Raw genomic sequence first — 69650 nt, 5'->3', positions numbered from 1 at the left:
GGAATTCTTTCCCTACGAAACAGGGAAAGGATCCCTCATCTCGAGCTAGGAGGCGGAAACGGGGCTCCCCTGGATGTGTGCGGGACCCTCGTGCTTCCTCTCGAGTGGAGTCGGGGATGTCGGGGAACTTCTTGAGTTGCAGCAAGGGTGTGAAGGACCCTTTGGAAGTTCCAGTGGTTAGATGTGATTAGCCTCGAGACGCCTCAGCGGAAATGGGCCTCATCTTCCCTGCAGGGCAAAACCTCCTGGATTTTCTCGAGTTGCGGCAGGTGCTCTCGACTTACGACGGGGACCTCAGGGACCCGCTCTGGTGGCCTCAGGAAAGGCCAGTCCCCATGCGAGTTCCTCGGGGGCCCCTCGGGATTCCTCTCCCGTCGATGCCGGGGCCTAAGACCTTGTGTTGAGTCGGAGCCAGAACCTGAGGTTTCCTCTCTAGTGGTGACATGGATTTTGGGGTACTTTTGGAGTCTCCCCAGGGGAGCGAGTCCTCGTCTCTAGATGGGGCATGCACGTGCGCTTTCCTCCCGATTTGTAGCAGCAGTGTCACGCCTCCCATCTAGTGAGTCATGGGGTCTGTGGCTTTCCCTCGAGGATTTTCCACGGGGCTTTCCCACGAGGCTTTCCCACAGGGCTGTCCCAGGTGCCACCGTGGTGTGAGTCGATCCTCGGCATGAAAGTCGAGTCAGTGCAGGGAAAACAGGTTCCTCTGGTATTTACTGAGACATCTGGCAGACTCTGGGAATGGTGGCACGACCCTGGAGTTCCTCTCGCCTTTCCTATGGAGAGCGCCTCCTCTTGAGTTGCGACTAGAACGCCGGGAATTCTTTTCTGACCAAACGGGGAAAGGATCCCTCATCTCGAGCTACGAGGCGGAAACGGCGGTCCTGTGGATTTTCCTGGGATTCTCGTGCTTCCTTTCGAGTGGAGACGGGTATATCAGGGAACTTCTTGAGTTGCAGCAAGGGTGTGAAGGACCTTTTGGAAGTTCCAGAGGTTAGGTGTGATTAGCCTCGAGAAGCCTCAGCGGAAATGGGCCTCATCTCGCCTGGAGAGCAAAACCTCCTGGATTTTCTCGAGTTGCGGCAGGTGCTCTCGACTTACGACGGGGACCTCAGGGACCCGCTCTGGTGGCCTCAGGAAAGGCCAGTCCCCATGCGAGTTGCTCGGGGACCTCTCGGGATTCCTCTCCCGTCGATGCCGGGGCCTAAGACCTTGTGTGGAGTCGAGGCCGGAACCTGAGGATTCCTCTCCAGTGCTGACATGGATCTTGGGGTACTTCTGGAGTCTCCCCAGGGGAGTAAGTCCTCGTCTCAAATGGCGGCATGCACGTCTGCTTTCCTCCAGAACTGTAGCAGCAGTGTCACGCTTCCCATTGCCTGGATCAAGGGATCTGTGGCTTTCCCTCGAGGATTTCCCACGAGGCTTTCCCACAGGGATGTCCCACGTACCACCGTGGTGTGTGTCGATCCTCGGCGTGAAAGTCGAGGCAGTGCAGGGAAAACAGTTTCCTCTAGAATGGACTGAGACATCTGGGGGACTCTTGGAATGGTGGCACGACGCTGGAGTTCCTCTTGCCTTTCCGGTGGAGAGCGCCTCCTCTGAGGTGAGACGGGAACGCCAGGAATTCTTTCCCGACCTAGCGGCGAAAGCATCCCTCATCTCGAGCTACGAGGCGGAAACGGGGCTCCTCTGGATGTGGTCGGGACCCTCGTGCTTCCTCTCGCGAGGAGACGGGTATGTCGGGGAACTTCGTGAGTTGCAGCAAGGGTGTGAAGTGCCTTTTGGAAGTTCCAGACGCTAGATGTGACTAGCCTCGAGAAGTTTCAGCTGAAATGGGCCTCATCACGCCTGGAGGGGAGAATCTCCTGGATTTTCTCGAGTTGCGGCAGGTGCTCTCGACTTAGGACAGGGACCTCAGGGACCCTCTCTGGTGGCCTCAGGAAAGGCCAGTCCCCGTGCGAGTTGCTCGCGGGCCTCTCAGGAAACCTGTCCCTTCGGTGTCGGTGCCTAAGACCTTGTTTGGAGTCGGGCCCGGAACCTGAGGATTCCTCTCCAGTGCTGACATGGATCTTGGGGTACTTCTGGAGTCTCGCCAGGGGAGTAAGTCCTCGTCTCAAATGGGGCATGCACGTGCGCTTTCCTCCCGAACTGTAGCAGCAGTGTCGTGCTTCCCATCGCCTGGATGAAGGGATCTGTGACTTTCCCTCCAGGCTTTCCCTCGAGGCTTTCCCACAGGGCTGTCCCACGTGCCACCGTGGTGGCAGTCGATCCTCGCAATCAAAGTCCAGGCAGTGCAGGGAAAACAGGTTCCTCTGGAATGGACTGAGATATCTGGGGACTCTTGGAATGGTGGCACGAGGCTGGAATTCCTCTCGCCTATCCTGTGGAGAGCACCTCCCCTTGAGATGCGACAGGAACGCCCAAAATTCTTTCCCGACAGAGCAGTGACAATATCCCTCATCTCGAGCTGCGAAGCGGAAACGGTGCTCCTCTGGATGTGGGCGGGACCCTCGTGCTTCCTCTAGAGTGGACACGGGTATGTCGGGGAAATTCTTGAGTTGCAACAAGGGTGTGAAGGACCTTTTTGAAGTTCCATAAGTTAGGCGTGATTAGCCTCGAGAAGCCTTAGCGGAAATGGGCCTCATCTCGCCTGGAGGGCAAAGCCTCCTGGATTTTCTCGAGTTGTGACAGGTGCACTCCACTTACGACAGGGAATTGAGGGACCCGCTCTGGTGGCCTCAGGACTGGCCAGTCCCCATGCGAGTTGCGCGGGGGCCTCTCGGGATTCCTCTCCCGTCGATGCCGGGGCCTTAGACCTGGTGTGGATTCGGGCCCGGAACCTGAGGATTCCTCTCCAGTGCTGACATGGATCTTGGGGTACTTTTGGAGTCTCCCCAGGGGATAAGTTCTCGTCTCGAATGGGAGCATGCACGTCCACTTTCCTCCAGAGGGGTAGCAGCAGTGTCACGCTTCCCGTCGCGTGAATCAAGGGATCTGTGGCTTTCCCTCGAGGCTTTCCCATGAGGCTTTCCCAGGAGGATTTTCCACAGTGCTATCCCAACTGCCACCGTGGTGGGAGTGGATCCTGGGCGTGACAGTCGAGGCAGTGCAGGGAAAACAGGTTCCTCTGGAATGGAATGAGACATCTGGGGGACTCTGGGAATTGTAGCACGACCGTTGAGTTCCTCTCGCCTTTTATGTGAGGAGCGCCTCCTCTTGACATGCGACAGGAAGACTGGGTATTCTTTTCCGACCAAGCAGGGAAAGGATCCCCTCATCTCGAGCTAGGAGGCGGAAACGGGGCTCCTCTGGATGTGGGTGGGACCATCGTGCTTCCTCTCGAGTGGAGACGGGTATGTCCGGGAACTTCTTGAGTTGCAGCAAGGGTGTGAAGGACCCTTTGGAAGTTCCAGAGGTTAGATGTGATTAGCCTCGAGACGCCTCAGCGGAAAAGGGCCTCGTCTAGCCTGGAGGGGAGATCCTCCTGGATTTTCCCGAGTTGCGGCAGGTGCTCTAGTGTTACGACGAAGACCTAAGGGACCCGCTCTGGTGGCCTCAGGCCTGGCCAGACCCCATTCGAGCTTCTCGGGGACCTCTTGGGATTCCTCTCCCGTCGATGCAGGGGCCTAAGACCCCGTGTGGAGTTGGGCACGGAAACTGAGGATTCCTCTCCAGTGCTGACATGGTTCTTGGGGTACTTCTGGATTCTCGCCAGGGGAGTCAGTCCTTGTCTCGAATGGGGGCATGCACGTGCGCTTTCCTCCAGAGCAGTAGCAGCATTGTCACACTTCCCGTCGCGTCGTTCATGGGATCTGTGGCTTTCCCTCGAGGTTTTCCCACAAGGCTTTCCCATGAGGCTTTCCCACAGGGCTGTCCCATGTGCCACCGTGGTGTGAGTCGATCTGAGGCGTGAAAGTCGAGGCAGTGCAGGGAAAACAGGTTCCTCTGGAATGGACTGGGACATCTGGGGGACTCTGGGAATGGTGGCACGACCCTGGAGTTCCTCTCGACTTTCCTGTAGAGAGCGCCTCCTCTTGAGATGCGACGGGAATGCCGGGAATTCTTTCCCTACGAAACAGGGAAAGGATCCCTCATCTCGAGCTAGGAGGCGGAAACGGGGCTCCCCTGGATGTGTGCGGGACCCTCGTGCTTCCTCTCGAGTGGAGACAGGTATGTCGGGAGCTTCTTGAGTTGCAGCAAGGGTGTGAAGGACCCTTTGGAAGTTCCAGTGGTTAGATGTGATTAGCCTCGAGAGGCCTCAGCGGAAATGGGCCTCATCTCGCCTGGAGGGCAAAACCTCCTGGATTTTCTCGAGTTGCAGCAGATGCTCTCGACTTATGACGGGGACCTCAGGGACCCGCTCTGTGGCCTCAGGAAAGGCCAGTCCCCATGCGAGTTCCTCGGGGGCCTCTCGGGATTCCTCTCCCGCCGATGCCGGGGCCTAAGACCTTGTGTGGAGTCGGGGCCGGAACCTGAGGATTCCTCTCCAGTGCTGACATGGATCTTGGGGTGCTTCTGGAGTCTCCCCAGGGGAGTCAGTCCTCGTCTCGAATGCGGGCATGCACTTGCGCTTTCCTCCAGAGTGGTAGCAGCACTGTCACGCAGTCCACCGCGTGGATCAAAGGATCTATATTTTTCCCTGGAGTCTTTCCCACGAAGCTTTCCCACGAGTCTTTCCCACAGGGCTGTCCCACGTGCACACGTGGTGGGAGTCGATCCTCGGCTTGAACGTCAAGGCAGTGCAGGGAAAACAGGTTCCTCTGGAATGGACTGACACATCTGGGGGACTCTTGGAATGGTGGCACGACCCTGGAGTTCCTCTCGCCTTTCCTGTGGAGAGCGCCTCCTCTTGAGAGGCAACGGGAACGCCGGGAATTCTTTCCCTACGAAACAGGGAAAGGATCCCTCATCTCGAGCTAGGAGGCGGAAACGGGGCTCCCCTGGATGTGTGCGGGACCCTCGTGCTTCCTCTCGAGTGGAGTCGGGTATGTCGGGGAACTTCTTGAGTTGCAGCAAGGGTGTGAAGGACCCTTTGGAAGTTCCAGTGGTTAGATGTGATTAGCCTCGAGAAGCCTCAGCGGAAATGGGCCTCATCTCCCCTGCAGGGCAAAACCTCCTGGATTTTCTCGAGTTGCGGCAGGTGCTCTCGACTTACGACGGGGACCTCAGGGACCCGCTCTGGTGGCCTCAGGAAAGGCCAGTCCCCATGCGAGTTCCTCGGGGGCCTCTCGGGATTCCTCTCCCGTCGATGCCGGGGCCTAAGACCTTGTGTTGAGTCGGAGCCAGAACCTGAGGTTTCCTCTCTAGTGGTTACATGGATTTTGGGGTACTTTTGGAGTCTCCCCAGGGGAGCGAGTCCTCGTCTCGAGAGGGGGCATGCACGTGCGCTTTCCTCCCGTTTTGTAGCAGCAGTGTCACGCTTCCCATCTAGTGAGTCATGGGGTCTGTGGCTTTCCCTCGAGGATTTTCCACGAGGCTTTCCCACGAGGCTTTCCCACAGGGCTGTCCCAGGTGCCACCGTGGTGTGAGTCGATCCTCGGCATGAAAGTCGAGTCAGTGCAGGGAAAACAGGTTCCTCTGGTATTTACTGAGACATCTGGCAGACTCTGGGAATGGTGGCACGACCCTGGAGTTCCTCTCGCCTTTCCTATGGAGAGCGCCTCCTCTTGAGATGCGACTAGAACGCCGGGAATTCTTTTCTGACCAAACGGGGAAAGGATCCCTCATCTCGAGCTACGAGGCGGAAACGGCGCTCCTGTGGATTTTCCTGGGATTCTCGTGCTTCCTTTCGAGTGGAGACGGGTATATCAGGGAACTTCTTGAGTTGCAGCAAGGGTGTGAAGGACCTTTTGGAAGTTCCAGAGGTTAGGTGTGATTAGCCTCGAGAAGCCTCAGCGGAAATGGGCCTCATCTCGCCTGGAGAGCAAAACCTCCTGGATTTTCTCGAGTTGCGGCAGGTGCTCTCGACTTATGACGGGGACCTCAGGGACCCGCTCTGGTGGCCTCAGGAAAGGCCAGTCCCCATGCGAGTTGCTCGGGGACCTCTCGGGATTCCTCTCCCGTCGATGCCGGGGCCTAAGACCTTGTGTGGAGTCGAGGCCGGAACCTGAGGATTCCTCTCCAGTGCTGACATGGATCTTGGGGTACTTCTGGAGTCTCCCCAGGGGAGTAAGTCCTCGTCTCAAATGGCGGCATGCACGTCTGCTTTCCTCCAGAACTGTAGCAGCAGTGTCACGCTTCCCATTGCCTGGATCAAGGGATCTGTGGCTTTCCCTCGAGGATTTCCCACGAGGCTTTCCCACAGGGATGTCCCTCGTACCACCGTGGTGTGTGTCGATCCTCGGCGTGAAAGTCGAGGCAGTGCAGGGAAAACAGTTTCCTCTAGAATGGACTGAGACATCTGGGGGACTCTTGGAATGGTGGCACGACGCTGGAGTTCCTCTTGCCTTTCCGGTGGAGAGCGCCTCCTCTGAGGTGAGACGGGAACGCCAGGAATTCTTTCCCGACCTAGCGGCGAAAGCATCCCTCATCTCGAGCTACGAGGCGGAAACGGGGCTCCTCTGGATGTGGTCGGGACCCTCGTGCTTCCTCTCGCGAGGAGACGGGTATGTCGGGGAACTTCGTGAGTTGCAGCAAGGGTGTGAAGTGCCTTTTGGAAGTTCCAGACGCTAGATGTGACTAGCCTCGAGAAGTTTCAGCCGAAATGGGCCTCATCACGCCTGGAGGGGAGAATCTCCTGGATTTTCTCGAGTTGCGGCAGGTGCTCTCGACTTAGGACAGGGACCTCAGGGACCCTCTCTGGTGGCCTCAGGAAAGGCCAGTCCCCGTGCGAGTTGCTCGCGGGCCTCTCAGGAAACCTGTCCCTTCGGTGTCGGTGCCTAAGACCTTGTTTGGAGTCGGGCCCGGAACCTGAGGATTCCTCTCCAGTGCTGACATGGATCTTGGGGTACTTCTGGAGTCTCGCCAGGGGAGTAAGTCCTCGTCTCAAATGGGGCATGCACGTGCGCTTTCCTCCCGAACTGTAGCAGCAGTGTCGTGCTTCCCATCGCCTGGATGAAGGGATCTGTGACTTTCCCTCCAGGCTTTCCCTCGAGGCTTTCCCACAGGGCTGTCCCACGTGCCACCGTGGTGGCAGTCGATCCTCGCAATCAAAGTCCAGGCAGTGCAGGGAAAACAGGTTCCTCTGGAATGGACTGAGATATCTGGGGACTCTTGGAATGGTGGCACGAGGCTGGAATTCCTCTCGCCTATCCTGTGGAGAGCACCTCCCCTTGAGATGCGACAGGAACGCCCAAAATTCTTTCCCGACAGAGCAGTGACAATATCCCTCATCTCGAGCTGCGAAGCGGAAACGGTGCTCCTCTGGATGTGGGCGGGACCCTCGTGCTTCCTCTAGAGTGGACACGGGTATGTCGGGGAAATTCTTGAGTTGCAACAAGGGTGTGAAGGACCTTTTTGAAGTTCCATAAGTTAGGCGTGATTAGCCTCGAGAAGCCTTAGCGGAAATGGGCCTCATCTCGCCTGGAGGGCAAAGCCTCCTGGATTTTCTCGAGTTGTGACAGGTGCACTCCACTTACGACAGGGAATTGAGGGACCCGCTCTGGTGGCCTCAGGACTGGCCAGTCCCCATGCGAGTTGCGCGGGGGCCTCTCGGGATTCCTCTCCCGTCGATGCCGGGGCCTTAGACCTGGTGTGGATTCGGGCCCGGAACCTGAGGATTCCTCTCCAGTGCTGACATGGATCTTGGGGTACTTTTGGAGTCTCCCCAGGGGATAAGTTCTCGTCTCGAATGGGAGCATGCACGTCCGCTTTCCTCCAGAGGGGTAGCAGCAGTGTCACGCTTCCCGTCGCGTGAATCAAGGGATCTGTGGCTTTCCCTCGAGGCTTTCCCATGAGGCTTTCCCAGGAGGATTTTCCACAGTGCTATCCCAACTGCCACCGTGGTGGGAGTGGATCCTGGGCGTGACAGTCGAGGCAGTGCAGGGAAAACAGGTTCCTCTGGAATGGAATGAGACATCTGGGGGACTCTGGGAATTGTAGCACGACCGTTGAGTTCCTCTCGCCTTTTCTGTGAGGAGCGCCTCCTCTTGACATGCGACAGGAAGACTGGGTATTCTTTTCCGACCAAGCAGGGAAAGGATCCCCTCATCTCGAGCTAGGAGGCGGAAACGGGGCTCCTCTGGATGTGGGTGGGACCATCGTGCTTCCTCTCGAGTGGAGACGGGTATGTCCGGGAACTTCTTGAGTTGCAGCAAGGGTGTGAAGGACCCTTTGGAAGTTCCAGAGGTTAGATGTGATTAGCCTCGAGACGCCTCAGCGGAAAAGGGCCTCGTCTAGCCTGGAGGGGAGATCCTCCTGGATTTTCCCGAGTTGCGGCAGGTGCTCTAGTGTTACGACGGAGACCTAAGGGACCCGCTCTGGTGGCCTCAGGCCTGGCCAGACCCCATTCGAGCTTCTCGGGGACCTCTTGGGATTCCTCTCCCGTCGATGCAGGGGCCTAAGACCCCGTGTGGAGTTGGGCACGGAAACTGAGGATTCCTCTCCAGTGCTGACATGGTTCTTGGGGTACTTCTGGATTCTCGCCAGGGGAGTCAGTCCTTGTCTCGAATGGGGGCATGCACGTGCGCTTTCCTCCAGAGCAGTAGCAGCATTGTCACGCTTCCCGTCGCGTCGTTCATGGGATCTGTGGCTTTCCCTCGAGGTTTTCCCACAAGGCTTTCCCATGAGGCTTTCCCACAGGGCTGTCCCATGTGCCACCGTGGTGTGAGTCGATCTGAGGCGTGAAAGTCGAGGCAGTGCAGGGAAAACAGGTTCCTCTGGAATGGACTGGGACATCTTGGGGACTCTGGGAATGGTGGCACGACCCTGGAGTTCCTCTCGACTTTCCTGTAGAGAGCGCCTCCTCTTGAGATGCGACGGGAACGCCGGGAATTCTTTCCCTACGAAACAGGGAAAGGATCCCTCATCTCGAGCTAGGAGGCGGAAACGGGGCTCCCCTGGATGTGTGCGGGACCCTCGTGCTTCCTCTCGAGTGGAGACAGGTATGTCGGGAGCTTCTTGAGTTGCAGCAAGGGTGTGAAGGACCCTTTGGAAGTTTCAGTGGTTAGATGTGATTAGCCTCGAGAGGCCTCAGCGGAAATGGGCCTCATCTCGCCTGGAGGGCAAAACCTCCTGGATTTTCTCGAGTTGCAGCAGATGCTCTCGACTTATGACGGGGACCTCAGGGACCCGCTCTGTGGCCTCAGGAAAGGCCAGTCCCCATGCGAGTTCCTCGGGGGCCTCTCGGGATTCCTCTCCCGCCGATGCCGGGGCCTAAGACCTTGTGTGGAGTCGGGGCCGGAACCTGAGGATTCCTCTCCAGTGCTGACATGGATCTTGGGGTGCTTCTGGAGTCTCCCCAGGGGAGTCAGTCCTCGTCTCGAATGCGGGCATGCACTTGCGCTTTCCTCCAGAGTGGTAGCAGCAGTGTCACGCAGTCCACCGCGTGGATCAAAGGATCTATATTTTTCCCTGGAGTCTTTCCCACGAAGCTTTCCCACGAGTCTTTCCCACAGGGCTGTCCCACGTGCACACGTGGTGGGAGTCGATCCTCGGCTTGAACGTCAAGGCAGTGCAGGGAAAACAGGTTCCTCTGGAATGGACTGACACATCTGGGGGACTCTTGGAATGGTGGCACGACCCTGGAGTTCCTCTCGCCTTTCCTGTGGAGAGCGCCTCCTCTTGAGAGGCAACGGGAACGCCGGGAATTCTTTCCCTACGAAACAGGGAAAGGATCCCTCATCTCGAGCTAGGAGGCGGAAACGGGGCTCCCCTGGATGTGTGCGGGACCCTCGTGCTTCCTCTCGAGTGGAGTCGGGTATGTCGGGGAACTTCTTGAGTTGCAGCAAGGGTGTGAAGGACCCTTTGGAAGTTCCAGTGGTTAGATGTGATTAGCCTCGAGAAGCCTCAGCGGAAATGGGCCTCATCTCCCCTGCAGGGCAAAACCTCCTGGATTTTCTCGAGTTGCGGCAGGTGCTCTCGACTTACGACGGGGACCTCAGGGACCCGCTCTGGTGGCCTCAGGAAAGGCCAGTCCCCATGCGAGTTCCTCGGGGGCCTCTCGGGATTCCTCTCCCGTCGATGCCGGGGCCTAAGACCTTGTGTTGAGTCGGAGCCAGAACCTGAGGTTTCCTCTCTAGTGGTTACATGGATTTTGGGGTACTTTTGGAGTCTCCCCAGGGGAGCGAGTCCTCGTCTCGAGAGGGGGCATGCACGTGCGCTTTCCTCCCGTTTTGTAGCAGCAGTGTCACGCTTCCCATCTAGTGAGTCATGGGGTCTGTGGCTTTCCCTCGAGGATTTTCCACGAGGCTTTCCCACGAGGCTTTCCCACAGGGCTGTCCCAGGTGCCACCGTGGTGTGAGTCGATCCTCGGCATGAAAGTCGAGTCAGTGCAGGGAAAACAGGTTCCTCTGGTATTTACTGAGACATCTGGCAGACTCTGGGAATGGTGGCACGACCCTGGAGTTCCTCTCGCCTTTCCTATGGAGAGCGCCTCCTCTTGAGATGCGACTAGAACGCCGGGAATTCTTTTCTGACCAAACGGGGAAAGGATCCCTCATCTCGAGCTACGAGGCGGAAACGGCGGTCCTGTGGATTTTCCTGGGATTCTCGTGCTTCCTTTCGAGTGGAGACGGGTATATCAGGGAACTTCTTGAGTTGCAGCAAGGGTGTGAAGGACCTTTTGGAAGTTCCAGAGGTTAGGTGTGATTAGCCTCGAGAAGCCTCAGCGGAAATGGGCCTCATCTCGCCTGGAGAGCAAAACCTCCTGGATTTTCTCGAGTTGCGGCAGGTGCTCTCGACTTACGACGGGGACCTCAGGGACCCGCTCTGGTGGCCTCAGGAAAGGCCTGTCCCCATGCGAGTTGCTCGGGGACCTCTCGGGATTCCTCTCCCGTCGATGCCGGGGCCTAAGACCTTGTGTGGAGTCGAGGCCGGAACCTGAGGATTCCTCTCCAGTGCTGACATGGATCTTGGGGTACTTCTGGAGTCTCCCCAGGGGAGTAAGTCCTCGTCTCAAATGGCGGCATGCACGTCTGCTTTCCTCCAGAACTGTAGCAGCAGTGTCACGCTTCCCATTGCCTGGATCAAGGGATCTGTGGCTTTCCCTCGAGGATTTCCCACGAGGCTTTCCCACAGGGATGTCCCACGTACCACCGTGGTGTGTGTCGATCCTCGGCGTGAAAGTCGAGGCAGTGCAGGGAAAACAGTTTCCTCTAGAATGGACTGAGACATCTGGGGGACTCTTGGAATGGTGGCACGACGCTGGAGTTCCTCTTGCCTTTCCGGTGGAGAGCGCCTCCTCTGAGGTGAGACGGGAACGCCAGGAATTCTTTCCCGACCTAGCGGCGAAAGCATCCCTCATCTCGAGCTACGAGGCGGAAACGGGGCTCCTCTGGATGTGGTCGGGACCCTCGTGCTTCCTCTCGCGAGGAGACGGGTATGTCGGGGAACTTCGTGAGTTGCAGCAAGGGTGTGAAGTGCCTTTTGGAAGTTCCAGACGCTAGATGTGACTAGCCTCGAGAAGTTTCAGCCGAAATGGGCCTCATCACGCCTGGAGGGGAGAATCTCCTGGATTTTCTCGAGTTGCGGCAGGTGCTCTCGACTTAGGACAGGGACCTCAGGGACCCTCTCTGGTGGCCTCAGGAAAGGCCAGTCCCCGTGCGAGTTGCTCGCGGGCCTCTCAGGAAACCTGTCCCTTCGGTGTCGGTGCCTAAGACCTTGTTTGGAGTCGGGCCCGGAACCTGAGGATTCCTCTCCAGTGCTGACATGGATCTTGGGGTACTTCTGGAGTCTCGCCAGGGGAGTAAGTCCTCGTCTCAAATGGGGCATGCACGTGCGCTTTCCTCCCGAACTGTAGCAGCAGTGTCGTGCTTCCCATCGCCTGGATGAAGGGATCTGTGACTTTCCCTCCAGGCTTTCCCTCGAGGCTTTCCCACAGGGCTGTCCCACGTGCCACCGTGGTGGCAGTCGATCCTCGCAATCAAAGTCCAGGCAGTGCAGGGAAAACAGGTTCCTCTGGAATGGACTGAGATATCTGGGGACTCTTGGAATGGTGGCACGAGGCTGGAATTCCTCTCGCCTATCCTGTGGAGAGCACCTCCCCTTGAGATGCGACAGGAACGCCCAAAATTCTTTCCCGACAGAGCAGTGACAATATCCCTCATCTCGAGCTGCGAAGCGGAAACGGTGCTCCTCTGGATGTGGGCGGGACCCTCGTGCTTCCTCTAGAGTGGACACGGGTATGTCGGGGAAATTCTTGAGTTGCAACAAGGGTGTGAAGGACCTTTTTGAAGTTCCATAAGTTAGGCGTGATTAGCCTCGAGAAGCCTTAGCGGAAATGGGCCTCATCTCGCCTGGAGGGCAAAGCCTCCTGGATTTTCTCGAGTTGTGACAGGTGCACTCCACTTACGACAGGGAATTGAGGGACCCGCTCTGGTGGCCTCAGGACTGGCCAGTCCCCATGCGAGTTGCGCGGGGGCCTCTCGGGATTCCTCTCCCGTCGATGCCGGGGCCTTAGACCTGGTGTGGATTCGGGCCCGGAACCTGAGGATTCCTCTCCAGTGCTGACATGGATCTTGGGGTACTTTTGGAGTCTCCCCAGGGGATAAGTTCTCGTCTCGAATGGGAGCATGCACGTCCGCTTTCCTCCAGAGGGGTAGCAGCAGTGTCACGCTTTCCGTCGCGTGAATCAAGGGATCTGTGGCTTTCCCTCGAGGCTTTCCCATGAGGCTTTCCCAGGAGGATTTTCCACAGTGCTATCCCAACTGCCACCGTGGTGGGAGTGGATCCTGGGCGTGACAGTCGAGGCAGTGCAGGGAAAACAGGTTCCTCTGGAATGGAATGAGACATCTGGGGGACTCTGGGAATTGTAGCACGACCGTTGAGTTCCTCTCGCCTTTTCTGTGAGGAGCGCCTCCTCTTGACATGCGACAGGAAGACTGGGTATTCTTTTCCGACCAAGCAGGGAAAGGATCCCCTCATCTCGAGCTAGGAGGCGGAAACGGGGCTCCTCTGGATGTGGGTGGGACCATCGTGCTTCCTCTCGAGTGGAGACGGGTATGTCCGGGAACTTCTTGAGTTGCAGCAAGGGTGTGAAGGACCCTTTGGAAGTTCCAGAGGTTAGATGTGATTAGCCTCGAGACGCCTCAGCGGAAAAGGGCCTCGTCTAGCCTGGAGGGGAGATCCTCCTGGATTTTCCCGAGTTGCGGCAGGTGCTCTAGTGTTACGACGGAGACCTAAGGGACCCGCTCTGGTGGCCTCAGGCCTGGCCAGACCCCATTCGAGCTTCTCGGGGACCTCTTGGGATTCCTCTCCCGTCGATGCAGGGGCCTAAGACCCCGTGTGGAGTTGGGCACGGAAACTGAGGATTCCTCTCCAGTGCTGACATGGTTCTTGGGGTACTTCTGGATTCTCGCCAGGGGAGTCAGTCCTTGTCTCGAATGGGGGCATGCACGTGCGCTTTCCTCCAGAGCAGTAGCAGCATTGTCACGCTTCCCGTCGCGTCGTTCATGGGATCTGTGGCTTTCCCTCGAGGTTTTCCCACAAGGCTTTCCCATGAGGCTTTCCCACAGGGCTGTCCCATGTGCCACCGTGGTGTGAGTCGATCTGAGGCGTGAAAGTCGAGGCAGTGCAGGGAAAACAGGTTCCTCTGGAATGGACTGGGACATCTGGGGGACTCTGGGAATGGTGGCACGACCCTGGAGTTCCTCTCGACTTTCCTGTAGAGAGCGCCTCCTCTTGAGATGCGACGGGAACGCCGGGAATTCTTTCCCTACGAAACAGGGAAAGGATCCCTCATCTCGAGCTAGGAGGCGGAAACGGGGCTCCCCTGGATGTGTGCGGGACCCTCGTGCTTCCTCTCGAGTGGAGACAGGTATGTCGGGAGCTTCTTGAGTTGCAGCAAGGGTGTGAAGGACCCTTTGGAAGTTCCAGTGGTTAGATGTGATTAGCCTCGAGAGGCCTCAGCGGAAATGGGCCTCATCTCGCCTGGAGGGCAAAACCTCCTGGATTTTCTCGAGTTGCAGCAGATGCTCTCGACTTATGACGGGGACCTCAGGGACCCGCTCTGTGGCCTCAGGAAAGGCCAGTCCCCATGCGAGTTCCTCGGGGGCCTCTCGGGATTCCTCTCCCGCCGATGCCGGGGCCTAAGACCTTGTGTGGAGTCGGGGCCGGAACCTGAGGATTCCTCTCCAGTGCTGACATGGATCTTGGGGTGCTTCTGGAGTCTCCCCAGGGGAGTCAGTCCTCGTCTCGAATGCGGGCATGCACTTGCGCTTTCCTCCAGAGTGGTAGCAGCAGTGTCACGCAGTCCACCGCGTGGATCAAAGGATCTATATTTTTCCCTGGAGTCTTTCCCACGAAGCTTTCCCACGAGTCTTTCCCACAGGGCTGTCCCACGTGCACACGTGGTGGGAGTCGATCCTCGGCTTGAACGTCAAGGCAGTGCAGGGAAAACAGGTTCCTCTGGAATGGACTGACACATCTGGGGGACTCTTGGAATGGTGGCACGACCCTGGAGTTCCTCTCGCCTTTCCTGTGGAGAGCGCCTCCTCTTGAGAGGCAACGGGAACGCCGGGAATTCTTTCCCTACGAAACAGGGAAAGGATCCCTCATCTCGAGCTAGGAGGCGGAAACGGGGCTCCCCTGGATGTGTGCGGGACCCTCGTGCTTCCTCTCGAGTGGAGTCGGGTATGTCGGGGAACTTCTTGAGTTGCAGCAAGGGTGTGAAGGACCCTTTGGAAGTTCCAGTGGTTAGATGTGATTAGCCTCGAGAAGCCTCAGCGGAAATGGGCCTCATCTCCCCTGCAGGGCAAAACCTCCTGGATTTTCTCGAGTTGCGGCAGGTGCTCTCGACTTACGACGGGGACCTCAGGGACCCGCTCTGGTGGCCTCAGGAAAGGCCAGTCCCCATGCGAGTTCCTCGGGGGCCGCTCGGGATTCCTCTCCCGTCGATGTCGGGGCCTAAGACCTTGTGTTGAGTCGGAGCCAGAACCTGAGGTTTCCTCTCTAGTGGTGACATGGATTTTGGGGTACTTTTGGAGTCTCCCCAGGGGAGCGAGTCCTCGTCTCGAGAGGGGGCATGCACGTGCGCTTTCCTCCCGTTTTGTAGCAGCAGTGTCACGCTTCCCATCTAGTGAGTCATGGGGTCTGTGGCTTTCCCTCGAGGATTTTCCACGAGGCTTTCCCACGAGGCTTTCCCACAGGGCTGTCCCAGGTGCCACCGTGGTGTGAGTCGATCCTCGGCATGAAAGTCGAGTCAGTGCAGGGAAAACAGGTTCCTCTGGTATTTACTGAGACATCTGGCAGACTCTGGGAATGGTGGCACGACCCTGGAGTTCCTCTCGCCTTTCCTATGGAGAGCGCCTCCTCTTGAGATGCGACTAGAACGCCGGGAATTCTTTTCTGACCAAACGGGGAAAGGATCCCTCATCTCGAGCTACGAGGCGGAAACGGCGGTCCTGTGGATTTTCCTGGGATTCTCGTGCTTCCTTTCGAGTGGAGACGGGTATATCAGGGAACTTCTTGAGTTGCAGCAAGGGTGTGAAGGACCTTTTGGAAGTTCCAGAGGTTAGGTGTGATTAGCCTCGAGAAGCCTCAGCGGAAATGGGCCTCATCTCGCCTGGAGAGCAAAACCTCCTGGATTTTCTCGAGTTGCGGCAGGTGCTCTCGACTTACGACGGGGACCTCAGGGACCCGCTCTGGTGGCCTCAGGAAAGGCCAGTCCCCATGCGAGTTGCTCGGGGACCTCTCGGGATTCCTCTCCCGTCGATGCCGGGGCCTAAGACCTTGTGTGGAGTCGAGGCCGGAACCTGAGGATTCCTCTCCAGTGCTGACATGGATCTTGGGGTACTTCTGGAGTCTCCCCAGGGGAGTAAGTCCTCGTCTCAAATGGCGGCATGCACGTCTGCTTTCCTCCAGAACTGTAGCAGCAGTGTCACGCTTCCCATTGCCTGGATCAAGGGATCTGTGGCTTTCCCTCGAGGATTTCCCACGAGGCTTTCCCACAGGGATGTCCCACGTACCACCGTGGTGTGTGTCGATCCTCGGCGTGAAAGTCGAGGCAGTGCAGGGAAAACAGTTTCCTCTAGAATGGACTGAGACATCTGGGGGACTCTTGGAATGGTGGCACGACGCTGGAGTTCCTCTTGCCTTTCCGGTGGAGAGCGCCTCCTCTGAGGTGAGACGGGAACGCCAGGAATTCTTTCCCGACCTAGCGGCGAAAGCATCCCTCATCTCGAGCTACGAGGCGGAAACGGGGCTCCTCTGGATGTGGTCGGGACCCTCGTGCTTCCTCTCGCGAGGAGACGGGTATGTCGGGGAACTTCGTGAGTTGCAGCAAGGGTGTGAAGTGCCTTTTGGAAGTTCCAGACGCTAGATGTGACTAGCCTCGAGAAGTTTCAGCCGAAATGGGCCTCATCACGCCTGGAGGGGAGAATCTCCTGGATTTTCTCGAGTTGCGGCAGGTGCTCTCGACTTAGGACAGGGACCTCAGGGACCCTCTCTGGTGGCCTCAGGAAAGGCCAGTCCCCGTGCGAGTTGCTCGCGGGCCTCTCAGGAAACCTGTCCCTTCGGTGTCGGTGCCTAAGACCTTGTTTGGAGTCGGGCCCGGAACCTGAGGATTCCTCTCCAGTGCTGACATGGATCTTGGGGTACTTCTGGAGTCTCGCCAGGGGAGTAAGTCCTCGTCTCAAATGGGGCATGCACGTGCGCTTTCCTCCCGAACTGTAGCAGCAGTGTCGTGCTTCCCATCGCCTGGATGAAGGGATCTGTGACTTTCCCTCCAGGCTTTCCCTCGAGGCTTTCCCACAGGGCTGTCCCACGTGCCACCGTGGTGGCAGTCGATCCTCGCAATCAAAGTCCAGGCAGTGCAGGGAAAACAGGTTCCTCTGGAATGGACTGAGATATCTGGGGACTCTTGGAATGGTGGCACGAGGCTGGAATTCCTCTCGCCTATCCTGTGGAGAGCACCTCCCCTTGAGATGCGACAGGAACGCCCAAAATTCTTTCCCGACAGAGCAGTGACAATATCCCTCATCTCGAGCTGCGAAGCGGAAACGGTGCTCCTCTGGATGTGGGCGGGACCCTCGTGCTTCCTCTAGAGTGGACACGGGTATGTCGGGGAAATTCTTGAGTTGCAACAAGGGTGTGAAGGACCTTTTTGAAGTTCCATAAGTTAGGCGTGATTAGCCTCGAGAAGCCTTAGCGGAAATGGGCCTCATCTCGCCTGGAGGGCAAAGCCTCCTGGATTTTCTCGAGTTGTGACAGGTGCACTCCACTTACGACAGGGAATTGAGGGACCCGCTCTGGTGGCCTCAGGACTGGCCAGTCCCCATGCGAGTTGCGCGGGGGCCTCTCGGGATTCCTCTCCCGTCGATGCCGGGGCCTTAGACCTGGTGTGGATTCGGGCCCGGAACCTGAGGATTCCTCTCCAGTGCTGACATGGATCTTGGGGTACTTTTGGAGTCTCCCCAGGGGATAAGTTCTCGTCTCGAATGGGAGCATGCACGTCCGCTTTCCTCCAGAGGGGTAGCAGCAGTGTCACGCTTCCCGTCGCGTGAATCAAGGGATCTGTGGCTTTCCCTCGAGGCTTTCCCATGAGGCTTTCCCAGGAGGATTTTCCACAGTGCTATCCCAACTGCCACCGTGGTGGGAGTGGATCCTGGGCGTGACAGTCGAGGCAGTGCAGGGAAAACAGGTTCCTCTGGAATGGAATGAGACATCTGGGGGACTCTGGGAATTGTGGCACGACCGTTGAGTTCCTCTCGCCTTTTCTGTGAGGAGCGCCTCCTCTTGACATGCGACAGGAAGACTGGGTATTCTTTTCCGACCAAGCAGGGAAAGGATCCCCTCATCTCGAGCTAGGAGGCGGAAACGGGGCTCCTCTGGATGTGGGTGGGACCATCGTGCTTCCTCTCGAGTGGAGACGGGTATGTCCGGGAACTTCTTGAGTTGCAGCAAGGGTGTGAAGGACCCTTTGGAAGTTCCAGAGGTTAGATGTGATTAGCCTCGAGACGCCTCAGCGGAAAAGGGCCTCGTCTAGCCTGGAGGGGAGAACCTCTTGGATTTTCTCGACTTGCGGAAGGTGCTCTCGTCTTACGATGGTGACCTAACGGTCTGGCTCTGGTGGCCTCAGGCCTGGCCAGACCCCATTCGAGTTTCTCTGAGGCCTCTCGGGATTCCTCTCTTTTCGATGCCCGGGACGAAGACCTTGTGTGGAATCGGGCCCGGAAACTGAGGATTCCTCTCCAGTGCTGACATGGATCTTGGGGTACTTTTGGAGTCTCCCCAGGGGAGTTAGTCCTGGTCTCGAGAGGGGTCATCACGTGCGCTTTCCTCCCGAGCTGTAGCAGAAGTGTCACGCTTTTCGTCACGTCGATAATGGGATCTGTGGCTTTCCCTCGAGGATTTCGCACGAGGCTTTCCCATGAGGCTTTCCAACAGGGCTGTCCCACGTGCCACCGTGGTGGGAGTGGATTCTGGGCGTGACAGTCGAGGCAGTGCAGGGAAAACAGGTTCCTCTGGAATGGAATGAGACATCTGGGGGACTCTGGGAAATGTGGCACGACCGTTGAGTTCCTCTCGCCTTTTCTGTGAGGAGCGCCTCCTCTTGACATGCGACAGGAAGACTGGGTATTCTTTTCCGACCAAGCAGGGAAAGGATCCCCTCATCTCGAGCTAGGAGGCGGAAACGGGGCTCCTCTGGATGTGGGTGGGACCATCGTGCTTCCTCTCGAGTGGAGACGGGTATGTCCGGGAACTTCTTGAGTTGCAGCAAGGGTGTGAAGGACCCTTTGGAAGTTCCAGAGGTTAGATGTGATTAGCCTCGAGACGCCTCAGCGGAAAAGGGCCTCGTCTAGCCTGGAGGGGAGATCCTCCTGGATTTTCCCGAGTTGCGGCAGGTGCTCTAGTGTTACGACGGAGACCTAAGGGACCCGCTCTGGTGGCCTCAGGCCTGGCCAGACCCCATTCGAGCTTCTCGGGGACCTCTTGGGATTCCTCTCCCGTCGATGCAGGGGCCTAAGACCCCGTGTGGAGTTGGGCACGGAAACTGAGGATTCCTCTCCAGTGCTGACATGGTTCTTGGGGTACTTCTGGATTCTCGCCAGGGGAGTCAGTCCTTGTCTCGAATGGGGGCATGCACGTGCGCTTTCCTCCAGAGCAGTAGCAGCATTGTCACGCTTCCCGTCGCGTCGTTCATGGGATCTGTGGCTTTCCCTCGAGGTTTTCCCACAAGGCTTTCCCATGAGGCTTTCCCACAGGGCTGTCCCATGTGCCACCGTGGTGTGAGTCGATCTGAGCCGTGAAAGTCGAGGCAGTGCAGGGAAAACAGGTTCCTCTGGAATGGACTGGGACATCTGGGGGACTCTGGGAATGGTGGCACGACCCTGGAGTTCCTCTCGACTTTCCTGTAGAGAGCGCCTCCTCTTGAGATGCGACGGGAACGCCGGGAATTCTTTCCCTACGAAACAGGGAAAGGATCCCTCATCTCGAGCTAGGAGGCGGTAACGGGGCTCCCCTGGATGTGTGCGGGACCCTCGTGCTTCCTCTCGAGTGGAGACAGGTATGTCGGGAGCTTCTTGAGTTGCAGCAAGGGTGTGAAGGACCCTTTGGAAGTTCCAGTGGTTAGATGTGATTAGCCTCGAGAGGCCTCAGCGGAAATGGGCCTCATCTCGCCTGGAGGGCAAAACCTCCTGGATTTTCTCGAGTTGCAGCAGATGCTCTCGACTTATGACGGGGACCTCAGGGACCCGCTCTGTGGCCTCAGGAAAGGCCAGTCCCCATGCGAGTTCCTCGGGGGCCTCTCGGGATTCCTCTCCCGCCGATGCCGGGGCCTAAGACCTTGTGTGGAGTCGGGGCCGGAACCTGAGGATTCCTCTCCAGTGCTGACATTGATCTTGGGGTGCTTCTGGAGTCTCCCCAGGGGAGTCAGTCCTCGTCTCGAATGCGGGCATGCACTTGCGCTTTCCTCCAGAGTGGTAGCAGCAGTGTCACGCAGTCCACCGCGTGGATCAAAGGATCTATATTTTTCCCTGGAGTCTTTCCCACGAAGCTTTCCCACGAGTCTTTCCCACAGGGCTGTCCCACGTGCACACGTGGTGGGAGTCGATCCTCGGCTTGAACGTCAAGGCAGTGCAGGGAAAACAGGTTCCTCTGGAATGGACTGACACATCTGGGGGACTCTTGGAATGGTGGCACGACCCTGGAGTTCCTCTCGCCTTTCCTGTGGAGAGCGCCTCCTCTTGAGAGGCAACGGGAACGCCGGGAATTCTTTCCCTACGAAACAGGGAAAGGATCCCTCATCTCGAGCTAGGAGGCGGAAACGGGGCTCCCCTGGATGTGTGCGGGACCCTCGTGCTTCCTCTCGAGTGGAGTCGGGTATGTCGGGGAACTTCTTGAGTTGCAGCAAGGGTGTGAAGGACCCTTTGGAAGTTCCAGTGGTTAGATGTGATTAGCCTCGAGAAGCCTCAGCGGAAATGGGCCTCATCTCCCCTGCAGGGCAAAACCTCCTGGATTTTCTCGAGTTGCGGCAGGTGCTCTCGACTTACGACGGGGACCTCAGGGACCCGCTCTGGTGGCCTCAGGAAAGGCCAGTCCCCATGCGAGTTCCTCGGGGGCCTCTCGGGATTCCTCTCCCGTCGATGCCGGGGCCTAAGACCTTGTGTTGAGTCGGAGCCAGAACCTGAGGTTTCCTCTCTAGTGGTGACATGGATTTTGGGGTACTTTTGGAGTCTCCCCAGGGGAGCGAGTCCTCGTCTCGAGAGGGGGCATGCACGTGCGCTTTCCTCCCGTTTTGTAGCAGCAGTGTCACGCTTCCCATCTAGTGAGTCATGGGGTCTGTGGCTTTCCCTCGAGGATTTTCCACGAGGCTTTCCCACGAGGCTTTCCCACAGGGCTGTCCCAGGTGCCACCGTGGTGTGAGTCGATCCTCGGCATGAAAGTCGAGTCAGTGCAGGGAAAACAGGTTCCTCTGGTATTTACTGAGACATCTGGCAGACTCTGGGAATGGTGGCACGACCCTGGAGTTCCTCTCGCCTTTCCTATGGAGAGCGCCTCCTCTTGAGATGCGACTAGAACGCCGGGAATTCTTTTCTGACCAAACGGGGAAAGGATCCCTCATCTCGAGCTACGAGGCGGAAACGGCGGTCCTGTGGATTTTCCTGGGATTCTCGTGCTTCCTTTCGAGTGGAGACGGGTATATCAGGGAACTTCTTGAGTTGCAGCAAGGGTGTGAAGGACCTTTTGGAAGTTCCAGAGGTTAGGTGTGATTAGCCTCGAGAAGCCTCAGCGGAAATGGGCCTCATCTCGCCTGGAGAGCAAAACCTCCTGGATTTTCTCGAGTTGCGGCAGGTGCTCTCGACTTACGACGGGGACCTCAGGGACCCGCTCTGGTGGCCTCAGGAAAGGCCAGTCCCCATGCGAGTTGCTCGGGGACCTCTCGGGATTCCTCTCCCGTCGATGCCGGGGCCTAACACCTTGTGTGGAGTCGAGGCCGGAACCTGAGGATTCCTCTCCAGTGCTGACATGGATCTTGGGGTACTTCTGGAGTCTCCCCAGGGGAGTAAGTCCTTGTCTCAAATGGCGGCATGCACGTCTGCTTTCCTCCAGAACTGTAGCAGCAGTGTCACGCTTCCCATTGCCTGGATCAAGGGATCTGTGGCTTTCCCTCGAGTATTTCCCACGAGGCTTTCCCACAGGGATGTCCCTCGTACCACCGTGGTGTGTGTCGATCCTCGGCGTGAAAGTCGAGGCAGTGCAGAGAAAACAGTTTCCTCTAGAATGGACTGAGACATCTGGGGGACTCTTGGAATGGTGGCACGACGCTGGAGTTCCTCTTGCCTTTCCGGTGGAGAGCGCCTCCTCTGAGGTGAGACGGGAACGCCAGGAATTCTTTCCCGACCTAGCGGCGAAAGCATCCCTCATCTCGAGCTACGAGGCGGAAACGGGGCTCCTCTGGATGTGGTCGGGACCCTCGTGCTTCCTCTCGCGAGGAGACGGGTATGTCGGGGAACTTCGTGAGTTGCAGCAAGGGTGTGAAGTGCCTTTTGGAAGTTCCAGACGCTAGATGTGACTAGCCTCGAGAAGTTTCAGCCGAAATGGGCCTCATCACGCCTGGAGGGAGAATCTCCTGGATTTTCTCGAGTTGCGGCAGGTGCTCTCGACTTAGGACAGGGACCTCAGGGACCCTCTCTGGTGGCCTCAGGAAAGGCCAGTCCCCGTGCGAGTTGCTCGCGGGCCTCTCAGGAAACCTGTCCCTTCGGTGTCGGTGCCTAAGACCTTGTTCGGAGTCGGGCCCGGAACCTGAGGATTCCTCTCCAGTGCTGACATGGATCTTGGGGTACTTCTGGAGTCTCGCCAGGGGATTAAGTCCTCGTCTCAAATGGGGCATGCACGTGCGCTTTCCTCCCGAACTGTAGCAGCAGTGTCACGCTTCCCATCGCCTGGATGAAGGGATCTGTGACTTTCCCTCCAGGCTTTCCCTCGAGGCTTTCCCACAGGGCTGTCCCACGTGCCACCGTGGTGGCAGTCGATCCTCGCAATCAAAGTCCAGGCAGTGCAGGGAAAACAGGTTCCTCTGGAATGGACTGAGATATCTGGGGACTCTTGGAATGGTGGCACGAGGCTGGAATTCCTCTCGCCTATCCTGTGGAGAGCACCTCCCCTTGAGATGCGACAGGAACGCCCAAAATTCTTTCCCGACAGAGCAGTGACAATATCCCTCATCTCGAGCTGCGAAGCGGAAACGGTGCTCCTCTGGATGTGGGCGGGACCCTCGTGCTTCCTCTAGAGTGGACACGGGTATGTCGGGGAAATTCTTGAGTTGCAACAAGGGTGTGAAGGACCTTTTTGAAGTTCCATAAGTTAGGCGTGATTAGCCTCGAGAAGCCTTAGCGGAAATGGGCCTCATCTCGCCTGGAGGGCAAAGCCTCCTGGATTTTCTCGAGTTGTGACAGGTGCACTCCACTTACGACAGGGAATTGAGGGACCCGCTCTGGTGGCCTCAGGACTGGCCAGTCCCCATGCGAGTTGCGCGGGGGCCTCTCGGGATTCCTCTCCCGTCGATGCCGGGGCCTTAGACCTGGTGTGGAGTCGGGGCCGGAACCTGAGGATTCCTCTCCAGTGCTGACATGGATCTTGGGGTACTTTTGGAGTCTCCCCAGGGGATAAGTTCTCGTCTCGAATGGGAGCATGCACGTCCACTTTCCTCCAGAGGGGTAGCAGCAGTGTCACGCTTCCCGTGGCGTGAATCAAGGGATCTGTGGCTTTCCCTCGAGGCTTTCCCATGAGGCTTTCCCAGGAGGATTTTCCACAGTGCTATCCCAACTGCCACCGTGGTGGGAGTGGATCCTGGGCGTGACAGTCGAGGCAGTGCAGGGAAAACAGGTTCCTCTGGAATGGAATGAGACATCTGGGGGACTCTGGGAATTGTGGCACGACCGTTGAGTTCCTCTCGCCTTTTCTGTGAGGAGCGCCTCCTCTTGACATGCGACAGGAAGACTGGGTATTCTTTTCCGACCAAGCAGGGAAAGGATCCCCTCATCTCGAGCTAGGAGGCGGAAACGGGGCTCCTCTGGATGTGGGTGGGACCATCGTGCTTCCTCTCGAGTGGAGACGGGTATGTCCGGGAACTTCTTGAGTTGCAGCAAGGGTGTGAAGGACCCTTTGGAAGTTCCAGAGGTTAGATGTGATTAGCCTCGAGACGCCTCAGCGGAAAAGGGCCTCGTCTAGCCTGGAGGGGAGAACCTCTTGGATTTTCTCGACTTGCGGAAGGTGCTCTCGTCTTACGATGGTGACCTAACGGTCTGGCTCTGGTGGCCTCAGGCCTGGCCAGACCCCATTCGAGTTTCTCTGAGGCCTCTCGGGATTCCTCTCTTTTCGATGCCCGGGACGAAGACCTTGTGTGGAATCGGGCCCGGAAACTGAGGATTCCTCTCCAGTGCTGACATGGATCTTGGGGTACTTTTGGAGTCTCCCCAGGGGAGTTAGTCCTGGTCTCGAGAGGGGGCATCACGTGCGCTTTCCTCCCGAGCTGTAGCAGAAGTGTCACGCTTTTCGTCACGTCGATAATGGGATCTGTGGCTTTCCCTCGAGGATTTCGCACGAGGCTTTCCCATGAGGCTTTCCAACAGGGCTGTCCCACGTGCCACCATGGTGTGAGTCGATCCGTGGAGTGAAAGTCGAGGCAGTGCAGGGAAAACAGTTTCCTCTGGAATGGACTGAAATATCTGGGGGACTCTGGGAATGGTGGCACTATCCTGGAGTTCCTCTCGCCTTTCCTGTGGAGAGAGCCTTCTCTTGAGATGCGACAGGGAAGCCCAGAATTCTTTCCCGACCAAGCAGCGAAAGGATCCCTCATATGGAGCTACGAGGCGGAAATGGCGCTCCACTGGATATGGGCGGGACCCTCGTGCTTCCTCTAGAGTGGAGAGGGGTATGTCGGGTAACTTCTTGAGTTGCAGCAAGGATGTGAAGGACCTTTTGGAAGTTCCAGAGGTTAGGTGTGATTAGCCTCGAGAAGCCGCAGCGCACATGGGCCTCATCTAGCCTGGAGGGGAGATCCTCCTGGATTTTCCCGAGTTGCGGCAGGTGCTCTAGTGTTACGACGGAGACCTAAGGGACCCGCTCTGGTGGCCTCAGGCCTGGCCAGACCCCATTCGAGCTTCTCGGGGACCTCTTGGGATTCCTCTCCCGTCGATGCAGGGGCCTAAGACCCCGTGTGGAGTTGGGCACGGAAACTGAGGATTCCTCTCCAGTGCTGACATGGTTCTTGGGGTACTTCTGGATTCTCGCCAGGGGAGTCAGTCCTTGTCTCGAATGGGGGCATGCACGTGCGCTTTCCTCCAGAGCAGTAGCAGCATTGTCACGCTTCCCGTCGCGTCGTTCATGGGATCTGTGGCTTTCCCTCGAGGTTTTCCCACAAGGCTTTCCCATGAGGCTTTCCCACAGGGCTGTCCCATGTGCCACCGTGGTGTGAGTCGATCTGAGGCGTGAAAGTCGAGGCAGTGCAGGGAAAACAGGTTCCTCTGGAATGGACTGGGACATCTGGGGGACTCTGGGAATGGTGGCACGACCCTGGAGTTCCTCTCGACTTTCCTGTGGAGAGCGCCTCCTCTTGAGATGCGACGGGAACGCCGGGAATTCTTTCCCTACGAAACAGGGAAAGGATCCCTCATCTCGAGCTAGGAGGCGGAAACGGGGCTCCCCTGGATGTGTGCGGGACCCTCGTGCTTCCTCTCGAGTGGAGACAGGTATGTCGGGAGCTTCTTGAGTTGCAGCAAGGGTGTGAAGGACCCTTTGGAAGTTCCAGTGGTTAGATGTGATTAGCCTCGAGAGGCCTCAGCGGAAATGGGCCTCATCTCGCCTGGAGGGCAAAACCTCCTGGATTTTCTCGAGTTGCAGCAGATGCTCTCGACTTATGACGGGGACCTCAGGGACCCGCTCTGTGGCCTCAGGAAAGGCCAGTCCCCATGCGAGTTCCTCGGGGGCCTCTCGGGATTCCTCTCCCGCCGATGCCGGGGCCTAAGACCTTGTGTGGAGTCGGGGCCGGAACCTGAGGATTCCTCGCCAGTGCTGACATGGATCTTGGGGTGCTTCTGGAGTCTCCCCAGGGGAGTCAGTCCTCGTCTCGAATGCGGGCATGCACTTGCGCTTTCCTCCAGAGTGGTAGCAGCAGTGTCACGCAGTCCACCGCGTGGATCAAAGGATCTATATTTTTCCCTGGAGTCTTTCCCACGAAGCTTTCCCACGAGTCTTTCCCACAGGGCTGTCCCACGTGCACACGTGGTGGGAGTCGATCCTCGGCTTGAACGTCAAGGCAGTGCAGGGAAAACAGGTTCCTCTGGAATGGACTGACACATCTGGGGGACTCTTGGAATGGTGGCACGACCCTGGAGTTCCTCTCGCCTTTCCTGTGGAGAGCGCCTCCTCTTGAGAGGCAACGGGAACGCCGGGAATTCTTTCCCTACGGAACAGGGAAAGGATCCCTCATCTCGAGCTAGGAGGCGGAAACGGGGCTCCCCTGGATGTGTGCGGGACCCTCGTGCTTCCTCTCGAGTGGAGTCGGGTATGTCGGGGAACTTCTTGAGTTGCAGCAAGGGTGTGAAGGACCCTTTGGAAGTTCCAGTGGTTAGATGTGATTAGCCTCGAGAAGCCTCAGCGGAAATGGGCCTCATCTCCCCTGCAGGGCAAAACCTCCTGGATTTTCTCGAGTTGCGGCAGGTGCTCTCGACTTACGACGGGGACCTCAGGGACCCGCTCTGGTGGCCTCAGGAAAGGCCAGTCCCCATGCGAGTTCCTCGGGGGCCTCTCGGGATTCCTCTCCCGTCGATGCCGGGGCCTAAGACCTTGTGTTGAGTCGGAGCCAGAACCTGAGGTTTCCTCTCTAGTGGTTACATGGATTTTGGGGTACTTTTGGAGTCTCCCCAGGGGAGCGAGTCCTCGTCTCGAGAGGGGGCATGCACGTGCGCTTTCCTCCCGTTTTGTAGCAGCAGTGTCACGCTTCCCATCTAGTGAGTCATGGGGTCTGTGGCTTTCCCTCGAGGATTTTCCACGAGGCTTTCCCACGAGGCTTTCCCACAGGGCTGTCCCAGGTGCCACCGTGGTGTGAGTCGATCCTCGGCATGAAAGTCGAGTCAGTGCAGGGAAAACAGGTTCCTCTGGTATTTACTGAGACATCTGGCAGACTCTGGGAATGGTGGCACGACCCTGGAGTTCCTCTCGCCTTTCCTATGGAGAGCGCCTCCTCTTGAGATGCGACTAGAACGCCGGGAATTCTTTTCTGACCAAACGGGGAAAGGATCCCTCATCTCGAGCTACGAGGCGGAAACGGCGCTCCTGTGGATTTTCCTGGGATTCTCGTGCTTCCTTTCGAGTGGAGACGGGTATATCAGGGAACTTCTTGAGTTGCAGCAAGGGTGTGAAGGACCTTTTGGAAGTTCCAGAGGTTAGGTGTGATTAGCCTCGAGAAGCCTCAGCGGAAATGGGCCTCATCTCGCCTGGAGAGCAAAACCTCCTGGATTTTCTCGAGTTGCGGCAGGTGCTCTCGACTTACGACGGGGACCTCAGGGACCCGCTCTGGTGGCCTCAGGAAAGGCCAGTCCCCATGCGAGTTGCTCGGGGACCTCTCGGGATTCCTCTCCCGTCAATGCCGGGGCCTAAGACCTTGTGTGGAGTCGAGGCCGGAACCTGAGGATTCCTCTCCAGTGCTGACATGGATCTTGGGGTACTTCTGGAGTCTCCCCAGGGGAGTAAGTCCTCGTCTCAAATGGCGGCATGCACGTCCGCTTTCCTCCAGAACTGTAGCAGCAGTGTCACGCTTCCCATTGCCTGGATCAAGGGATCTGTGGCTTTCCCTCGAGGATTTCCCACGAGGCTTTCCCACACGGATGTCCCTCGTACCACCGTGGTGTGTGTCGATCCTCGGCGTGAAAGTCGAGGCAGTGCAGGGAAAACAGTTTCCTCTAGAATGGACTGAGACATCTGGGGGACTCTTGGAATGGTGGCACGACGCTGGAGTTCCTCTTGCCTTTCCGGTGGAGAGCGCCTCCTCTGAGGTGAGACGGGAACGCCAGGAATTCTTTCCCGACCTAGCGGCGAAAGCATCCCTCATCTCGAGCTACGAGGCGGAAACGGGGCTCCTCTGGATGTGGTCGGGACCCTCGTGCTTCCTCTCGCGAGGAGACGGGTATGTCGGGGAACTTCGTGAGTTGCAGCAAGGGTGTGAAGTGCCTTTTGGAAGTTCCAGACGCTAGATGTGATTAGCCTCGAGAAGTTTCAGCCGAAATGGGCCTCATCACGCCTGGAGGGGAGAATCTCCTGGATTTTCTCGAGTTGCGGCAGGTGCTCTCGACTTAGGACAGGGACCTCAGGGACCCTCTCTGGTGGCCTCAGGAAAGGCCAGTCCCCGTGCGAGTTGCTCGCGGGCCTCTCAGGAAACCTGTCCCTTCGGTGTCGGTGCCTAAGACCTTGTTTGGAGTCGGGCCCGGAACCTGAGGATTCCTCTCCAGTGCTGACATGGATCTTGGGGTACTTCTGGAGTCTCGCCAGGGGAGTAAGTCCTTGTCTCAAATGGGGCATGCACGTGCGCTTTCCTCCCGAACTGTAGCAGCAGTGTCGTGCTTCCCATCGCCTGGATGAAGGGATCTGTGACTTTCCCTCCAGGCTTTCCCTCGAGGCTTTCCCACAGGGCTGTCCCACGTGCCACCGTGGTGGCAGTCGATCCTCGCAATCAAAGTCCAGGCAGTGCAGGGAAAACAGGTTCCTCTGGAATGGACTGAGATATCTGGGGACTCTTGGAATGGTGGCACGAGGCTGGAATTCCTCTCGCCTATCCTGTGGAGAGCACCTCCCCTTGAGATGCGACAGGAACGCCCAAAATTCTTTCCCGACAGAGCAGTGACAATATCCCTCATCTCGAGCTGCGAAGCGGAAACGGTGCTCCTCTGGATGTGGGCGGGACCCTCGTGCTTCCTCTAGAGTGGACACGGGTATGTCGGGGAAATTCTTGAGTTGCAACAAGGGTGTGAAGGACCTTATTGAAGTTCCATAAGTTAGGCGTGATTAGCCTCGAGAAGCCTTAGCGGAAATGGGCCTCATCTCGCCTGGAGGGCAAAGCCTCCTGGATTTTCTCGAGTTGTGACAGGTGCACTCCACTTACGACAGGGAATTGAGGGACCCGCTCTGGTGGCCTCAGGACTGGCCAGTCCCCATGCGAGTTGCGCCGGGGCCTCTCGGGATTCCTCTCCCGTCGATGCCGGGGCCTTAGACCTGGTGTGGAGTCGGGGCCGGAACCTGAGGATTCCTCTCCAGTGCTGACATGGATCTTGGGGTACTTTTGGAGTCTCCCCAGGGGATAAGTTCTCGTCTCGAATGGGAGCATGCACGTCCGCTTTCCTCCAGAGGGGTAGCAGCAGTGTCACGCTTCCCGTGGCGTGAATCAAGGGATCTGTGGCTTTCCCTCGAGGCTTTCCCATGAGGCTTTCCCAGGAGGATTTTCCACAGTGCTATCCCAACTGCCACCGTGGTGGGAGTGGATCCTGGGCGTGACAGTCGAGGCAGTGCAGGGAAAACAGGTTCCTCTGGAATGGAATGAGACATCTGGGGGACTCTGGGAATTGTGGCACGACCGTTGAGTTCCTCTCGCCTTTTCTGTGAGGAGCGCCTCCTCTTGACATGCGACAGGAAGACTGGGTATTCTTTTCCGACCAAGCAGGGAAAGGATCCCCTCATCTCGAGCTAGGAGGCGGAAACGGGGCTCCTCTGGATGTGGGTGGGACCATCGTGCTTCCTCTCGAGTGGAGACGGGTATGTCCGGGAACTTCTTGAGTTGCAGCAAGGGTGTGAAGGACCCTTTGGAAGTTCCAGAGGTTAGATGTGATTAGCCTCGAGACGCCTCAGCGGAAAAGGGCCTCGTCTAGCCTGGAGGGGAGAACCTCTTGGATTTTCTCGACTTGCGGAAGGTGCTCTCGTCTTACGATGGTGACCTAACGGTCTGGCTCTGGTGGCCTCAGGCCTGGCCAGACCCCATTCGAGTTTCTCTGAGGCCTCTCGGGATTCCTCTCTTTTCGATGCCCGGGACGAAGACCTTGTGTGGAATCGGGCCCGGAAACTGAGGATTCCTCTCCAGTGCTGACATGGATCTTGGGGTACTTTTGGAGTCTCCCCAGGGGAGTTAGTCCTGGTCTCGAGAGGGGGCATCACGTGCGCTTTCCTCCCGAGCTGTAGCAGAAGTGTCACGCTTTTCGTCACGTCGATAATGGGATCTGTGGCTTTCCCTCGAGGATTTCGCACGAGGCTTTCCCATGAGGCTTTCCAACAGGGCTGTCCCACGTGCCACCATGGTGTGAGTCGATCCGTGGAGTGAAAGTCGAGGCAGTGCAGGGAAAACAGTTTCCTCTGGAATGGACTGAAATATCTGGGGGACTCTGGGAATGGTGGCACTATCCTGGAGTTCCTCTCGCCTTTCCTGTGGAGAGAGCCTTCTCTTGAGATGCGACAGGGAAGCCCAGAATTCTTTCCCGACCAAGCAGCGAAAGGATCCCTCATATGGAGCTACGAGGCGGAAATGGCGCTCCACTGGATATGGGCGGGACCCTCGTGCTTCCTCTAGAGTGGAGAGGGGTATGTCGGGTAACTTCTTGAGTTGCAGCAAGGATGTGAAGGACCTTTTGGAAGTTCCAGAGGTTAGGTGTGATTAGCCTCGAGAAGCCGCAGCGCACATGGGCCTCATCTAGCCTGGAGGGGAGATCCTCCTGGATTTTCCCGAGTTGCGGCAGGTGCTCTAGTGTTACGACGGAGACCTAAGGGACCCGCTCTGGTGGCCTCAGGCCTGGCCAGACCCCATTCGAGCTTCTCGGGGACCTCTTGGGATTCCTCTCCCGTCGATGCAGGGGCCTAAGACCCCGTGTGGAGTTGGGCACGGAAACTGAGGATTCCTCTCCAGTGCTGACATGGTTCTTGGGGTACTTCTGGATTCTCGCCAGGGGAGTCAGTCCTTGTCTCGAATGGGGGCATGCACGTGCGCTTTCCTCCAGAGCAGTAGCAGCATTGTCACGCTTCCCGTCGCGTCGTTCATGGGATCTGTGGCTTTCCCTCGAGGATTTCCCACGAGGCTTTCCCACACGGATGTCCCTCGTACCACCGTGGTGTGTGTCGATCCTCGGCGTGAAAGTCGAGGCAGTGCAGGGAAAACAGTTTCCTCTAGAATGGACTGAGACATCTGGGGGACTCTTGGAATGGTGGCACGACGCTGGAGTTCCTCTTGCCTTTCCGGTGGAGAGCGCCTCCTCTGAGGTGAGACGGGAACGCCAGGAATTCTTTCCCGACCTAGCGGCGAAAGCATCCCTCATCTCGAGCTACGAGGCGGAAACGGGGCTCCTCTGGATGTGGTCGGGACCCTCGTGCTTCCTCTCGCGAGGAGACGGGTATGTCGGGGAACTTCGTGAGTTGCAGCAAGGGTGTGAAGTGCCTTTTGGAAGTTCCAGACGCTAGATGTGATTAGCCTCGAGAAGTTTCAGCCGAAATGGGCCTCATCACGCCTGGAGGGGAGAATCTCCTGGATTTTCTCGAGTTGCGGCAGGTGCTCTCGACTTAGGACAGGGACCTCAGGGACCCTCTCTGGTGGCCTCAGGAAAGGCCAGTCCCCGTGCGAGTTGCTCGCGGGCCTCTCAGGAAACCTGTCCCTTCGGTGTCGGTGCCTAAGACCTTGTTTGGAGTCGGGCCCGGAACCTGAGGATTCCTCTCCAGTGCTGACATGGATCTTGGGGTACTTCTGGAGTCTCGCCAGGGGAGTAAGTCCTTGTCTCAAATGGGGCATGCACGTGCGCTTTCCTCCCGAACTGTAGCAGCAGTGTCGTGCTTCCCATCGCCTGGATGAAGGGATCTGTGACTTTCCCTCCAGGCTTTCCCTCGAGGCTTTCCCACAGGGCTGTCCCACGTGCCACCGTGGTGGCAGTCGATCCTCGCAATCAAAGTCCAGGCAGTGCAGGGAAAACAGGTTCCTCTGGAATGGACTGAGATATCTGGGGACTCCTGGAATGGTGGCACGAGGCTGGAATTCCTCTCGCCTATCCTGTGGAGAGCACCTCCCCTTGAGATGCGACAGGAACGCCCAAAATTCTTTCCCGACAGAGCAGTGACAATATCCCTCATCTCGAGCTGCGAAGCGGAAACGGTGCTCCTCTGGATGTGGGCGGGACCCTCGTGCTTCCTCTAGAGTGGACACGGGTATGTCGGGGAAATTCTTGAGTTGCAACAAGGGTGTGAAGGACCTTATTGAAGTTCCATAAGTTAGGCGTGATTAGCCTCGAGAAGCCTTAGCGGAAATGGGCCTCATCTCGCCTGGAGGGCAAAGCCTCCTGGATTTTCTCGAGTTGTGACAGGTGCACTCCACTTACGACAGGGAATTGAGGGACCCGCTCTGGTGGCCTCAGGACTGGCCAGTCCCCATGCGAGTTGCGCGGGGGCCTCTCGGGATTCCTCTCCCGTCGATGCCGGGGCCTTAGACCTGGTGTGGAGTCGGGGCCAGAACCTGAGGATTCCTCTCCAGTGCTGACATGGATCTTGGGGTACTTTTGGAGTCTCCCCAGGGGATAAGTTCTCGTCTCGAATGGGAGCATGCACGTCCACTTTCCTCCAGAGGGGTAGCAGCAGTGTCACGCTTCCCGTGGCGTGAATCAAGGGATCTGTGGCTTTCCCTCGAGGCTTTCCCATGAGGCTTTCCCAGGAGGATTTTCCACAGTGCTATCCCAACTGCCACCGTGGTGGGAGTGGATCCTGGGCGTGACAGTCGAGGCAGTGCAGGGAAAACAGGTTCCTCTGGAATGGAATGAGACATCTGGGGGACTCTGGGAATTGTGGCACGACCGTTGAGTTCCTCTCGCCTTTTCTGTGAGGAGCGCCTCCTCTTGACATGCGACAGGAAGACTGGGTATTCTTTTCCGACCAAGCAGGGAAAGGATCCCCTCATCTCGAGCTAGGAGGCGGAAACGGGGCTCCTCTGGATGTGGGTGGGACCATCGTGCTTCCTCTCGAGTGGAGACGGGTATGTCCGGGAACTTCTTGAGTTGCAGCAAGGGTGTGAAGGACCCTTTGGAAGTTCCAGAGGTTAGATGTGATTAGCCTCGAGACGCCTCAGCGGAAAAGGGCCTCGTCTAGCCTGGAGGGGAGAACCTCTTGGATTTTCTCGACTTGCGGAAGGTGCTCTCGTCTTACGATGGTGACCTAACGGTCTGGCTCTGGTGGCCTCAGGCCTGGCCAGACCCCATTCGAGTTTCTCTGAGGCCTCTCGGGATTCCTCTCTTTTCGATGCCCGGGACGAAGACCTTGTGTGGAATCGGGCCCGGAAACTGAGGATTCCTCTCCAGTGCTGACATGGATCTTGGGGTACTTTTGGAGTCTCCCCAGGGGAGTTAGTCCTGGTCTCGAGAGGGGGCATCACGTGCGCTTTCCTCCCGAGCTGTAGCAGAAGTGTCACGCTTTTCGTCACGTCGATAATGGGATCTGTGGCTTTCCCTCGAGGATTTCGCACGAGGCTTTCCCATGAGGCTTTCCAACAGGGCTGTCCCACGTGCCACCATGGTGTGAGTCGATCCGTGGAGTGAAAGTCGAGGCAGTGCAGGGAAAACAGTTTCCTCTGGAATGGACTGAAATATCTGGGGGACTCTGGGAATGGTGGCACTATCCTGGAGTTCCTCTCGCCTTTCCTGTGGAGAGAGCCTTCTCTTGAGATGCGACAGGGAAGCCCAGAATTCTTTCCCGACCAAGCAGCGAAAGGATCCCTCATATGGAGCTACGAGGCGGAAATGGCGCTCCACTGGATATGGGCGGGACCCTCGTGCTTCCTCTAGAGTGGAGAGGGGTATGTCGGGTAACTTCTTGAGTTGCAGCAAGGATGTGAAGGACCTTTTGGAAGTTCCAGAGGTTAGGTGTGATTAGCCTCGAGAAGCCGCAGCGCACATGGGCCTCATCTAGCCTGGAGGGGAGATCCTCCTGGATTTTCCCGAGTTGCGGCAGGTGCTCTAGTGTTACGACGGAGACCTAAGGGACCCGCTCTGGTGGCCTCAGGCCTGGCCAGACCCCATTCGAGCTTCTCGGGGACCTCTTGGGATTCCTCTCCCGTCGATGCAGGGGCCTAAGACCCCGTGTGGAGTTGGGCACGGAAACTGAGGATTCCTCTCCAGTGCTGACATGGTTCTTGGGGTACTTCTGGATTCTCGCCAGGGGAGTCAGTCCTTGTCTCGAATGGGGGCATGCACGTGCGCTTTCCTCCAGAGCAGTAGCAGCATTGTCACGCTTCCCGTCGCGTCGTTCATGGGATCTGTGGCTTTCCCTCGAGGTTTTCCCACAAGGCTTTCCCATGAGGCTTTCCCACAGGGCTGTCCCATGTGCCACCGTGGTGTGAGTCGATCTGAGGCGTGAAAGTCGAGGCAGTGCAGGGAAAACAGGTTCCTCTGGAATGGACTGGGACATCTGGGGGACTCTGGGAATGGTGGCACGACCCTGGAGTTCCTCTCGACTTTCCTGTGGAGAGCGCCTCCTCTTGAGATGCGACGGGAACGCCGGGAATTCTTTCCCTACGAAACAGGGAAAGGATCCCTCATCTCGAGCTAGGAGGCGGAAACGGGGCTCCCCTGGATGTGTGCGGGACCCTCGTGCTTCCTCTCGAGTGGAGACAGGTATGTCGGGAGCTTCTTGAGTTGCAGCAAGGGTGTGAAGGACCCTTTGGAAGTTCCAGTGGTTAGATGTGATTAGCCTCGAGAGGCCTCAGCGGAAATGGGCCTCATCTCGCCTGGAGGGCAAAACCTCCTGGATTTTCTCGAGTTGCAGCAGATGCTCTCGACTTATGACGGGGACCTCAGGGACCCGCTCTGTGGCCTCAGGAAAGGCCAGTCCCCATGCGAGTTCCTCGGGGGCCTCTCGGGATTCCTCTCCCGCCGATGCCGGGGCCTAAGACCTTGTGTGGAGTCGGGGCCGGAACCTGAGGATTCCTCGCCAGTGCTGACATGGATCTTGGGGTGCTTCTGGAGTCTCCCCAGGGGAGTCAGTCCTCGTCTCGAATGCGGGCATGCACTTGCGCTTTCCTCCAGAGTGGTAGCAGCAGTGTCACGCAGTCCACCGCGTGGATCAAAGGATCTATATTTTTCCCTGGAGTCTTTCCCACGAAGCTTTCCCACGAGTCTTTCCCACAGGGCTGTCCCACGTGCACACGTGGTGGGAGTCGATCCTCGGCTTGAACGTCAAGGCAGTGCAGGGAAAACAGGTTCCTCTGGAATGGACTGACACATCTGGGGGACTCTTGGAATGGTGGCACGACCCTGGAGTTCCTCTCGCCTTTCCTGTGGAGAGCGCCTCCTCTTGAGAGGCAACGGGAACGCCGGGAATTCTTTCCCTACGGAACAGGGAAAGGATCCCTCATCTCGAGCTAGGAGGCGGAAACGGGGCTCCCCTGGATGTGTGCGGGACCCTCGTGCTTCCTCTCGAGTGGAGTCGGGTATGTCGGGGAACTTCTTGAGTTGCAGCAAGGGTGTGAAGGACCCTTTGGAAGTTCCAGTGGTTAGATGTGATTAGCCTCGAGAAGCCTCAGCGGAAATGGGCCTCATCTCCCCTGCAGGGCAAAACCTCCTGGATTTTCTCGAGTTGCGGCAGGTGCTCTCGACTTACGACGGGGACCTCAGGGACCCGCTCTGGTGGCCTCAGGAAAGGCCAGTCCCCATGCGAATTCCTCGGGGGCCTCTCGGGATTCCTCTCCCGTCGATGCCGGGGCCTAAGACCTTGTGTTGAGTCGGAGCCAGAACCTGAGGTTTCCTCTCTAGTGGTTACATGGATTTTGGGGTACTTTTGGAGTCTCCCCAGGGGAGCGAGTCCTCGTCTCGAGAGGGGGCATGCACGTGCGCTTTCCTCCCGTTTTGTAGCAGCAGTGTCACGCTTCCCATCTAGTGAGTCATGGGGTCTGTGGCTTTCCCTCGAGGATTTTCCACGAGGCTTTCCCACGAGGCTTTCCCACAGGGCTGTCCCAGGTGCCACCGTGGTGTGAGTCGATCCTCGGCATGAAAGTCGAGTCAGTGCAGGGAAAACAGGTTCCTCTGGTATTTACTGAGACATCTGGCAGACTCTGGGAATGGTGGCACGACCCTGGAGTTCCTCTCGCCTTTCCTATGGAGAGCGCCTCCTCTTGAGATGCGACTAGAACGCCGGGAATTCTTTTCTGACCAAACGGGGAAAGGATCCCTCATCTCGAGCTACGAGGCGGAAACGGCGCTCCTGTGGATTTTCCTGGGATTCTCGTGCTTCCTTTCGAGTGGAGACGGGTATATCAGGGAACTTCTTGAGTTGCAGCAAGGGTGTGAAGGACCTTTTGGAAGTTCCAGAGGTTAGGTGTGATTAGCCTCGAGAAGCCTCAGCGGAAATGGGCCTCATCTCGCCTGGAGAGCAAAACCTCCTGGATTTTCTCGAGTTGCGGCAGGTGCTCTCGACTTACGACGGGGACCTCAGGGACCCGCTCTGGTGGCCTCAGGAAAGGCCAGTCCCCATGCGAGTTGCTCGGGGACCTCTCGGGATTCCTCTCCCGTCGATGCCGGGGCCTAAGACCTTGTGTGGAGTCGAGGCCGGAACCTGAGGATTCCTCTCCAGTGCTGACATGGATCTTGGGGTACTTCTGGAGTCTCCCCAGGGGAGTAAGTCCTCGTCTCAAATGGCGGCATGCACGTCCGCTTTCCTCCAGAACTGTAGCAGCAGTGTCACGCTTCCCATTGCCTGGATCAAGGGATCTGTGGCTTTCCCTCGAGGATTTCCCACGAGGCTTTCCCACACGGATGTCCCTCGTACCACCGTGGTGTGTGTCGATCCTCGGCGTGAAAGTCGAGGCAGTGCAGGGAAAACAGTTTCCTCTAGAATGGACTGAGACATCTGGGGGACTCTTGGAATGGTGGCACGACGCTGGAGTTCCTCTTGCCTTTCCGGTGGAGAGCGCCTCCTCTGAGGTGAGACGGGAACGCCAGGAATTCTTTCCCGACCTAGCGGCGAAAGCATCCCTCATCTCGAGCTACGAGGCGGAAACGGGGCTCCTCTGGATGTGGTCGGGACCCTCGTGCTTCCTCTCGCGAGGAGACGGGTATGTCGGGGAACTTCGTGAGTTGCAGCAAGGGTGTGAAGTGCCTTTTGGAAGTTCCAGACGCTAGATGTGATTAGCCTCGAGAAGTTTCAGCCGAAATGGGCCTCATCACGCCTGGAGGGGAGAATCTCCTGGATTTTCTCGAGTTGCGGCAGGTGCTCTCGACTTAGGACAGGGACCTCAGGGACCCTCTCTGGTGGCCTCAGGAAAGGCCAGTCCCCGTGCGAGTTGCTCGCGGGCCTCTCAGGAAACCTGTCCCTTCGGTGTCGGTGCCTAAGACCTTGTTTGGAGTCGGGCCCGGAACCTGAGGATTCCTCTCCAGTGCTGACATGGATCTTGGGGTACTTCTGGAGTCTCGCCAGGGGAGTAAGTCCTTGTCTCAAATGGGGCATGCACGTGCGCTTTCCTCCCGAACTGTAGCAGCAGTGTCGTGCTTCCCATCGCCTGGATGAAGGGATCTGTGACTTTCCCTCCAGGCTTTCCCTCGAGGCTTTCCCACAGGGCTGTCCCACGTGCCACCGTGGTGGCAGTCGATCCTCGCAATCAAAGTCCAGGCAGTGCAGGGAAAACAGGTTCCTCTGGAATGGACTGAGATATCTGGGGACTCTTGGAATGGTGGCACGAGGCTGGAATTCCTCTCGCCTATCCTGTGGAGAGCACCTCCCCTTGAGATGCGACAGGAACGCCCAAAATTCTTTCCCGACAGAGCAGTGACAATATCCCTCATCTCGAGCTGCGAAGCGGAAACGGTGCTCCTCTGGATGTGGGCGGGACCCTCGTGCTTCCTCTAGAGTGGACACGGGTATGTCGGGGAAATTCTTGAGTTGCAACAAGGGTGTGAAGGACCTTATTGAAGTTCCATAAGTTAGGCGTGATTAGCCTCGAGAAGCCTTAGCGGAAATGGGCCTCATCTCGCCTGGAGGGCAAAGCCTCCTGGATTTTCTCGAGTTGTGACAGGTGCACTCCACTTACGACAGGGAATTGAGGGACCCGCTCTGGTGGCCTCAGGACTGGCCAGTCCCCATGCGAGTTGCGCGGGGGCCTCTCGGGATTCCTCTCCCGTCGATGCCGGGGCCTTAGACCTGGTGTGGAGTCGGGGCCGGAACCTGAGGATTCCTCTCCAGTGCTGACATGGATCTTGGGGTACTTTTGGAGTCTCCCCAGGGGATAAGTTCTCGTCTCGAATGGGAGCATGCACGTCCGCTTTCCTCCAGAGGGGTAGCAGCAGTGTCACGCTTCCCGTGGCGTGAATCAAGGGATCTGTGGCTTTCCCTCGAGGCTTTCCCATGAGGCTTTCCCAGGAGGATTTTCCACAGTGCTATCCCAACTGCCACCGTGGTGGGAGTGGATCCTGGGCGTGACAGTCGAGGCAGTGCAGGGAAAACAGGTTCCTCTGGAATGGAATGAGACATCTGGGGGACTCTGGGAATTGTGGCACGACCGTTGAGTTCCTCTCGCCTTTTCTGTGAGGAGCGCCTCCTCTTGACATGCGACAGGAAGACTGGGTATTCTTTTCCGACCAAGCAGGGAAAGGATCCCCTCATCTCGAGCTAGGAGGCGGAAACGGGGCTCCTCTGGATGTGGGTGGGACCATCGTGCTTCCTCTCGAGTGGAGACGGGTATGTCCGGGAACTTCTTGAGTTGCAGCAAGGGTGTGAAGGACCCTTTGGAAGTTCCAGAGGTTAGATGTGATTAGCCTCGAGACGCCTCAGCGGAAAAGGGCCTCGTCTAGCCTGGAGGGGAGAACCTCTTGGATTTTCTCGACTTGCGGAAGGTGCTCTCGTCTTACGATGGTGACCTAACGGTCTGGCTCTGGTGGCCTCAGGCCTGGCCAGACCCCATTCGAGTTTCTCTGAGGCCTCTCGGGATTCCTCTCTTTTCGATGCCCGGGACGAAGACCTTGTGTGGAATCGGGCCCGGAAACTGAGGATTCCTCTCCAGTGCTGACATGGATCTTGGGGTACTTTTGGAGTCTCCCCAGGGGAGTTAGTCCTGGTCTCGAGAGGGGGCATCACGTGCGCTTTCCTCCCGAGCTGTAGCAGAAGTGTCACGCTTTTCGTCACGTCGATAATGGGATCTGTGGCTTTCCCTCGAGGATTTCGCACGAGGCTTTCCCATGAGGCTTTCCAACAGGGCTGTCCCACGTGCCACCATGGTGTGAGTCGATCCGTGGAGTGAAAGTCGAGGCAGTGCAGGGAAAACAGTTTCCTCTGGAATGGACTGAAATATCTGGGGGACTCTGGGAATGGTGGCACTATCCTGGAGTTCCTCTCGCCTTTCCTGTGGAGAGAGCCTTCTCTTGAGATGCGACAGGGAAGCCCAGAATTCTTTCCCGACCAAGCAGCGAAAGGATCCCTCATATGGAGCTACGAGGCGGAAATGGCGCTCCACTGGATATGGGCGGGACCCTCGTGCTTCCTCTAGAGTGGAGAGGGGTATGTCGGGTAACTTCTTGAGTTGCAGCAAGGATGTGAAGGACCTTTTGGAAGTTCCAGAGGTTAGGTGTGATTAGCCTCGAGAAGCCGCAGCGCACATGGGCCTCATCTAGCCTGGAGGGGAGATCCTCCTGGATTTTCCCGAGTTGCGGCAGGTGCTCTAGTGTTACGACGGAGACCTAAGGGACCCGCTCTGGTGGCCTCAGGCCTGGCCAGACCCCATTCGAGCTTCTCGGGGACCTCTTGGGATTCCTCTCCCGTCGATGCAGGGGCCTAAGACCCCGTGTGGAGTTGGGCACGGAAACTGAGGATTCCTCTCCAGTGCTGACATGGTTCTTGGGGTACTTCTGGATTCTCGCCAGGGGAGTCAGTCCTTGTCTCGAATGGGGGCATGCACGTGCGCTTTCCTCCAGAGCAGTAGCAGCATTGTCACGCTTCCCGTCGCGTCGTTCATGGGATCTGTGGCTTTCCCTCGAGGTTTTCCCACAAGGCTTTCCCATGAGGCTTTCCCACAGGGCTGTCCCATGTGCCACCGTGGTGTGAGTCGATCTGAGGCGTGAAAGTCGAGGCAGTGCAGGGAAAACAGGTTCCTCTGGAATGGACTGGGACATCTGGGGGAATCTGGGAATGGTGGCACGACCCTGGAGTTCCTCTCGACTTTCCTGTGGAGAGCGCCTCCTCTTGAGATGCGACGGGAACGCCGGGAATTCTTTCCCTACGAAACAGGGAAAGGATCCCTCATCTCGAGCTAGGAGGCGGAAACGGGGCTCCCCTGGATGTGTGCGGGACCCTCGTGCTTCCTCTCGAGTGGAGACAGGTATGTCGGGAGCTTCTTGAGTTGCAGCAAGGGTGTGAAGGACCCTTTGGAAGTTCCAGTGGTTAGATGTGATTAGCCTCGAGAGGCCTCAGCGGAAATGGGCCTCATCTCGCCTGGAGGGCAAAACCTCCTGGATTTTCTCGAGTTGCAGCAGATGCTCTCGACTTATGACGGGGACCTCAGGGACCCGCTCTGTGGCCTCAGGAAAGGCCAGTCCCCATGCGAGTTCCTCGGGGGCCTCTCGGGATTCCTCTCCCGCCGATGCCGGGGCCTAAGACCTTGTGTGGAGTCGGGGCCGGAACCTGAGGATTCCTCGCCAGTGCTGACATGGATCTTGGGGTGCTTCTGGAGTCTCCCCAGGGGAGTCAGTCCTCGTCTCGAATGCGGGCATGCACTTGCGCTTTCCTCCAGAGTGGTAGCAGCAGTGTCACGCAGTCCACCGCGTGGATCAAAGGATCTATATTTTTCCCTGGAGTCTTTCCCACGAAGCTTTCCCACGAGTCTTTCCCACAGGGCTGTCCCACGTGCACACGTGGTGGGAGTCGATCCTCGGCTTGAACGTCAAGGCAGTGCAGGGAAAACAGGTTCCTCTGGAATGGACTGACACATCTGGGGGACTCTTGGAATGGTGGCACGACCCTGGAGTTCCTCTCGCCTTTCCTGTGGAGAGCGCCTCCTCTTGAGAGGCAACGGGAACGCCGGGAATTCTTTCCCTACGGAACAGGGAAAGGATCCCTCATCTCGAGCTAGGAGGCGGAAACGGGGCTCCCCTGGATGTGTGCGGGACCCTCGTGCTTCCTCTCGAGTGGAGTCGGGTATGTCGGGGAACTTCTTGAGTTGCAGCAAGGGTGTGAAGGACCCTTTGGAAGTTCCAGTGGTTAGATGTGATTAGCCTCGAGAAGCCTCAGCGGAAATGGGCCTCATCTCCCCTGCAGGGCAAAACCTCCTGGATTTTCTCGAGTTGCGGCAGGTGCTCTCGACTTACGACGGGGACCTCAGGGACCCGCTCTGGTGGCCTCAGGAAAGGCCAGTCCCCATGCGAGTTCCTCGGGGGCCTCTCGGGATTCCTCTCCCGTCGATGCCGGGGCCTAAGACCTTGTGTTGAGTCGGAGCCAGAACCTGAGGTTTCCTCTCTAGTGGTTACATGGATTTTGGGGTACTTTTGGAGTCTCCCCAGGGGAGCGAGTCCTCGTCTCGAGAGGGGGCATGCACGTGCGCTTTCCTCCCGTTTTGTAGCAGCAGTGTCACGCTTCCCATCTAGTGAGTCATGGGGTCTGTGGCTTTCCCTCGAGGATTTTCCACGAGGCTTTCCCACGAGGCTTTCCCACAGGGCTGTCCCAGGTGCCACCGTGGTGTGAGTCGATCCTCGGCATGAAAGTCGAGTCAGTGCAGGGAAAACAGGTTCCTCTGGTATTTACTGAGACATCTGGCAGACTCTGGGAATGGTGGCACGACCCTGGAGTTCCTCTCGCCTTTCCTATGGAGAGCGCCTCCTCTTGAGATGCGACTAGAACGCCGGGAATTCTTTTCTGACCAAACGGGGAAAGGATCCCTCATCTCGAGCTACGAGGCGGAAACGGCGCTCCTGTGGATTTTCCTGGGATTCTCGTGCTTCCTTTCGAGTGGAGACGGGTATATCAGGGAACTTCTTGAGTTGCAGCAAGGGTGTGAAGGACCTTTTGGAAGTTCCAGAGGTTAGGTGTGATTAGCCTCGAGAAGCCTCAGCGGAAATGGGCCTCATCTCGCCTGGAGAGCAAAACCTCCTGGATTTTCTCGAGTTGCGGCAGGTGCTCTCGACTTACGACGGGGACCTCAGGGACCCGCTCTGGTGGCCTCAGGAAAGGCCAGTCCCCATGCGAGTTGCTCGGGGACCTCTCGGGATTCCTCTCCCGTCGATGCCGGGGCCTAAGACCTTGTGTGGAGTCGAGGCCGGAACCTGAGGATTCCTCTCCAGTGCTGACATGGATCTTGGGGTACTTCTGGAGTCTCCCCAGGGGAGTAAGTCCTCGTCTCAAATGGCGGCATGCACGTCCGCTTTCCTCCAGAACTGTAGCAGCAGTGTCACGCTTCCCATTGCCTGGATCAAGGGATCTGTGGCTTTCCCTCGAGGATTTCCCACGAGGCTTTCCCACACGGATGTCCCTCGTACCACCGTGGTGTGTGTCGATCCTCGGCGTGAAAGTCGAGGCAGTGCAGGGAAAACAGTTTCCTCTAGAATGGACTGAGACATCTGGGGGACTCTTGGAATGGTGGCACGACGCTGGAGTTCCTCTTGCCTTTCCGGTGGAGAGCGCCTCCTCTGAGGTGAGACGGGAACGCCAGGAATTCTTTCCCGACCTAGCGGCGAAAGCATCCCTCATCTCGAGCTACGAGGCGGAAACGGGGCTCCTCTGGATGTGGTCGGGACCCTCGTGCTTCCTCTCGCGAGGAGACGGGTATGTCGGGGAACTTCGTGAGTTGCAGCAAGGGTGTGAAGTGCCTTTTGGAAGTTCCAGACGCTAGATGTGATTAGCCTCGAGAAGTTTCAGCCGAAATGGGCCTCATCACGCCTGGAGGGGAGAATCTCCTGGATTTTCTCGAGTTGCGGCAGGTGCTCTCGACTTAGGACAGGGACCTCAGGGACCCTCTCTGGTGGCCTCAGGAAAGGCCAGTCCCCGTGCGAGTTGCTCGCGGGCCTCTCAGGAAACCTGTCCCTTCGGTGTCGGTGCCTAAGACCTTGTTTGGAGTCGGGCCCGGAACCTGAGGATTCCTCTCCAGTGCTGACATGGATCTTGGGGTACTTCTGGAGTCTCGCCAGGGGAGTAAGTCCTCGTCTCAAAAGGGGCATGCACGTGCGCTTTCCTCCCGAACTGTAGCAGCAGTGTCGTGCTTCCCATCGCCTGGATGAAGGGATCTGTGACTTTCCCTCCAGGCTTTCCCTCGAGGCTTTCCCACAGGGCTGTCCCACGTGCCACCGTGGTGGCAGTCGATCCTCGCAATCAAAGTCCAGGCAGTGCAGGGAAAACAGGTTCCTCTGGAATGGACTGAGATATCTGGGGACTCTTGGAATGGTGGCACGAGGCTGGAATTCCTCTCGCCTATCCTGTGGAGAGCACCTCCCCTTGAGATGCGACAGGAACGCCCAAAATTCTTTCCCGACAGAGCAGTGACAATATCCCTCATCTCGAGCTGCGAAGCGGAAACGGTGCTCCTCTGGATGTGGGCGGGACCCTCGTGCTTCCTCTAGAGTGGACACGGGTATGTCGGGGAAATTCTTGAGTTGCAACAAGGGTGTGAAGGACCTTTTTGAAGTTCCATAAGTTAGGCGTGATTAGCCTCGAGAAGCCTTAGCGGAAATTGGCCTCATCTCGCCTGGAGGGCAAAGCCTCCTGGATTTTCTCGAGTTGTGACAGGTGCACTCCACTTACGACAGGGAATTGAGGGACCCGCTCTGGTGGCCTCAGGACTGGCCAGTCCCCATGCGAGTTGCGCGGGGGCCTCTCGGGATTCCTCTCCCGTCGATGCCGGGGCCTTAGACCTGGTGTGGAGTCGGGGCCGGAACCTGAGGATTCCTCTCCAGTGCTGACATGGATCTTGGGGTACTTTTGGAGTCTCCTCAGGGGATAAGTTCTCGTCTCGAATGGGAGCATGCACGTCCGCTTTCCTCCAGAGGGGTAGCAGCAGTGTCACGCTTCCCGTCGCGTGAATCAAGGGATCTGTGGCTTTCCCTCGAGGCTTTCCCATGAGGCTTTCCCAGGAGGATTTTCCACAGTGCTATCCCAACTGCCACCGTGGTGGGAGTGGATCCTGGGCGTGACAGTCGAGACAGTGCAGGGAAAACAGCTTCCTCTGGAATGGAATGAGACATCTGGGGGACTCTGGGAATTGTGGCACGACCGTTGAGTTCCTCTCGCCTTTTCTGTGAGGAGCGCCTCCTCTTGACATGCAACAGGAAGACTGGGTATTCTTTTCCGACCAAGCAGGGAAAGGATCCCCTCATCTCGAGCTAGGAGGCGGAAACGGGGCTCCTCTGGATGTGGGTGGGACCATCGTGCTTCCTCTCGAGTGGAGACGGGTATGTCCGGGAACTTCTTGAGTTGCAGCAAGGGTGTGAAGGACCCTTTGGAAGTTCCAGAGGTTAGATGTGATTAGCCTCGAGACGCCTCAGCGGAAAAGGGCCTCATCTAGCCTGGAGGGGAGAACCTCTTGGATTTTCTCGACTTGCGGAAGGTGCTCTCGTCTTAGGATGGTGACCTAACGGACTGGCTCTGGTGGCCTCAGGCCTGGCCAGACCCCATTCGAGTTTCTCCGGGGCCTCTCGGGATTCCTCTCTTTTCGATGCCCGGGACTAAGACCTTGTGTGGAATCGGGCCCGGAAACTGAGGATTCCTCTCCAGTGCTGACATGGATCTTGGGGTACTTTTGGAGTCTCCCCAGGGGAGTTAGTCCTGGTCTCGAGAGGGGGCATCACGTGCGCTTTCCTCCCGAGCTGTAGCAGAAGTGTCACGCTTTTCGTCACGTCGATAATGGGATCTGTGGCTTTCCCTCGAGGATTTCGCACGAGGCTTTCCCATGAGGCTTTCCAACAGGGCTGTCCCACGTGCCACCGTGGTGTGAGTCGATCCGTGGAGTGAAAGTCGAGGCAGTGCAGGGAAAACAGTTTCCTCTGGAATGGACTGAAATATCTGGGGGACTCTGGGAATGGTGGCACTATCCTGGAGTTCCTCTCGCCTTTCCTGTGGAGAGAGCCTTCTCTTGAGATGCGACAGGAAAGCCCAGAATTCTTTCCCGACCAAGCAGCGAAAGGATCCCTCATATGGAGCTACGAGGCAGAAATGTCGCTCCACTGGATATGGGCGGGACCCTCGTGCTTCCTCTAGAGTGGAGAGGGGTATGTCGGGTAACTTCTTGAGTTGCAGCAAGGATGTGAAGGACCTTTTGGAAGTTCCAGAGGTTAGGTGTGATTAGCCTCGAGAAGCCGCAGCGCACATGGGCCTCATCTAGCCTGGAGGGGAGATCCTCCTGGATTTTCCCGAGTTGCGGCAGGTGCTCTAGTGTTACGACGGAGACCTAAGGGACCCGCTCTGGTGGCCTCAGGCCTGGCCAGACCCCATTCGAGCTTCTCGGGGACCTCTTGGGATTCCTCTCCCGTCGATGCAGGGGCCTAAGACCCCGTGTGGAGTTGGGCACGGAAACTGAGGATTCCTCTCCAGTGCTGACATGGTTCTTGGGGTACTTCTGGATTCTCGCCAGGGGAGTCAGTCCTTGTCTCGAATGGGGGCATGCACGTGCGCTTTCCTCCAGAGCAGTAGCAGCATTGTCACGCTTCCCGTCGCGTCGTTCATGGGATCTGTGGCTTTCCCTCGAGGTTTTCCCACAAGGCTTTCCCATGAGGCTTTCCCACAGGGCTGTCCCATGTGCCACCGTGGTGTGAGTCGATCTGAGGCGTGAAAGTCGAGGCAGTGCAGGGAAAACAGGTTCCTCTGGAATGGACTGGGACATCTGGGGGACTCTGGGAATGGTGGCACGACCCTGGAGTTCCTCTCGACTTTCCTGTGGAGAGCGCCTCCTCTTGAGATGCGACGGGAACGCCGGGAATTCTTTCCCTACGAAACAGGGAAAGGATCCCTCATCTCGAGCTAGGAGGCAGAAACGGGGCTCCCCTGGATGTGTGCGGGACCCTCGTGCTTCCTCTCGAGTGGAGACAGGTATGTCGGGAGCTTCTTGAGTTGCAGCAAGGGTGTGAAGGACCCTTTGGAAGTTCCAGTGGTTAGATGTGATTAGCCTCGAGAGGCCTCAGCGGAAATGGGCCTCATCTCGCCTGGAGGGCAAAACCTCCTGGATTTTCTCGAGTTGCAGCAGATGCTCTCGACTTATGACGGGGACCTCAGGGACCCGCTCTGTGGCCTCAGGAAAGGCCAGTCCCCATGCGAGTTCCTCGGGGGCCTCTCGGGATTCCTCTCCCGCCGATGCCGGGGCCTAAGACCTTGTGTGGAGTCGGGGCCGGAACCTGAGGATTCCTCTCCAGTGCTGACATGGATCTTGGGGTGCTTCTGGAGTCTCCCCAGGGGAGTCAGTCCTCGTCTCGAATGCGGGCATGCACTTGCGCTTTCCTCCAGAGTGGTAGCAGCAGTGTCACGCAGTCCACCGCGTGGATCAAAGGATCTATATTTTTCCCTGGAGTCTTTCCCACGAAGCTTTCCCACGAGTCTTTCCCACAGGGCTGTCCCACGTGCACACGTGGTGGGAGTCGATCCTCGGCTTGAACGTCAAGGCAGTGCAGGGAAAACAGGTTCCTCTGGAATGGACTGACACATCTGGGGGACTCTTGGAATGGTGGCACGACCCTGGAGTTCCTCTCGCCTTTCCTGTGGAGAGCGCCTCCTCTTGAGAGGCAACGGGAACGCCGGGAATTCTTTCCCTACGAAACAGGGAAAGGATCCCTCATCTCGAGCTAGGAGGCGGAAACGGGGCTCCCCTGGATGTGTGCGGGACCCTCGTGCTTCCTCTCGAGTGGAGTCGGGTATGTCGGGGAACTTCTTGAGTTGCAGCAAGGGTGTGAAGGACCCTTTGGAAGTTCCAGTGGTTAGATGTGATTAGCCTCGAGAAGCCTCAGCGGAAATGGGCCTCATCTCCCCTGCAGGGCAAAACCTCCTGGATTTTCTCGAGTTGCGGCAGGTGCTCTCGACTTACGACGGGGACCTCAGGGACCCGCTCTGGTGGCCTCAGGAAAGGCCAGTCCCCATGCGAGTTCCTCGGGGGCCTCTCGGGATTCCTCTCCCGTCGATGCCGGGGCCTAAGACCTTGTGTTGAGTCGGAGCCAGAACCTGAGGTTTCCTCTCTAGTGGTTACATGGATTTTGGGGTACTTTTGGAGTCTCCCCAGGGGAGCGAGTCCTCGTCTCGAGAGGGGGCATGCACGTGCGCTTTCCTCCCGTTTTGTAGCAGCAGTGTCACGCTTCCCATCTAGTGAGTCATGGGGTCTGTGGCTTTCCCTCGAGGATTTTCCACGAGGCTTTCCCACGAGGCTTTCCCACAGGGCTGTCCCAGGTGCCACCGTGGTGTGAGTCGATCCTCGGCATGAAAGTCGAGTCAGTGCAGGGAAAACAGGTTCCTCTGGTATTTACTGAGACATCTGGCAGACTCTGGGAATGGTGGCACGACCCTGGAGTTCCTCTCGCCTTTCCTATGGAGAGCGCCTCCTCTTGAGATGCGACTAGAACGCCGGGAATTCTTTTCTGACCAAACGGGGAAAGGATCCCTCATCTCGAGCTACGAGGCGGAAACGGCGCTCCTGTGGATTTTCCTGGGATTCTCGTGCTTCCTTTCGAGTGGAGACGGGTATATCAGGGAACTTCTTGAGTTGCAGCAAGGGTGTGAAGGACCTTTTGGAAGTTCCAGAGGTTAGGTGTGATTAGCCTCGAGAAGCCTCAGCGGAAATGGGCCTCATCTCGCCTGGAGAGCAAAACCTCCTGGATTTTCTCGAGTTGCGGCAGGTGCTCTCGACTTACGACGGGGACCTCAGGGACCCGCTCTGGTGGCCTCAGGAAAGGCCAGTCCCCATGCGAGTTGCTCGGGGACCTCTCGGGATTCCTCTCCCGTCGATGCCGGGGCCTAAGACCTTGTGTGGAGTCGAGGCCGGAACCTGAGGATTCCTCTCCAGTGCTGACATGGATCTTGGGGTACTTCTGGAGTCTCCCCAGGGGAGTAAGTCCTCGTCTCAAATGGCGGCATGCACGTCCGCTTTCCTCCAGAACTGTAGCAGCAGTGTCACGCTTCCCATTGCCTGGATCAAGGGATCTGTGGCTTTCCCTCGAGGATTTCCCACGAGGCTTTCCCACACGGATGTCCCTCGTACCACCGTGGTGTGTGTCGATCCTCGGCGTGAAAGTCGAGGCAGTGCAGGGAAAACAGTTTCCTCTAGAATGGACTGAGACATCTGGGGGACTCTTGGAATGGTGGCACGACGCTGGAGTTCCTCTTGCCTTTCCGGTGGAGAGCGCCTCCTCTGAGGTGAGACGGGAACGCCAGGAATTCTTTCCCGACCTAGCGGCGAAAGCATCCCTCATCTCGAGCTACGAGGCGGAAACGGGGCTCCTCTGGATGTGGTCGGGACCCTCGTGCTTCCTCTCGCGAGGAGACGGGTATGTCGGGGAACTTCGTGAGTTGCAGCAAGGGTGTGAAGTGCCTTTTGGAAGTTCCAGACGCTAGATGTGATTAGCCTCGAGAAGTTTCAGCCGAAATGGGCCTCATCACGCCTGGAGGGGAGAATCTCCTGGATTTTCTCGAGTTGCGGCAGGTGCTCTCGACTTAGGACAGGGACCTCAGGGACCCTCTCTGGTGGCCTCAGGAAAGGCCAGTCCCCGTGCGAGTTGCTCGCGGGCCTCTCAGGAAACCTGTCCCTTCGGTGTCGGTGCCTAAGACCTTGTTTGGAGTCGGGCCCGGAACCTGAGGATTCCTCTCCAGTGCTGACATGGATCTTGGGGTACTTCTGGAGTCTCGCCAGGGGAGTAAGTCCTTGTCTCAAATGGGGCATGCACGTGCGCTTTCCTCCCGAACTGTAGCAGCAGTGTCGTGCTTCCCATCGCCTGGATGAAGGGATCTGTGACTTTCCCTCCAGGCTTTCCCTCGAGGCTTTCCCACAGGGCTGTCCCACGTGCCACCGTGGTGGCAGTCGATCCTCGCAATCAAAGTCCAGGCAGTGCAGGGAAAACAGGTTCCTCTGGAATGGACTGAGATATCTGGGGACTCTTGGAATGGTGGCACGAGGCTGGAATTCCTCTCGCCTATCCTGTGGAGAGCACCTCCCCTTGAGATGCGACAGGAACGCCCAAAATTCTTTCCCGACAGAGCAGTGACAATATCCCTCATCTCGAGCTGCGAAGCGGAAACGGTGCTCCTCTGGATGTGGGCGGGACCCTCGTGCTTCCTCTAGAGTGGACACGGGTATGTCGGGGAAATTCTTGAGTTGCAACAAGGGTGTGAAGGACCTTTTTGAAGTTCCATAAGTTAGGCGTGATTAGCCTCGAGAAGCCTTAGCGGAAATGGGCCTCATCTCGCCTGGAGGGCAAAGCCTCCTGGATTTTCTCGAGTTGTGACAGGTGCACTCCACTTACGACAGGGAATTGAGGGACCCGCTCTGGTGGCCTCAGGACTGGCCAGTCCCCATGCGAGTTGCGCGGGGGCCTCTCGGGATTCCTCTCCCGTCGGTACCGGGGCCTTAGACCTGGTGTGGAGTCGGGCCCGGAACCTGAGGATTCCTCTCCAGTGCTGACATGGATCTTGGGGTACTTTTGGAGTCTCCCCAGGGGATAAGTTCTCGTCTCGAATGGGAGCATGCACGTCCGCTTTCCTCCAGAGGGGTAGCAGCAGTGTCACGCTTCCAGTCGCGTGAATCAAGGGATCTGTGGCTTTCCCTCGAGGCTTTCCCATGAGGCTTTCCCAGGAGGATTTTCCACAGTGCTATCCCAACTGCCACCGTGGTGGGAGTGGATCCTGGGCGTGAAAGTCGAGGCAGTGCAGGGAAAACAGGTTCCTCTGGAATGGAATGAGACATCTGGGGGACTCTGGGAATTGTGGCACGACCGTTGAGTTCCTCTCGCCTTTTCTGTGAGGAGCGCCTCCTCTTGACATGCAACAGGAAGACTGGGTATTCTTTTCCGACCAAGCAGGGAAAGGATCCCCTCATCTCGAGCTAGGAGGCGGAAACGGGGCTCCTCTGGATGTGGGTGGGACCATCGTGCTTCCTCTCGAGTGGAGACGGGTATGTCCGGGAACTTCTTGAGTTGCAGCAAGGGTGTGAAGGACCCTTTGGAAGTTCCAGAGGTTAGATGTGATTAGCCTCGAGACGCCTCAGCGGAAAAGGGCCTCGTCTAGCCTGGAGGGGAGAACCTCTTGGATTTTCTCGACTTGCGGAAGGTGCTCTCGTCTTACGATGGTGACCTAACGGACTGGCTCTGGTGGCCTCAGGCCTGGCCAGACCCCATTCGAGTTTCTCTGGGGCCTCTCGGGATTCCTCTCTTTTCGATGCCCGGGACGAAGACCTTGTGTGGAATCGGGCCCGGAAACTGAGGATTCCTCTCCAGTGCTGACATGGATCTTGGGGTACTTTTGGAGTCTCCCCAGGGGAGTTAGTCCTGGTCTCGAGAGGGGGCATCACGTGCGCTTTCCTCCCGAGCTGTAGCAGAAGTGTCATGCTTTTCGTCACGTCGATAATGGGATCTGTGGCTTTCCCTCGAGGATTTCGCACGAGGCTTTCCCATGAGGCTTTCCAACAGGGCTGTCCCACGTGCCACCGTGGTGTGAGTCGATCCGTGGAGTGAAAGTCGAGGCAGTGCAGGGAAAACAGTTTCCTCTGGAATGGACTGAAATATCTGGGGGACTCTGGGAATGGTGGCACTATCCTGGAGTTCCTCTCGCCTTTCCTGTGGAGAGAGCCTTCTCTTGAGATGCGCCAGGGAAGCCCAGAATTCTTTCCCGACCAAGCAGCGAAAGGATCCCTCATATGGAGCTACGAGGCGGAAATGGCGCTCCACTGGATATGGGTGGGACCCTCGTGCTTCCTCTAGAGTGGAGAGGGGTATGTCGGGTAACTTCTTGAGTTGCAGCAAGGATGTGAAGGACCTTTTGGAAGTTCCAGAGGTTAGGTGTGATTAGCCTCGAGAAGCCGCAGCGCACATGGGCCTCATCTAGCCTGGAGGGGAGGTCCTCCTGGATTTTCCCGAGTTGCGGCAGGTGCTCTAGTGTTACGACGGAGACCTAAGGGACCCGCTCTGGTGGCCTCAGGCCTGGCCAGACCCCATTCGAGCTTCTCGGGGACCTCTTGGGATTCCTCTCCCGTCGATGCCGGGGCCTAAGACCCCGTGTGGAGTTGGGCACGGAAATTGAGGATTCCTCTCCAGTGCTGACATGGTTCTTGGGGTACTTCTGGATTCTCGCCAGGGGAGTCAGTCCTTGTCTCGAATGGGGGCATGCACGTGCGCTTTCCTCCAGAGCAGTAGTAGCCTTGTCACGCTTCCCGTCGCGTCGTTCATGGGATCTGTGGCTTTCCCTCGAGGTTTTCCCACAAGGCTTTCCCATGAGGCTTTCCCACAGGGCTGTCCCATGTGCCACCGTGGTGTGAGTCGATCTGAGGCGTGAAAGTCGAGGCAGTGCAGGGAAAACAGGTTCCTCTGGAATGGACTGGAACATCTGGGGGACTCTGGGAATGGTGGCACGACCCTGGAGTTCCTCTCGCCTTTCCTGTGGAGAGCGCCTCCTCTTAAGATGCGACGGGAACGCCGGGAATTCTTTCCCTAGGAAACAGGGAAAGGATCCCTCATCTCGAGCTAGGAGGCGGAAACGGTTCTCCCCTGGATGTGTGCGGGACCCTCGTGCTTCCTCTCGAGTGGAGACAGGTATGTCGGGGAACTTCTTGAGTTGCAACAAGGGTGTGAAGAACCCTTTGGAAGTTCCAGTGGTTAGATGTGATTAGCCTCGAGAGGCCTCAGCGGAAATGGGCCTCATCTCGCCTGGAGAGCAAAACCTCCTGGATTTTCTCGAGTTGCGGCAGGTGCTCTCGACTTACGACGGGGACCTCAGGGACCCGCTCTGGTGGCCTCAGGAAAGGCCAGTCCCCATGCGAGTTGCTCGGGGACCTCTCGGGATTCCTCTCCCGTCGATGCCGGGGCCTAACACCTTGTGTGGAGTCGAGGCCGGAACCTGAGGATTCCTCTCCAGTGCTGACATGGATCTTGGGGTACTTCTGGAGTCTCCCCAGGGGAGTAAGTCCTCGTCTCAAATGGCGGCATGCACGTCTGCTTTCCTCCAGAACTGTAGCAGCAGTGTCACGCTTCCCATTGCCTGGATCAAGGGATCTGTGGCTTTCCCTCGAGGATTTCCCACGAGGCTTTCCCACACGGATGTCCCTCGTACCACCGTGGTGTGTGTCGATCCTCGGCGTGAAAGTCGAGGCAGTGCAGGGAAAACAGTTTCCTCTAGAATGGACTGAGACATCTGGGGGACTCTTGGAATGGTGGCACGACGCTGGAGTTCCTCTTGCCTTTCCGGTGGAGAGCGCCGCCTCTGAGGTGAGACGGGAACGCCAGGAATTCTTTCCCGACCTAGCGGCGAAAGCATCCCTCATCTCGAGCTACGAGGCGGAAACGGGGCTCCTCTGGATGTGGTCGGGACCCTCGTGCTTCCTCTCGCGAGGAGACGGGTATGTCGGGGAACTTCGTGAGTTGCAGCAAGGGTGTGAAGTGCCTTTTGGAAGTTCCAGACGCTAGATGTGATTAGCCTCGAGAAGTTTCAGCCGAAATGGGCCTCATCACGCCTGGAGGGGAGAATCTCCTGGATTTTCTCGAGTTGCGGCAGGTGCTCTCGACTTAGGACAGGGACCTCAGGGACCCTCTCTGGTGGCCTCAGGAAAGGCCAGTCCCCGTGCGAGTTGCTCGCGGGCCTCTCAGGAAACCTGTCCCTTCGGTGTCGGTGCCTAAGACCTTGTTTGGAGTCGGGCCCGGAACCTGAGGATTCCTCTCCAGTGCTGACATGGATCTTGGGGTACTTCTGGAGTCTCGCCAGGGGAGTAAGTCCTCGTCTCAAATGGGGCATGCACGTGCGCTTTCCTCCCGAACTGTAGCAGCAGTGTCACGCTTCCCATCGCCTGGATGAAGGGATCTGTGACTTTCCCTCCAGGCTTTCCCTCGAGGCTTTCCCACAGGGCTGTCCCACGTGCCACCGTGGTGGCAGTCGATCCTCGCAATCAAAGTCCAGGCAGTGCAGGGAAAACAGGTTCCTCTGGAATGGACTGAGATATCTGGGGACTCTTGGAATGGTGGCACGAGGCTGGAATTCCTCTCGCCTATCCTGTGGAGAGCACCTCCCCTTGAGATGCGACAGGAACGCCCAAAATTCTTTCCCGACAGAGCAGTGACAATATCCCTCATCTCGAGCTGCGAAGCGGAAACGGTGCTCCTCTGGATGTGGGCGGGACCCTCGTGCTTCCTCTAGAGTGGACACGGGTATGTCGGGGAAATTCTTGAGTTGCAACAAGGGTGTGAAGGACCTTTTTGAAGTTCCATAAGTTAGGCGTGATTAGCCTCGAGAAGCCTTAGCGGAAATGGGCCTCATCTCGCCTGGAGGGCAAAGCCTCCTGGATTTTCTCGAGTTGTGACAGGTGCACTCCACTTACGACAGGGAATTGAGGGACCCGCTCTGGTGGCCTCAGGACTGGCCAGTCCCCATGCGAGTTGCGCGGGGGCCTCTCGGGATTCCTCTCCCGTCGATACCGGGGCCTTAGACCTGGTGTGGAGTCGGGCCCGGAACCTGAGGATTCCTCTCCAGTGCTGACATGGATCTTGGGGTACTTTTGGAGTCTCCCCAGGGGATAAGTTCTCGTCTCGAATGGGAGCATGCACGTCCGCTTTCCTCCAGAGGGGTAGCAGCAGTGTCACGCTTCCCGTCGCGTGAATCAAGGGATCTGTGGCTTTCCCTCGAGGCTTTCCCATGAGGCTTTCCCAGGAGGATTTTCCACAGTGCTATCCCAACTGCCACCATGGTGGGAGTGGATCCTGGGCGTGAAAGTCGAGGCAGTGCAGGGAAAACAGGTTCCTCTGGAATGGAATGAGACATCTGGGGGACTCTGGGAATTGTGGCACGACCGTTGAGTTCCTCTCGCCTTTTCTGTGAGGAGCGCCTCCTCTTGACATGCAACAGGAAGACTGGGTATTCTTTTCCGACCAAGCAGGGAAAGGATCCCCTCATCTCGAGCTAGGAGGCGGAAACGGGGCTCCTCTGGATGTGGGTGGGACCATCGTGCTTCCTCTCGAGTGGAGACGGGTATGTCCGGGAACTTCTTGAGTTGCAGCAAGGGTGTGAAGGACCCTTTGGAAGTTCCAGAGGTTAGATGTGATTAGCCTCGAGACGCCTCAGCGGAAAAGGGCCTCGTCTAGCCTGGAGGAGAGAACCTCTTGGATTTTCTCGACTTGCGGAAGGTGCTCTCGTCTTACGATGGTTTCCTAACGGACTGGCTCTGGTGGCCTCAGGCCTGGCCAGACCCCATTCGAGTTTCTCTGGGGCCTCTCGGGATTCCTCTCTTTTCGATGCCCGGGACGAAGACCTTGTGTGGAATCGGGCCCGGAAACTGAGGATTCCTCTCCAGTGCTGACATGGATCTTGGGGTACTTTTGGAGTCTCCCCAGGGGAGTTAGTCCTGGTCTCGAGAGGGGGCATCACGTGCGCTTTCCTCCCGAGCTGTAGCAGAAGTGTCACGCTTTTCGTCACGTCGATAATGGGATCTGTGGCTTTCCCTCGAGGATTTCGCACGAGGCTTTCCCATGAGGCTTTCCAACAGGGCTGTCCCACGTGCCACCGTGGTGTGAGTCGATCCGTGGAGTGAAAGTCGAGGCAGTGCAGGGAAAACAGTTTCCTCTGGAATGGACTGAAATATCTGGGGGACTCTGGGAATGGTGGCACTATCCTGGAGTTCCTCTCGCCTTTCCTGTGGAGAGAGCCTTCTCTTGAGATGCGCCAGGGAAGCCCAGAATTCTTTCCCGACCAAGCAGCGAAAGGATCCCTCATATGGAGCTACGAGGCGGAAATGGCGCTCCACTGGATATGGGTGGGACCCTCGTGCTTCCTCTAGAGTGGAGAGGGGTATGTCGGGTAACTTCTTGAGTTGCAGCAAGGATGTGAAGGACCTTTTGGAAGTTCCAGAGGTTAGCTGTGATTAGCCTCGAGAAGCCGCAGCGCACATGGGCCTCATCTAGCCTGGAGGGGAGATCCTCCTGGATTTTCCCGAGTTGCGGCAGGTGCTCTAGTGTTACGACGGAGACCTAAGGGACCCGCTCTGGTGGCCTCAGGCCTGGCCAGACCCCATTCGAGCTTCTCGGGGACCTCTTGGGATTCCTCTCCCGTCGATGCCGGGGCCTAAGACCCCGTGTGGAGTTGGGCACGGAAACTGAGGATTCCTCTCCAGTGCTGACATGGTTCTTGGGGTACTTCTGGATTCTCGCCAGGGGAGTCAGTCCTTGTCTCGAATGGGGGCATGCACGTGCGCTTTCCTCCAGAGCAGTAGTAGCATTGTCAGGCTTCCCGACGCGTCGTTCATGGGATCTGTGGCTTTCCCTCGGGTTTTCCCACAAGGCTTTCCCATGAGGCTTTCCCACAGGGCTGTCCCATGTGCCACCGTGGTGTGAGTCGATCTGAGGCGTGAAAGTCGAGGCAGTGCAGGGAAAACAGGTTCCTCTGGAATGGACTGGGACATCTGGGGGACTCTGGGAATGGTGGCACGACCCTGGAGTTCCTCTCGCCTTTCCTGTGGAGAGCGCCTCCTCTTAAGATGCGACGGGAACGCCGGGAATTCTTTCCCTAGGAAACAGGGAAAGGATCCCTCATCTCGAGCTAGGAGGCGGAAACGGTTCTCCCCTGGATGTGTGCGGGACCCTCGTGCTTCCTCTCGAGTGGAGACGGGTATGTCGGGGAACTTCTTGAGTTGCAACAAGGGTGTGAAGAACCCTTTGGAAGTTCCAGTGGTTAGATGTGATTAGCCTCGAGAGGCCTCAGCGGAAATGGGACACATCTCGCCTGGAAGGCAAAACCTCCTGGATTTTCTCGAGTTGCAGCAGATGCTCTCGACTTATGACGGGGACCTCAGGGACCCGCTCTGTGGCCTCAGGAAAGGCCAGTCCCCATGCGAGTTCCTCGGGGGCCTCTCGGGATTCCTCTCCCGCCGATGCCGGGGCCTAAGACCTTGTGTGGAGTCGGGGCCGGAACCTGAGGATTCCTCTCCAGTGCTGACATGGATCTTGGGGTGCTTCTGGAGTCTCCCCAGGGGAGTCAGTCCTCGTCTCGAATGCGGGCATGCACTTGCGCTTTCCTCCAGAGTGGTAGCAGCAGTGTCACGCAGTCCACCGCGTGGATCAAAGGATCTATATTTTTCCCTGGAGTCTTTCCCACGAAGCTTTCCCACGAGTCTTTCCCACAGGGCTGTCCCACGTGCACACGTGGTGGGAGTCGATCCTCGGCTTGAACGTCAAGGCAGTGCAGGGAAAACAGGTTCCTCTGGAATGGACTGACACATCTGGGGGACTCTTGGAATGGTGGCACGACCCTGGAGTTCCTCTCGCCTTTCCTGTGGAGAGCGCCTCCTCTTGAGAGGCAACGGGAACGCCGGGAATTCTTTCCCTACGAAACAGGGAAAGGATCCCTCATCTCGAGCTAGGAGGCGGAAACGGGGCTCCCCTGGATGTGTGCGGGACCCTCGTGCTTCCTCTCGAGTGGAGTCGGGTATGTCGGGGAACTTCTTGAGTTGCAGCAAGGGTGTGAAGGACCCTTTGGAAGTTCCAGTGGTTAGATGTGATTAGCCTCGAGAAGCCTCAGCGGAAATGGGCCTCATCTCCCCTGCAGGGCAAAACCTCCTGGATTTTCTCGAGTTGCGGCAGGTGCTCTCGACTTACGACGGGGACCTCAGGGACCCGCTCTGGTGGCCTCAGGAAAGGCCAGTCCCCATGCGAGTTCCTCGGGGGCCTCTCGGGATTCCTCTCCCGTCGATGCCGGGGCCTAAGACCTTGTGTTGAGTCGGAGCCAGAACCTGAGGTTTCCTCTCTAGTGGTTACATGGATTTTGGGGTACTTTTGGAGTCTCCCCAGGGGAGCGAGTCCTCGTCTCGAGAGGGGGCATGCACGTGCGCTTTCCTCCCGTTTTGTAGCAGCAGTGTCACGCTTCCCATCTAGTGAGTCATGGGGTCTGTGGCTTTCCCTCGAGGATTTTCCACGAGGCTTTCCCACGAGGCTTTCCCACAGGGCTGTCCCAGGTGCCACCGTGGTGTGAGTCGATCCTCGGCATGAAAGTCGAGTCAGTGCAGGGAAAACAGGTTCCTCTGGTATTTACTGAGACATCTGGCAGACTCTGGGAATGGTGGCACGACCCTGGAGTTCCTCTCGCCTTTCCTATGGAGAGCGCCTCCTCTTGAGATGCGACTAGAACGCCGGGAATTCTTTTCTGACCAAACGGGGAAAGGATCCCTCATCTCGAGCTACGAGGCGGAAACGGCGCTCCTGTGGATTTTCCTGGGATTCTCGTGCTTCCTTTCGAGTGGAGACGGGTATATCAGGGAACTTCTTGAGTTGCAGCAAGGGTGTGAAGGACCTTTTGGAAGTTCCAGAGGTTAGGTGTGATTAGCCTCGAGAAGCCTCAGCGGAAATGGGCCTCATCTCGCCTGGAGAGCAAAACCTCCTGGATTTTCTCGAGTTGCGGCAGGTGCTCTCGACTTACGACGGGGACCTCAGGGACCCGCTCTGGTGGCCTCAGGAAAGGCCAGTCCCCATGCGAGTTGCTCGGGGACCTCTCGGGATTCCTCTCCCGTCGATGCCGGGGCCTAAGACCTTGTGTGGAGTCGAGGCCGGAACCTGAGGATTCCTCTCCAGTGCTGACATGGATCTTGGGGTACTTCTGGAGTCTCCCCAGGGGAGTAAGTCCTCGTCTCAAATGGCGGCATGCACGTCCGCTTTCCTCCAGAACTGTAGCAGCAGTGTCACGCTTCCCATTGCCTGGATCAAGGGATCTGTGGCTTTCCCTCGAGGATTTCCCACGAGGCTTTCCCACACGGATGTCCCTCGTACCACCGTGGTGTGTGTCGATCCTCGGCGTGAAAGTCGAGGCAGTGCAGGGAAAACAGTTTCCTCTAGAATGGACTGAGACATCTGGGGGACTCTTGGAATGGTGGCACGACGCTGGAGTTCCTCTTGCCTTTCCGGTGGAGAGCGCCTCCTCTGAGGTGAGACGGGAACGCCAGGAATTCTTTCCCGACCTAGCGGCGAAAGCATCCCTCATCTCGAGCTACGAGGCGGAAACGGGGCTCCTCTGGATGTGGTCGGGACCCTCGTGCTTCCTCTCGCGAGGAGACGGGTATGTCGGGGAACTTCGTGAGTTGCAGCAAGGGTGTGAAGTGCCTTTTGGAAGTTCCAGACGCTAGATGTGATTAGCCTCGAGAAGTTTCAGCCGAAATGGGCCTCATCACGCCTGGAGGGGAGAATCTCCTGGATTTTCTCGAGTTGCGGCAGGTGCTCTCGACTTAGGACAGGGACCTCAGGGACCCTCTCTGGTGGCCTCAGGAAAGGCCAGTCCCCGTGCGAGTTGCTCGCGGGCCTCTCAGGAAACCTGTCCCTTCGGTGTCGGTGCCTAAGACCTTGTTTGGAGTCGGGCCCGGAACCTGAGGATTCCTCTCCAGTGCTGACATGGATCTTGGGGTACTTCTGGAGTCTCGCCAGGGGAGTAAGTCCTCGTCTCAAAAGGGGCATGCACGTGCGCTTTCCTCCCGAACTGTAGCAGCAGTGTCGTGCTTCCCATCGCCTGGATGAAGGGATCTGTGACTTTCCCTCCAGGCTTTCCCTCGAGGCTTTCCCACAGGGCTGTCCCACGTGCCACCGTGGTGGCAGTCGATCCTCGCAATCAAAGTCCAGGCAGTGCAGGGAAAACAGGTTCCTCTGGAATGGACTGAGATATCTGGGGACTCTTGGAATGGTGGCACGAGGCTGGAATTCCTCTCGCCTATCCTGTGGAGAGCACCTCCCCTTGGGATGCGACAGGAACGCCCAAAATTCTTTCCCGACAGAGCAGTGACAATATCCCTCATCTCGAGCTGCGAAGCGGAAACGGTGCTCCTCTGGATGTGGGCGGGACCCTCGTGCTTCCTCTAGAGTGGACACGGGTATGTCGGGGAAATTCTTGAGTTGCAACAAGGGTGTGAAGGACCTTTTTGAAGTTCCATAAGTTAGCCGTGATTAGCCTCGAGAAGCCTTAGCGGAAATTGGCCTCATCTCGCCTGGAGGGCAAAGCCTCCTGGATTTTCTCGAGTTGTGACAGGTGCACTCCACTTACGACAGGGAATTGAGGGACCCGCTCTGGTGGCCTCAGGACTGGCCAGTCCCCATGCGAGTTGCGCGGGGGCCTCTCGGGATTCCTCTCCCGTCGATGCCGGCGCCTTAGACCTGGTGTGGAGTCGGGGCCGGAACCTGAGGATTCCTCTCCAGTGCTGACATGGATCTTGGGGTACTTTTGGAGTCTCCTCAGGGGATAAGTTCTCGTCTCGAATGGGAGCATGCACGTCCGCTTTCCTCCAGAGGGGTAGCAGCAGTGTCACGCTTCCCGTCGCGTGAATCAAGGGATCTGTGGCTTTCCCTCGAGGCTTTCCCATGAGGCTTTCCCAGGAGGATTTTCCACAGTGCTATCCCAACTGCCACCGTGGTGGGAGTGGATCCTGGGCGTGACAGTCGAGACAGTGCAGGGAAAACAGCTTCCTCTGGAATGGAATGAGACATCTGGGGGACTCTGGGAATTGTGGCACGACCGTTGAGTTCCTCTCGCCTTTTCTGTGAGGAGCGCCTCCTCTTGACATGCAACAGGAAGACTGGGTATTCTTTTCCGACCAAGCAGGGAAAGGATCCCCTCATCTCGAGCTAGGAGGCGGAAACGGGGCTCCTCTGGATGTGGGTGGGACCATCGTGCTTCCTCTCGAGTGGAGACGGGTATGTCCGGGAACTTCTTGAGTTGCAGCAAGGGTGTGAAGGACCCTTTGGAAGTTCCAGAGGTTAGATGTGATTAGCCTCGAGACGCCTCAGCGGAAAAGGGCCTCATCTAGCCTGGAGGGGAGAACCTCTTGGATTTTCTCGACTTGCGGAAGGTGCTCTCGTCTTAGGATGGTGACCTAACGGACTGGCTCTGGTGGCCTCAGGCCTGGCCAGACCCCATTCGAGTTTCTCCGGGGCCTCTCGGGATTCCTCTCTTTTCGATGCCCGGGACTAAGACCTTGTGTGGAATCGGGCCCGGAAACTGAGGATTCCTCTCCAGTGCTGACATGGATCTTGGGGTACTTTTGGAGTCTCCCCAGGGGAGTTAGTCCTGGTCTCGAGAGGGGGCATCACGTGCGCTTTCCTCCCGAGCTGTAGCAGAAGTGTCACGCTTTTCGTCACGTCGATAATGGGATCTGTGGCTTTCCCTCGAGGATTTCGCACGAGGCTTTCCCATGAGGCTTTCCAACAGGGCTGTCCCACGTGCCACCGTGGTGTGAGTCGATCCGTGGAGTGAAAGTCGAGGCAGTGCAGGGAAAACAGTTTCCTCTGGAATGGACTGAAATATCTGGGGGACTCTGGGAATGGTGGCACTATCCTGGAGTTCCTCTCGCCTTTCCTGTGGAGAGAGCCTTCTCTTGAGATGCGACAGGAAAGCCCAGAATTCTTTCCCGACCAAGCAGCGAAAGGATCCCTCATATGGAGCTACGAGGCAGAAATGTCGCTCCACTGGATATGGGTGGGACCCTCGTGCTTCCTCTAGAGTGGAGAGGGGTATGTCGGGTAACTTCTTGAGTTGCAGCAAGGATGTGAAGGACCTTTTGGAAGTTCCAGAGGTTAGGTGTGATTAGCCTCGAGAAGCCGCAGCGCACATGGGCCTCATCTAGCCTGGAGGGGAGATCCTCCTGGATTTTCCCGAGTTGCGGCAGGTGCTCTAGTGTTACGACGGAGACCTAAGGGACCCGCTCTGGTGGCCTCAGGCCTGGCCAGACCCCATTCGAGCTTCTCGGGGACCTCTTGGGATTCCTCTCCCATCGATGCAGGGGCCTAAGACCCCGTGTGGAGTTGGGCACGGAAACTGAGGATTCCTCTCCAGTGCTGACATGGTTCTTGGGGTACTTCTGGATTCTCGCCAGGGGAGTCAGTCCTTGTCTCGAATGGGGGCATGCACGTGCGCTTTCCTCCAGAGCAGTAGCAGCATTGTCACGCTTCCCGTCGCGTCGTTCATGGGATCTGTGGCTTTCCCTCGAGGTTTTCCCACAAGGCTTTCCCATGAGGCTTTCCCACAGGGCTGTCCCATGTGCCACCGTGGTGTGAGTCGATCTGAGGCGTGAAAGTCGAGGCAGTGCAGGGAAAACAGGTTCCTCTGGAATGGACTGGGACATCTGGGGGACTCTGGGAATGGTGGCACGACCCTGGAGTTCCTCTCGACTTTCCTGTGGAGAGCGCCTCCTCTTGAGATGCGACGGGAACGCCGGGAATTCTTTCCCTACGAAACAGGGAAAGGATCCCTCATCTCGAGCTAGGAGGCAGAAACGGGGCTCCCCTGGATGTGTGGGGGACCCTCGTGCTTCCTCTCGAGTGGAGACAGGTATGTCGGGAGCTTCTTGAGTTGCAGCAAGGGTGTGAAGGACCCTTTGGAAGTTCCAGTGGTTAGATGTGATTAGCCTCGAGAGGCCTCAGCGGAAATGGGCCTCATCTCGCCTGGAGGGCAAAACCTCCTGGATTTTCTCGAGTTGCAGCAGATGCTCTCGACTTATGACGGGGACCTCAGGGACCCGCTCTGTGGCCTCAGGAAAGGCCAGTCCCCATGCGAGTTCCTCGGGGGCCTCTCGGGATTCCTCTCCCGCCGATGCCGGGGCCTAAGACCTTGTGTGGAGTCGGGGCCGGAACCTGAGGATTCCTCTCCAGTGCTGACATGGATCTTGGGGTGCTTCTGGAGTCTCCCCAGGGGAGTCAGTCCTCGTCTCGAATGCGGGCATGCACTTGCGCTTTCCTCCAGAGTGGTAGCAGCAGTGTCACGCAGTCCACCGCGTGGATCAAAGGATCTATATTTTTCCCTGGAGTCTTTCCCACGAAGCTTTCCCACGAGTCTTTCCCACAGGGCTGTCCCACGTGCACACGTGGTGGGAGTCGATCCTCGGCTTGAACGTCAAGGCAGTGCAGGGAAAACAGGTTCCTCTGGAATGGACTGACACATCTGGGGGACTCTTGGAATGGTGGCACGACCCTGGAGTTCCTCTCGCCTTTCCTGTGGAGAGCGCCTCCTCTTGAGAGGCAACGGGAACGCCGGGAATTCTTTCCCTACGAAACAGGGAAAGGATCCCTCATCTCGAGCTAGGAGGCGGAAACGGGGCTCCCCTGGATGTGTGCGGGACCCTCGTGCTTCCTCTCGAGTGGAGTCGGGTATGTCGGGGAACTTCTTGAGTTGCAGCAAGGGTGTGAAGGACCCTTTGGAAGTTCCAGTGGTTAGATGTGATTAGCCTCGAGAAGCCTCAGCGGAAATGGGCCTCATCTCCCCTGCAGGGCAAAACCTCCTGGATTTTCTCGAGTTGCGGCAGGTGCTCTCGACTTACGACGGGGACCTCAGGGACCCGCTCTGGTGGCCTCAGGAAAGGCCAGTCCCCATGCGAGTTCCTCGGGGGCCTCTCGGGATTCCTCTCCCGTCGATGCCGGGGCCTAAGACCTTGTGTTGAGTCGGAGCCAGAACCTGAGGTTTCCTCTCTAGTGGTTACATGGATTTTGGGGTACTTTTGGAGTCTCCCCAGGGGAGCGAGTCCTCGTCTCGAGAGGGGGCATGCACGTGCGCTTTCCTCCCGTTTTGTAGCAGCAGTGTCACGCTTCCCATCTAGTGAGTCATGGGGTCTGTGGCTTTCCCTCGAGGATTTTCCACGAGGCTTTCCCACGAGGCTTTCCCACAGGGCTGTCCCAGGTGCCACCGTGGTGTGAGTCGATCCTCGGCATGAAAGTCGAGTCAGTGCAGGGAAAACAGGTTCCTCTGGTATTTACTGAGACATCTGGCAGACTCTGGGAATGGTGGCACGACCCTGGAGTTCCTCTCGCCTTTCCTATGGAGAGCGCCTCCTCTTGAGATGCGACTAGAACGCCGGGAATTCTTTTCTGACCAAACGGGGAAAGGATCCCTCATCTCGAGCTACGAGGCGGAAACGGCGCTCCTGTGGATTTTCCTGGGATTCTCGTGCTTCCTTTCGAGTGGAGACGGGTATATCAGGGAACTTCTTGAGTTGCAGCAAGGGTGTGAAGGACCTTTTGGAAGTTCCAGAGGTTAGGTGTGATTAGCCTCGAGAAGCCTCAGCGGAAATGGGCCTCATCTCGCCTGGAGAGCAAAACCTCCTGGATTTTCTCGAGTTGCGGCAGGTGCTCTCGACTTACGACGGGGACCTCAGGGACCCGCTCTGGTGGCCTCAGGAAAGGCCAGTCCCCATGCGAGTTGCTCGGGGACCTCTCGGGATTCCTCTCCCGTCGATGCCGGGGCCTAAGACCTTGTGTGGAGTCGAGGCCGGAACCTGAGGATTCCTCTCCAGTGCTGACATGGATCTTGGGGTACTTCTGGAGTCTCCCCAGGGGAGTAAGTCCTCGTCTCAAATGGCGGCATGCACGTCCGCTTTCCTCCAGAACTGTAGCAGCAGTGTCACGCTTCCCATTGCCTGGATCAAGGGATCTGTGGCTTTCCCTCGAGGATTTCCCACGAGGCTTTCCCACACGGATGTCCCTCGTACCACCGTGGTGTGTGTCGATCCTCGGCGTGAAAGTCGAGGCAGTGCAGGGAAAACAGTTTCCTCTAGAATGGACTGAGACATCTGGGGGACTCTTGGAATGGTGGCACGACGCTGGAGTTCCTCTTGCCTTTCCGGTGGAGAGCGCCTCCTCTGAGGTGAGACGGGAACGCCAGGAATTCTTTCCCGACCTAGCGGCGAAAGCATCCCTCATCTCGAGCTACGAGGCGGAAACGGGGCTCCTCTGGATGTGGTCGGGACCCTCGTGCTTCCTCTCGCGAGGAGACGGGTATGTCGGGGAACTTCGTGAGTTGCAGCAAGGGTGTGAAGTGCCTTTTGGAAGTTCCAGACGCTAGATGTGATTAGCCTCGAGAAGTTTCAGCCGAAATGGGCCTCATCACGCCTGGAGGGGAGAATCTCCTGGATTTTCTCGAGTTGCGGCAGGTGCTCTCGACTTAGGACAGGGACCTCAGGGACCCTCTCTGGTGGCCTCAGGAAAGGCCAGTCCCCGTGCGAGTTGCTCGCGGGCCTCTCAGGAAACCTGTCCCTTCGGTGTCGGTGCCTAAGACCTTGTTTGGAGTCGGGCCCGGAACCTGAGGATTCCTCTCCAGTGCTGACATGGATCTTGGGGTACTTCTGGAGTCTCGCCAGGGGAGTAAGTCCTTGTCTCAAATGGGGCATGCACGTGCGCTTTCCTCCCGAACTGTAGCAGCAGTGTCGTGCTTCCCATCGCCTGGATGAAGGGATCTGTGACTTTCCCTCCAGGCTTTCCCTCGAGGCTTTCCCACAGGGCTGTCCCACGTGCCACCGTGGTGGCAGTCGATCCTCGCAATCAAAGTCCAGGCAGTGCAGGGAAAACAGGTTCCTCTGGAATGGACTGAGATATCTGGGGACTCTTGGAATGGTGGCACGAGGCTGGAATTCCTCTCGCCTATCCTGTGGAGAGCACCTCCCCTTGAGATGCGACAGGAACGCCCAAAATTCTTTCCCGACAGAGCAGTGACAATATCCCTCATCTCGAGCTGCGAAGCGGAAACGGTGCTCCTCTGGATGTGGGCGGGACCCTCGTGCTTCCTCTAGAGTGGACACGGGTATGTCGGGGAAATTCTTGAGTTGCAACAAGGGTGTGAAGGACCTTTTTGAAGTTCCATAAGTTAGGCGTGATTAGCCTCGAGAAGCCTTAGCGGAAATGGGCCTCATCTCGCCTGGAGGGCAAAGCCTCCTGGATTTTCTCGAGTTGTGACAGGTGCACTCCACTTACGACAGGGAATTGAGGGACCCGCTCTGGTGGCCTCAGGACTGGCCAGTCCCCATGCGAGTTGCGCGGGGGCCTCTCGGGATTCCTCTCCCGTCGGTACCGGGGCCTTAGACCTGGTGTGGAGTCGGGGCCGGAACCTGAGGATTCCTCTCCAGTGCTGACATGGATCTTGGGGTACTTTTGGAGTCTCCCCAGGGGATAAGTTCTCGTCTCGAATGGGAGCATGCACGTCCGCTTTCCTCCAGAGGGGTAGCAGCAGTGTCACGCTTCCAGTCGCGTGAATCAAGGGATCTGTGGCTTTCCCTCGAGGCTTTCCCATGAGGCTTTCCCAGGAGGATTTTCCACAGTGCTATCCCAACTGCCACCGTGGTGGGAGTGGATCCTGGGCGTGAAAGTCGAGGCAGTGCAGGGAAAACAGGTTCCTCTGGAATGGAATGAGACATCTGGGGGACTCTGGGAATTGTGGCACGACCGTTGAGTTCCTCTCGCCTTTTCTGTGAGGAGCGCCTCCTCTTGACATGCAACAGGAAGACTGGGTATTCTTTTCCGACCAAGCAGGGAAAGGATCCCCTCATCTCGAGCTAGGAGGCGGAAACGGGGCTCCTCTGGATGTGGGTGGGACCATCGTGCTTCCTCTCGAGTGGAGACGGGTATGTCCGGGAACTTCTTGAGTTGCAGCAAGGGTGTGAAGGACCCTTTGGAAGTTCCAGAGGTTAGATGTGATTAGCCTCGAGACGCCTCAGCGGAAAAGGGCCTCGTCTAGCCTGGAGGGGAGAACCTCTTGGATTTTCTCGACTTGCGGAAGGTGCTCTCGTCTTACGATGGTGACCTAACGGACTGGCTCTGGTGGCCTCAGGCCTGGCCAGACCCCATTCGAGTTTCTCTGGGGCCTCTCGGGATTCCTCTCTTTTCGATGCCCGGGACGAAGACCTTGTGTGGAATCGGGCCCGGAAACTGAGGATTCCTCTCCAGTGCTGACATGGATCTTGGGGTACTTTTGGAGTCTCCCCAGGGGAGTTAGTCCTGGTCTCGAGAGGGGGCATCACGTGCGCTTTCCTCCCGAGCTGTAGCAGAAGTGTCATGCTTTTCGTCACGTCGATAATGGGATCTGTGGCTTTCCCTCGAGGATTTCGCACGAGGCTTTCCCATGAGGCTTTCCAACAGGGCTGTCCCACGTGCCACCGTGGTGTGAGTCGATCCGTGGAGTGAAAGTCGAGGCAGTGCAGGGAAAACAGTTTCCTCTGGAATGGACTGAAATATCTGGGGGACTCTGGGAATGGTGGCACTATCCTGGAGTTCCTCTCGCCTTTCCTGTGGAGAGAGCCTTCTCTTGAGATGCGCCAGGGAAGCCCAGAATTCTTTCCCGACCAAGCAGCGAAAGGATCCCTCATATGGAGCTACGAGGCGGAAATGGCGCTCCACTGGATATGGGTGGGACCCTCGTGCTTCCTCTAGAGTGGAGAGGGGTATGTCGGGTAACTTCTTGAGTTGCAGCAAGGATGTGAAGGACCTTTTGGAAGTTCCAGAGGTTAGGTGTGATTAGCCTCGAGAAGCCGCAGCGCACATGGGCCTCATCTAGCCTGGAGGGGAGATCCTCCTGGATTTTCCCGAGTTGCGGCAGGTGCTCTAGTGTTACGACGGAGACCTAAGGGACCCGCTCTGGTGGCCTCAGGCCTGGCCAGACCCCATTCGAGCTTCTCGGGGACCTCTTGGGATTCCTCTCCCGTCGATGCCGGGGCCTAAGACCCCGTGTGGAGTTGGGCACGGAAATTGAGGATTCCTCTCCAGTGCTGACATGGTTCTTGGGGTACTTCTGGATTCTCGCCAGGGGAGTCAGTCCTTGTCTCGAATGGGGGCATGCACGTGCGCTTTCCTCCAGAGCAGTAGTAGCCTTGTCACGCTTCCCGTCGCGTCGTTCATGGGATCTGTGGCTTTCCCTCGAGGTTTTCCCACAAGGCTTTCCCATGAGGCTTTCCCACAGGGCTGTCCCATGTGCCACCGTGGTGTGAGTCGATCTGAGGCGTGAAAGTCGAGGCAGTGCAGGGAAAACAGGTTCCTCTGGAATGGACTGGAACATCTGGGGGACTCTGGGAATGGTGGCACGACCCTGGAGTTCCTCTCGCCTTTCCTGTGGAGAGCGCCTCCTCTTAAGATGCGACGGGAACGCCGGGAATTCTTTCCCTAGGAAACAGGGAAAGGATCCCTCATCTCGAGCTAGGAGGCGGAAACGGTTCTCCCCTGGATGTGTGCGGGACCCTCGTGCTTCCTCTCGAGTGGAGACAGGTATGTCGGGGAACTTCTTGAGTTGCAACAAGGGTGTGAAGAACCCTTTGGAAGTTCCAGTGGTTAGATGTGATTAGCCTCGAGAGGCCTCAGCGGAAATGGGCCTCATCTCGCCTGGAGAGCAAAACCTCCTGGATTTTCTCGAGTTGCGGCTGGTGCTCTCGACATACGACGGGGACCTCAGGGACCCGCTCTGGTGGCCTCAGGAAAGGCCAGTCCCCATGCGAGTTGCTCGGGGACCTCTCGGGATTCCTCTCCCGTCGATGCCGGGGCCTAACACCTTGTGTGGAGTCGAGGCCGGAACCTGAGGATTCCTCTCCAGTGCTGACATGGATCTTGGGGTACTTCTGGAGTCTCCCCAGGGGAGTAAGTCCTCGTCTCAAATGGCGGCATGCACGTCTGCTTTCCTCCAGAACTGTAGCAGCAGTGTCACGCTTCCCATTGCCTGGATCAAGGGATCTGTGGCTTTCCCTCGAGGATTTCCCACGAGGCTTTCCCACACGGATGTCCCTCGTACCACCGTGGTGTGTGTCGATCCTCGGCGTGAAAGTCGAGGCAGTGCAGGGAAAACAGTTTCCTCTAGAATGGACTGAGACATCTGGGGGACTCTTGGAATGGTGGCACGACGCTGGAGTTCCTCTTGCCTTTCCGGTGGAGAGCGCCGCCTCTGAGGTGAGACGGGAACGCCAGGAATTCTTTCCCGACCTAGCGGCGAAAGCATCCCTCATCTCGAGCTACGAGGCGGAAACGGGGCTCCTCTGGATGTGGTCGGGACCCTCGTGCTTCCTCTCGCGAGGAGACGGGTATGTCGGGGAACTTCGTGAGTTGCAGCAAGGGTGTGAAGTGCCTTTTGGAAGTTCCAGACGCTAGATGTGATTAGCCTCGAGAAGTTTCAGCCGAAATGGGCCTCATCACGCCTGGAGGGGAGAATCTCCTGGATTTTCTCGAGTTGCGGCAGGTGCTCTCGACTTAGGACAGGGACCTCAGGGACCCTCTCTGGTGGCCTCAGGAAAGGCCAGTCCCCGTGCGAGTTGCTCGCGGGCCTCTCAGGAAACCTGTCCCTTCGGTGTCGGTGCCTAAGACCTTGTTTGGAGTCGGGCCCGGAACCTGAGGATTCCTCTCCAGTGCTGACATGGATCTTGGGGTACTTCTGGAGTCTCGCCAGGGGAGTAAGTCCTCGTCTCAAATGGGGCATGCACGTGCGCTTTCCTCCCGAACTGTAGCAGCAGTGTCACGCTTCCCATCGCCTGGATGAAGGGATCTGTGACTTTCCCTCCAGGCTTTCCCTCGAGGCTTTCCCACAGGGCTGTCCCACGTGCCACCGTGGTGGCAGTCGATCCTCGCAATCAAAGTCCAGGCAGTGCAGGGAAAACAGGTTCCTCTGGAATGGACTGAGATATCTGGGGACTCTTGGAATGGTGGCACGAGGCTGGAATTCCTCTCGCCTATCCTGTGGAGAGCACCTCCCCTTGAGATGCGACAGGAACGCCCAAAATTCTTTCCCGACAGAGCAGTGACAATATCCCTCATCTCGAGCTGCGAAGCGGAAACGGTGCTCCTCTGGATGTGGGCGGGACCCTCGTGCTTCCTCTAGAGTGGACACGGGTATGTCGGGGAAATTCTTGAGTTGCAACAAGGGTGTGAAGGACCTTTTTGAAGTTCCATAAGTTAGGCGTGATTAGCCTCGAGAAGCCTTAGCGGAAATGGGCCTCATCTCGCCTGGAGGGCAAAGCCTCCTGGATTTTCTCGAGTTGTGACAGGTGCACTCCACTTACGACAGGGAATTGAGGGACCCGCTCTGGTGGCCTCAGGACTGGCCAGTCCCCATGCGAGTTGCGCGGGGGCCTCTCGGGATTCCTCTCCCGTCGATACCGGGGCCTTAGACCTGGTGTGGAGTCGGGCCCGGAACCTGAGGATTCCTCTCCAGTGCTGACATGGATCTTGGGGTACTTTTGGAGTCTCCCCAGGGGATAAGTTCTCGTCTCGAATGGGAGCATGCACGTCCGCTTTCCTCCAGAGGGGTAGCAGCAGTGTCACGCTTCCCGTCGCGTGAATCAAGGGATCTGTGGCTTTCCCTCGAGGCTTTCCCATGAGGCTTTCCCAGGAGGATTTTCCACAGTGCTATCCCAACTGCCACCGTGGTGGGAGTGGATCCTGGGCGTGAAAGTCGAGGCAGTGCAGGGAAAACAGGTTCCTCTGGAATGGAATGAGACATCTGGGGGACTCTGGGAATTGTGGCACGACCGTTGAGTTCCTCTCGCCTTTTCTGTGAGGAGCGCCTCCTCTTGACATGCAACAGGAAGACTGGGTATTCTTTTCCGACCAAGCAGGGAAAGGATCCCCTCATCTCGAGCTAGGAGGCGGAAACGGGGCTCCTCTGGATGTGGGTGGGACCATCGTGCTTCCTCTCGAGTGGAGACGGGTATGTCCGGGAACTTCTTGAGTTGCAGCAAGGGTGTGAAGGACCCTTTGGAAGTTCCAGAGGTTAGATGTGATTAGCCTCGAGACGCCTCAGCGGAAAAGGGCCTCGTCTAGCCTGGAGGAGAGAACCTCTTGGATTTTCTCGACTTGCGGAAGGTGCTCTCGTCTTACGATGGTGACCTAACGGACTGGCTCTGGTGGCCTCAGGCCTGGCCAGACCCCATTCGAGTTTCTCTGGGGCCTCTCGGGATTCCTCTCTTTTCGATGCCCGGGACGAAGACCTTGTGTGGAATCGGGCCCGGAAACTGAGGATTCCTCTCCAGTGCTGACATGGATCTTGGGGTACTTTTGGAGTCTCCCCAGGGGAGTTAGTCCTGGTCTCGAGAGGGGGCATCACGTGCGCTTTCCTCCCGAGCTGTAGCAGAAGTGTCACGCTTTTCGTCACGTCGATAATGGGATCTGTGGCTTTCCCTCGAGGATTTCGCACGAGGCTTTCCCATGAGGCTTTCCAACAGGGCTGTCCCACGT

This window comes from Ovis canadensis, chromosome 2 (assembly GCF_042477335.2).
Source record: "Ovis canadensis isolate MfBH-ARS-UI-01 breed Bighorn chromosome 2, ARS-UI_OviCan_v2, whole genome shotgun sequence".
NCBI classification, from domain to species: domain Eukaryota; kingdom Metazoa; phylum Chordata; class Mammalia; order Artiodactyla; family Bovidae; genus Ovis; species Ovis canadensis.
The sequence above is the reverse complement of the archived record's forward strand: the minus strand, read 5'-3'. Positions refer to the sequence as shown.